This window comes from Geotrypetes seraphini, chromosome 15 (assembly GCF_902459505.1).
Source record: "Geotrypetes seraphini chromosome 15, aGeoSer1.1, whole genome shotgun sequence".
NCBI lineage: Eukaryota > Metazoa > Chordata > Amphibia > Gymnophiona > Dermophiidae > Geotrypetes > Geotrypetes seraphini.
This window is the reverse complement of record NC_047098.1, coordinates 7,497,218-7,569,306: the sequence shown is the minus strand read 5'-3', so window position 1 is coordinate 7,569,306 and position 72,089 is coordinate 7,497,218. Positions and strand designations below refer to the sequence as shown.

The following is a 72,089-nucleotide window of genomic DNA, read 5'->3' as shown; positions in this document are numbered from 1 at the left end:
AAGCAGGCAGATTGGAAAGTAACCAGAAATGAGCTTGCACCGACATTGCCAGCTTTCGGTCCCTCCTCAGCCTCCTGAAAGCAAGGCACTGTGCTTTCTCCGGAGCTCACTGTCTACTGCAGCCCCCTAGGCTGAATATTCACTTTCCTTGCTTATTAAATAGGGTTTTCCATGGGTTTCATTAGAGCTTTTTAAATTTAATAATGCTTTGATGTGTGTTTATTCCAGCTGCCCTGCTCAGTAAACAGTCCTTTGGCAGCCCTTGCATGAATCTATAGGGGACACGTCCTGAAAAAATCTGCTTACCCCGGGGTGAGCGGGATCTGTGAGGTCTGCGAGAGTTAAAACGAGGATCTCTGCGGACCCCACAGCGTGGCCACTTTATTTTTAAAGCCATGCGCTTTAGCTGCGGGAGATCCGCGGGGTCCCCAGGTAGAAAGCATTTGGGGCACTGTGGTGCAGAAAAGCTGGTCACAACAAAAGGGAGAGCTAGAAAGAGACAGCAGGAAATTCACGCGGCATTTAGCACAAGCGGTCCCAACCACAAACAGAAAGAGACCAGCATTGGTAGAAGTTAAAACGCGAACCCCGTGGAATGAAAAGTGCATAGCCTTAAAAAGAAAGCAGCCTGGGCACGAGGTCTACAGGGATCCTTATATTAACTCCCACGGATCTCACGGATCTTGCTTACTCAGCCGATCCTCATTTTAACTCCTACGAAGCTCACAGATCCCGCTGGAGGGGGGAGGGGGTGAGTGAGATCCGTGAGGTCTGCAAGAGTTAAAACAAGGATCCCTGCAGACCCCATGCCACCGCCATGTGGCAGACATCCACGAGGTCCGTGGGATCCTTGTTTAGAGGTCCATCCAAGGGACATTTTAAAAAAGCTTGGAACAAATCGCTTTCGGGCACGAGGGCATCTGCGCACGCACATGACGTCACCACGTCACATCCGGGCATGCATGGATGCCCTCCTGCCCGATGAGAGCAGGCAGCAGGGGCAGGGCTTGGGTGGGGTTGGAGGCGGGCCTGGGGCTGGGGCAGGGATGGGTGGTACTGGGCGGGCCTAAGGGCGGGCCTAAGTGTCCGGAGTTTCCAAATGGAAAATCTGGTAACCTTAGGTAAGGTGAGATGTGTACCTGGGATTTTTTATGTGAGGTTCTCTGCAGTGCCCCTAGGGTGCCCGCTGCTCTGTGGCCAGTCTACTAAAAATGCTGGTCCTTCCTATATCCCAATGGCTTGTTGGTGCATTTTTCTTTTGGATATGTTTTTTTTTCCATAAATGGTTCAAAAAGTTAGACACACTGAGGACAAACACATCTGAGAAATGGCCATTTCTAAAACAAAAAAGACGGACATTTTTCTGTTATGAAAATGGTTATGTTCAGTGCTGGATTTTGATGTGTCTTTGGATTTGGATATCACATCGAAAATGCTCCAGTTCAGTGCAGGCTGGATTAGAGCAACTCATATGGCAATACATTTCACTAATGAAAATATATTAAACTTCATATTATTAAACTGATAAAGAGTCTCTGGAAGAAGAAGATGGCCTTTGGGATATACACATGTAATTAATAAATTACTTCTAGAATCAAGCCTGAATTTACTTTGCAGATCAAAGCAAGACTGAAAGGAAAGGGAAGAAAAGGCCCGGCAGCAGGTTAGCACCTCTTTGAAATATTTCATTTGCAGCAAGAACAAGAAGAGCAAAAACAGACTGTACAAGTGAAAACGGTGCGTTAACAGCAGCCCTGGAGCTCTTCGTTCCTGAAACGTCAATCTAAGAATCAGGCAACATAAGAACATAAGAATTGCCGCTGCTGGGTCAGACCACTGGTCCATCGTGTCCAGCAGTCCACTCACGCAGTGGCCCTTTGGTCAAAGACCAGCGCCCTAACTGAGACTAGCCCTACCAGCGCACGTCCTTGTTCAGCAGGAACTTGTCCAACTTTGTCTTGAATCCCTGGAGGGTGTTTTCCCCTATAACAGCCTCCGGAAGAGCGTTCCAGCTTTCTACCACTCTCTGGGTGAAGAAAAACTTCCTTACGTTTGTACGGAATCTATCCCCTTTTAGCTTTAACCACTGCGCCACCTCTCCCCTCTGCTATCATGGTCCTATGTCACAGCCCTCCAAGATGTTTGACTATGGAATCAGGGCAGGCATTAAGCTTAGCCAATCTTTTGTTTTCAAGTTTGCCAGAGATCTGAAATGAACTCCCTGACTCCATTAGGCTTATAGACCAGCTGCAATTATTTTGTAAGACTCTGAAAACTTTGTTGTTCTCGCAATCTTTAAATGGTTTAACTACAGTCTCAACGAAATGATAATATTATAGTTCTTACTTCTCTCATGCTTCTTTCTCCATGTACTCTGGTCTTAATTATATGTGAACCGAGTTGAGCTCCATTGGGAGATGACCCAGTATATAAACCGAAGATTAGATTAAATTTATGAAATGCTTATCTATCGGGGCCTTTATTCTGAACTCTTACAAATGATTATTTCCAGCTGCCTAGGCACATGCTGCAAAAGGTTATCCAGGCTGGTGCAGGGCCTTAGAACTGCCGTGGTAGGGCTGCATCAGAGGGATTTAAACAGGGCAATTGCCCTGAGCCCCCACGCTACAGGTGCCTCCAAACTTACCCAAAGTGGAAGAAGGTGTAGCCTGCCAGTTGGCGTTAGGGCCCCCCTCCCATATTTCTGCCCTGAGCCCCAGAATGTCTCATACTTGCCCTGTGTACTACATAAGCCGTCAATAAACAGATGAGGTCATTGTAGAAGGTTTGGGCACATCTGGATATGCAAATCGTTAGCATTTATACATGAAGATTATTTCCAGGTGGAAATAGCCTGGAACACCCAGATTTAAAGATACGTGTATTTGGGAACCCTTGCATATTTTTCAAAATGTCCCCACTCAAGGCAATGGTGCAATTACTTCCACAGGTGAACACGTCAATGCTCAGGCATACTAGGGATTTTCAGACATCCACCCGAGTAGCATAACGTCGGGGGGACATAAACCACACATACCTTCTTTCAGTCCCTTCCCTAAAAATCATTGGTACGAGAAGGGCTGACATATTCTCTGTGACGGGTCCCCTATGGTGGAACGCCCTTCCACAATATATTCGTAACGAAAAAGATGTTTTAACATTCAAAAAACTTTTAAAATCTTATTTATTTAGAGATGCTTTCAATATTTAAAAGCAGAGTATGTTTTGCTAAAAATGCTGTGGATTACCACCCTTTTCCTTTTGTTCTTTCCCTTTTTCTACCCTAATTGAAAATTATAACTTTCATCCATTCCTTCCCAATTTCTTGTATGTTTATGTCATAAGATTGTTAAATGTGAACCTCTTTTATTTTTGATTTGTACATCGCTTAGTGATTCTAATAGGCGATTTATCAAATTTTGCTAATAAACTTGATAAACTTGATACAAAAGCAAAGTTTGGCTTTATATAAATCGAATTTTCTTGAAAGCGTATTTATTATAAAATATGTATTTATTGAGAAAAAGATTGACTGGAAACGGAATAACAAAAAATAAAAAAGATAAAAGGCATGAAATAAACCGTCAAAACGTCGTAAATGCGAGGCTGGGAATAATGAGGATCTTTACCACCATGAGTTATGCTACTTGGGTGGACGTCTGAAAATCCCTAGTATGCCTGAGCATTGGACGTGTTCACCTGTGGAAGTAATTGCACCATTGATCTGATGAAGAGAATAAGAGAAAAAGTATATTGTCAAATGACCCACTCAAGGCGGGTGCCTGCTTTTCTAGGCATGTGGTCTCCGTCTGTGGTTCAGGGACAGCTGTGTTTCAATCTTTGGAGCTTAGACACCACCTGAAAAATTAGAAAACAAAAAAGTTCCTTGCCTTGTTCCTCTTGTACGTCTGTTTGGTGAAAGCCAGGATTTGCACATGTAAGTGTCAGCTACTCCATGTGTAGTTTGCACGATCAGCACATGAGGTATGGTTACAGTGCTTACACAAGTAAAGCTCTGAGGGGAGATAGGATCGAAGTCTACAAAATCCCGAGTGGTGTAGAGCGGGTACAAGCGGATCGATTTTTCACTCTGTCAAAAATTACACAAAGACTAGGGGACACTCGATGAAGTTACAGGGAAATACTTGTAAAACCAATAGGAGGAAATGTTTTTTCACTCAGAGAATAGTTAGAGGTTGTGGTAAGGGCAGTTATTAAGGTTTCAACAAGTTCCTAGAGGAAAAGTCCATAGTCTTTTAAGAAAGGTGTGAACAGTTTCCTGGAGGAAAAGTCCATACTCTACTATTGAGACAGACATGTTGCTACTCTTTGGAGATTCTCCATGGAATGTTGCTACTCTTTTGGGGTTCCGGAATCTTGCTACTCTGAGATTCTAGAATGCTGTGACCATGTGGGGTTTTGCCACGTCCTTGTGACTTGGATTGGCCTCCGCAAAGACGGGATACTAGACTAGATGGACCAGATGGACTCGGGAAGGCTATTTTTATGTTCTTCAGCCCCTTTTTTAATGTGTATGTCTGTGAAGAAGCTTTTCCCACAGGGCATGTCAGCAACTACGTATACATCCGCTGGCTTCCTTCTACATATTTTTCAAAAGATTCTGGTGAACTGTGAATGCCCAGGCCTGGATGTCCCAATTCCTATGGAAGACGAGGTGTTGCATGAATGAATAATTCATTTTGCTCTTGTGCAAACACTTTTCGGTCCACCGAGTATTGCAGGTGAGAGGCCTTTAAGTTGTGCATGGGTCAGCAATCACCCGTAGGAGAATGTGTCTCTGCAGCTATACTGTCTGCATGGCACCTGTGCCAGGAAAGAAGGCAGTCTGTAATTAATGATTAACCCTTTCAGGACCAAGGGACATATTTGTCCCATAACTTTAAAATCCTATAAATTTTGATTGGGATAGTCTACAGTTCTAAATTTGATATGTACGGATTCCATAGGATACTGCCTTTATGTAAACAAACTGGTTCCGACATTCATTCATTAGCGTCGTTGCCAGATTGACGAGAAGATTCACTTGCCACACTGTCCATAAGCCAGAAGTGTGATTTTTTTAAATAAAAATAATGATATTTCACAAAAAAAATCAATTTTTTGGCATCTGCAAGCCCTTTTTACCATAAAAATGTCGTCAAAACCACAAAAATTGGCCTTCGATCCTTATGGTCCTGAAAGGGTTAAGGAGGCCGTGGTACACTGCTCGCCTCTCCCTCCATGCAAGAAATCGTGTCTCATAAAAGGAGACTGCTGTGGGGTTGCCATATTCATTCTTTCCCCTTGTTAATCCTTATTTCTATGCATGAAAAAAACATGACGGCAACAGGACTGTGACCCCCCCTTTGTGCCATGCAATCTCGAAAACAAGGTCAACGTCCCACGACAAATAGAGCAAAGTGGGGGAAGGAAACGTACACATCAACCTGGGGGAATGAGCCATAGAACATAGTCTTTCCTTGGTATCCTTCCAGACCTGACAGTGTCCGTGTTTCGACTTCGGAGATGAAGCCTGCCTCAGGGGTGTAAATGATCATCTAAAAGCCAATAGATGGCGCTGGAACACTTATCATCAGAAGGGGGGGGAAAAAAACCCCGCTTTATGGCGCCAAACAAAATTGTATCGTTTCACTGCTGGACTTGCGTGGCTATACAAACGCAAGCAATGTATAAAATGCTTTTGTGTGGCCGCGCAGCTCCAGCAGCCATGAACTCGTTTTTATCCCCGCTTTTCTTCTTTGCTCCTTTGTGTCCATGCCGACCTTTCAATGCCCTGCTCTAGAGAATAACACGGGTTTAAATTTTTCCCCGTCCCCATAGGAGCTCAATTTCCCGCCCCGTCCCTGTGAGTTTTGTCGCTGTCCCCTGTCCCATTCCTGTAAGCTCTGCCTTAACCACACAAGCCTCGAACACATGATTTTAAAGTGTTTGAGGTTTGTGCAGATGAGGACGGAGCTCAGGCATTGGTGGAATGAGGTGTTATGACATCACAATCTGAGCTCTAGAATGTTGCTACTTAGGATTTTAAAGCGTTTGAGGCTTGTGCGGATGAGGACGGAGCTTAGGCATTGGTGGAATGAACAGAAGAACATAAGAATTGCCGCTGTTAGGTCAAACCAGTGGTCCATCCTGCCCAGTAGTCCACTCACACAGTGGCCCTCAGGTCAAAGACCAGCACTCTAAATGAGTCCAGCCTCACCTGCGTATATTCCAGTTTAGCAAGAACTTGTCCAACTTAATTTTGAAACCCTGAAGTGTGTTTTCCCCTATGACAGACTCCGGAAGAACGTTCGAGTTTTCTACCACTCTCTGGGTGAAGAAGAACTTCCTAACGTTCGTATGTAATCTATCCCCTTTCAACTTTAGAGAGTGCCCTCTCGTTCTCCCTACCTTGGAGAGGGTGAACAACCTGTCCTTATCCACTAAGTCTATTCCCTTCAGTATTTTGAACGTTTCGGTCATGTCTCCTCTTTTCAAGGGAGAAGAGGCCCAGTTTCTCTAATCTCTCATTGTACGGCAACTCCTCCAGCCCCTTAACCATTTTAGTCGCTCTTCTCTGGACCCTTTCGAGCAGTACCATGTCCTTCTTCATGTACGGTGACCAGTGCTGGACGCAGTACTCCAGGTAAGGGCGCACCATGGCCCGGTACAGCGGCATGATAACCTTCTCCGATCTGTTCATGATCCCCTTCTTTATCATTCCTAGCATTCTGTTTGCCCTTTTTGCCGCCGCCGCACATTGTGTGGACGGCTTCATCGACATGTCAATCAGAACTCCCAAGTCTCTTTCCTGGGAGGTCTCTCCAAGTACTGCCACGGACATCCTGTATTCGTGCATGAGATTTTTGTTACCGACCTGCATCACCTTACACTTATCCACGTTGAACCTCATTTGCCATGTCGCAGCCCATTTCTCAAGCATGTTTATGTCACGTTGCAGATCTTCGCAATCCTCCTGCGTCTTCACTACTCAGAATAGCTTAGTATCGTCCGCAAATTTAATCACCTCGATCGTCGTACCGATGTCCAGATCATTTATAAAGATGTTGAAGAGCACGGGTCCAAGCACCGAGCCTTGCAGCACCCCATTGGTTACACTCATCCAGTCCGAGTATTGTCCATTTATCCCCACTCTCTGTTTCCCATGCTCCAGCCGTTTTTGATCCACGTGAGTACTTCACCCTCGATTCCATGACTCGCAATCTTCCGAAGTAGTCGTTCATGTGGAACCTTGTTGAACGCCTTCTGAAAATCCAGATAAACAATGTCGACTGGATCGCCCTTGTCTATCCGCCTGTTTACCCCCTCGAAGAAGTGCAGCAAGTTTGTCAGACAAGATCTGCCTTTGCTGAAGCCGTGCTGGCTGGTCCTCATCAGACCGTGTCCGTCAAGGTGATCAATGATGCGGTCCTTTATCAGCGCCTCTACCATCTTTCCTGGTACCAAGGTCAGACTCACCGGTCTGTAGTTTCCCAGATCTCCCCTCGAACTCTTTTTGAAGATCGGCATAACATTTGCCACCTTCCAGTCTTCCGGAATCTTCCCCGATTTGATTGACAGGTTGACTATTAGTTGAAGCAATTCAGCTATAGTCCCTTTCAGTTCCTTGATGACCCTCGGATGGATGCCATCTGGTCCCGGGGATTTGTCGCTCTTTAGCCTATCAATCTGTCTGTATACCTCTTCCAGACTGACCGTCAGCCCTGTCAGTTTCCCGCCTTCATTTCCAGCATAGAGTCTGATGGGTCCGGTATGTTGCGTATATCCTCTTCGGTAAATACAGACGCAAAAAATGTGTTCAGTTTATCAGCGATTACTTTATCTTCCTTTACTACTCCCTTTATTCCATGGTCATCCAATGAGGCATTATGACATCACAAGCTGAGTTCTAGAACGTTGCTACTTAGGATTTTAAAGTGTTTGAGGCTTGTGCAGATGAGGACGGAGCTTAGGCATTGGTGGAATGAGGCATTATGACATCACAATCTGAGCTCTAGAATGTTGCTACTTATGATTTTAAAGCGTTTGAGGCTTTACAGATGAGGATGGAGCTTGGAGGAATAGAGCAGGGTCAGGAAAAGAACTCGCAGGGACGGGAAAATGAATTCCCACAGGGCTGGGGAATACTTTGTCCCCATGTCATTCTCTACCCTGTTCTGCCTCTGCCATTCCCTCCTTTACTCTCCATTCTACACTTTACAATTGTCATGTCTCCTTGTACGGTATTATAATTTTCCAAGTTTTCTCTGTGGCACAATCTCAGTGAGAGATGGGGGTAAAATCCTCCAGAAGAAAAGACCACTTTCTCTACCAGTCCCTTTATCCAAATTATTTTTTTTCCTATTTACCATTTATTTCATATGTTCTCCTTTCTACTACCATTACTATTTATCACTTCTATAGTGCTGAAAGGCATACGCAGCGCTATACATGTTGACATTTAATAAACAGTCCCTGCTCTGAAGAGCTGACAATCTAACTTGGGCTGACAGACGTAACATACAGGGTTAAATATGCAGAACCCAAGGTGAAAGGAGTTAGGAGTTTTGAACACTGCCAGAGACAGAGCCCGCTGGAGGGATTTGGCCAGCTTGCTCCAAGCATGCAGTGGCAGCAAGGTAGAAGGGACAGAGTTGGCAGAGGAAGAGAAGGGCACAGACAGAAGGGACTTATCAGCTGAGCAGAGCTCACAGGGGGGGGGGGGGGGACATATGGAGAGATAAATGAAGAGAGATAGTGAGGGCAGTATGAGGAGTTTGAACTGTATTTGGAAACAGATAAGAAGCCAATGAAGAGGGGTAACGGGAGTAAAGCGGTCCTCATGGAATATGAGTCATGCAGCTGAATTCTGGATGGACTGGAGGGGAGCGAGGTCTAAGCGGAAGGCCTGAGAGCAGCGAATTGCAGTAGTCTAAGCGGAAGGTGGTGAGGGCGCGGGCGAGGGTTTTGGTAGCGTGCTCAGAGAGGAAGGGTTGGAGTTCGGTAACATTAGAGAGGAAGAAACGCCAGGTTTTAGCGACATGTCGTATTTGGGCAGAGAGGAGTCAAAGATGACCCTGAGGTTGCGAGAAGACAAGACAGGGTGGATGAGAGTGTTGTCCACGGAGACGGAGAGCGGGGGGAGGATGAGCAGCTCCGTTTTAGCCAGCGGTGAGACATCCAGGTGGCCAATCTCCCCATTCCCGCTGCATCTATTGTCCGTTTATCATTTCTGTTGGAGCAGGATGACAGGCGGAGAGGCATGGACCATCTCACCCATAATAAACCCCCTTCCTTAACTGGCATCTCTCCAGCCCAGAAGCTGCTCTCCCACACTCACCAATTAAGTTAACATTTGTCCCCCCCCCAAAAAAAAAAAAAAAAAAGGAAGCTCAGCATTTGAAGTAATCGAAATAAAATCAGACAAGTTAGATGTCACAGGCAGGGTTTTTTAAAGAACGGATCCAGCACCGCCACAGTTTGTGGCACTAATTCCCTGGCATCTAATGAAAGAAGAAAGAGTCCAGTTCACAACAAGGGCAGTCATGGCATAGACCTGGGCTTGCTTGAAGCCCGAGAGCCACATTTAAAGGCAAGGTAATGACAAAAAGAACCACCACCCCAAAAACAGGGTCGCTGTCTTTCCTGAGACGCTCAGAGCATAACATGAAATCATAACGATTGAAGGTAACGCGCGCGAGGAAAGAGGAAGCGACAGTTTGGGAGGGAAGCAACAAAGGGTTGCTGTGGGTTTCTTTGGAGAGGCAGAGGGTCCCGGAAGGGTGGGAAGCCCACGAATTCGCCCCCCGAGAAGGGGAGGTTCGCCAAACTTGATTATTCCACTTTGATCTTTTGCGCGTCTGACCTAGCGATACAGGAAAACATCGAGCAATTTAGCGCAGGAAAACATCGCCCTCTCGAAAGTTGCAAGCTTAAAAGTCTAGGCGATTGTATCCAGCTTCCCTCCACACACACCCCCCCCCTTACCTTTTATCTCAGGCAGAAGAAGACCCTCAGCTAGTCCGAGCCCAGACGTTGTCCGAGCTCAAATGAGGGGGTGGGGAGGGAAAGAACGGAGCCCCTCAAAGAAGCGGCTGGCAAGAGCTGCTCTCCTTACGCCCCTCCGTGTTTACAAACAAAAAATGAAATAAAAGCAAACCCAAAGCCTCGGGAATCTCAGCAACATGTGGCATGCGGAGCTCCAGCGTCCCAAAGCTTCCCGGACTTGACGCCGATTCCGGGGGCGTCTGGAGCATTTCCACCCCACAATGACTGCCTCGAAGTCCGTCCGATGCATCAAATCGAACGTTGGAAACACCCGCAGTCCTTTCTAGTGAATGGCAGGCGCTCGGGTGCCAAGGTGGCTTCAGATGGCAGGGAGACCTTCGCAGCTGGCATGACGATCGTCCTGTGCCCAGGCCCCTTGGGGTCCCCCTCCCCTCCCCTCCCGGCTTTAAGGGTTGGCACAGAGGGATCCGGCCGCCGGCTGAGAATGCTCCGGATCCAGCTGTCACAACCTCTGCCTGGATCGTTCAAGTCAGGGCTCATCGGATTTGTAAGTCTAGGATCCCTGGTCGTGCAATATACGATTATTAAACAGGCAAGCAAAAAAAAAAAAAAAAATATCATTCCTGACAGCCGGCAAATGGGAGGGAAGCCCTTGGGTTTTCGGATCTATTTTTCAAGCGGTATCATTTGGGATTATAACAGCCTCAGAAATGCACTTTGTGGGTGCAATTTGACGTATGTGTGCAATCCATAGATTTTACTGGATCAACGAGAAGAACAGCTGTAAAGCTTCAAAACTAATGATAAATGTCCTGGGGTGGGGGTGGGGGGAACCCTAAAACGGTTCATTTAATTTTAGGGGCGTTATACTCAAACGGACTTCCCCCCCTCCCCCATTTTGTGCCTAAGGGAAGGGGGGGGGCAGATACCTTTATGAAATAAGGCGCCCAGTTTTGGTTCCAGCCCCGTAATGTCCGCAAAGGCGGCACAAGAGGGTCCGGGCTCAGCGTCATCTCTCTGCGGGCTGCTGTGCCATGACGTCAGCGCTCCGATGACGTCAGCCTCAACCCAAAGATTCAGGCTTCGGGTTCGCGAGGAAGGGCAGCAGAGTTGAAGCAAACGAGGGAGGGGGGGGGAGGGGGCAACATATTTAAGAACAACGAGAGACTTTAAAAAAAAAGGTTTCCATAAACTCCGAAAGACACTTACTTTGAGATCCAAAATGAGGTGTCGCCAGAACCAGACGGAAGAAATAGTTCTATAGGAGGGTGTTCGATTTCTACTATGTTGGACTGTGTTTACAGGCTTCTGTGTTGCTATTTTGAATGTAGTTTAATTGAAAATGATGCATCTTGTTCTTTTTAACCTCTTCCTGACTGTCTTAGCATCTTGGTGGGATTTCTTAGTCGTCCTATCTGCATTTTGAGGTTTATTATGACTTAAATGCCCAAACTACATGCATAAAATATGTTGTATGGTATGGCAGAGATGCCGGCCCAATGTATTAAGGTAAAATGCATAATAAGTTTCAAAAATAATATAAAAAATGATGTTGAAAATGCTATACCAGGGGGTGCTGAAAAGTTCTCAGCTCAACCAAGAAAAGAATGACGTGGATATGGTTTAATCAATGATCTGAAACAACGTCAAAACAGAGAATTTCGTTTCTGCAAATTGGCACTTAACGAAACACGATAACACTCTTTTCAGCTAGAGAATGTTGGATGTTGGTTGGTTGGGCTGAGAACTTTCCAGCACCCCCTGGTATGTAATAAAAATGAACCATGTAATAAAAATGAAGCCATTGTGACATCACTGATGAGGTTGACTCTTATTGGTGGAATGAAGCATTATCACATCTAATCTAGTATTTATGAGATCCTCTATACCTGAAAAGGTTCGAGAGGACATACAAGTCAAAGGAACTAGAACTCTAGGAACATAAGAGGGAATAAGCAGGAGAAGAGTTAGAAGAGAAGCGGCAGAAGCTCTATAACATAAATGCGTGAAGTGTGAGGTTATCATTGCATATATAACATTTTCTAAAAACATAAGAATTGCTGTTGCTGGGTCAGACCAGTGGTCCATCGAGACCAGCAGTCCGCTCCCATGGCGGCCCTTAGGTCAAAGACCTAACTGAGTCTAGTCTAACTGACCTAAGACCTAACTGAGTCTAGCCTTAACTGCTTACATTCTGGTTCAGCAGGAACTTGTCTAACTTTATCTTGAATCCCTGAAGGGTGTTTTCCCCTATGACAGACTCCGGAAGAGCGTTCCAGTTTTCCACCACTCTCTGGGTGAAGAAGAACTTCCTTACGTTCGTACGGAATCTATCCCCTTTCAACTTTAGAGAGTGTCCTCTCGTTCTCTCTACCTTGGAGAGGGTGAACAACCTGCCTTTATTTACTAAGTCTATTCCCTTCAGTATTTTGAATGATTCGATCATGTCCCCTCTCAATCTCCTCTGTTCGAGGGAGAAGAGGACCAGTTTCTCCAGTCTCTCGCTGTACAGCAACTCCTCCAGCCCTTTAATCATTTTAGTTGCTCTTCTCTGGACCCTTTCGAGTAGTACCGTGTCCTTCTTCATGTGCTGGACGCAGTACTCCAGGTGAGGGCGTCAATGTCAACGGAGTGTATTGTCCCAAAGAGGACATCACAATCTCAGCTCTAGTTACCAAAGATTGAAAGTCTTCACACTACCAGGGGGTGATGAAAAGTTCTCAGCCCAACCAAGACGAGACATACGTGGATATGATTCAATCAATGATCTGAAACAATGTCAAAAAGCATAGAATTTTTAATGTGCAAATTAGCACTTAACAAAATAAGAGAACACTCTTTTCAGCTACAGAATGTTGGATGTTGGTTGACTGGACTGAGAACTTTTCAGCCCTCCCCCCCCCCCCCCCCAAGCCAAGTATAGGTCAATCAAGCCCTTATGACATCACAGATGAGGATGGCTCTTATTGGTGGAATGAGGCATTATGACATCACAACCTCAGCTCTGGAATGTTGCTGTGAGGGGGTGCTGAAAAGTTCTCAGCCAAACCACTCAACTTCCTAAATTTTGAGCATTATTTTGCCACTGTAGCTGAAAAGACTATTACCGTATTTCATTGCAGAAACGAAATGATATGTTTTGACATTGTTTCAGATCATTGATTAAAACCATATCCACATAATTCTCATCTTGGTTGGGCTGAGACCTTTTCGGCACCCCCTTCCTAGAAAACAAATTCTTCCCAGCCTCTTGGATTTAAATTACTGCAACAGTTGAGGTCCCTGCAGGTTAAATCTATGGGGTCTCACAAGAATCGACAAAGCAGCTAAGCTCATTTCCATCCAGTGCAAGCTTGTCTCCTGAGTTCTGACACTCTCTGAAGTGTGCGTCTCTCTCAGGATGGTGCCATCACATGGATTTGTTTTGCACATATCATGACAGATGAGAACTTTACTTTTAAGCTAAGTATACTGGGTATGACCTCAATCTCTCAAATGTACTGCCAGCACCTGTGATACTTGCATTCTTTCTGGAAATTGAAAACCATAATATACAGGTGATATATTCAAGTTAATACACAATTTGTAACATTATTGGTTGCCATATATCTGGTCAGTGGTGTTTGAGGATGATGTCTAAAACAGCATCCCAGACAATTTGCCTCTAAAGAACCTAAGAATAACCTTAGCCAAGTAACCCGTTCTCATGGTGGACAATCTAGGTCACTAGTACCTGGCCAAAACCCAAGGAGTAGCAACATTCCAGAATCCTAAAGAGGAGCAACATTCCATGCTATCGATCCAGGGCAAGCAGTGGCTTCCCCCACGTCTCAATGCCTCCTTTAATTAGCCCAGCAAATTACAGTAGTATTCTGCATTAACTATTTGGCCCTTTGGAAGAGTCAGTCGTTGCAATACCTCCCTGATCCCACAACACTGTGGCCATGACCTTTCCTGCTGATGTTTGGATTTTGAATTTCCTTGGCCTTGCCATTGAATAGACTGTTGTTTTGTCTCAGGATCATGTTTTCATCAACAGTTAATAATCATTCCAAATGTTTGCAGCAAAATCATTTGGGTACCCATTTGGCGAAAGAAAGCGAGGAGAGAGAGAGAGAGAGAGAGAAAAAGAGAGAGAGAGAGAGAGAAAGAGAGAGGAGAGAGAAGAGAGACAAACTGCCGGGTTTTGGAAAGTCCATCCAGGTTTCCCCGTACATCTGGTAACCAGGACAGGATTAACCAATAGCCCCCCCCCCCCCCCCCCAATCGATGGTAAGTAAGACAAGCAAGCAATGCAGGTAAGAAAGGCAACAGGAACTGTAATTGTGCAAGTGGTGCTGCTTGCCCAAAGCTTCCCTCTGACGCAGCTTCCTGTTCCGCCTTGGCGCATGGTGGGGTGGGGCAGGGCAGGGGGCCCAGTGTACTTGGGGCCTAGGGGCCCTCGATGAATTAATCCTGCCCTGCTGGTAACCCTACATTTAGAGCAGTGGTCTCAAACTCCAACCCTTTCAGGGCCACATTTGGGATTTGTAGGTACTTGGAGGGCCTCAGAAAAAAATAGTTAATGTCTTATTAAAGAAATGACAATTTTGCAAGAGGTAAAACTCTTTCTAGTTTATAAATCTTTCCTTTTGGCTAAGTCTTAATAATAATAAGAGACATATGATCAAGAAACGGTTTTATTTTACTTTTGTAATTATGATAAACATACCGAGGGCCTCAAAATAGAACCTGGCGGGCCGCATGTGGCCCCTGAGCTGCGAGTTTGAGACCACTGATTTAGAGGAACAGCGTGACCCCTGCATTTAGTGAGGGTCCCAGTTACTGTTTCCTCTAAGCTAAGTGGGCGTCCGCCAACCGCATTGCTGCCAGTGGGGAAGGGGATGGTGCTTCATCCACTAGGAACAGGCAGGTTACCTGGAGTCCTGTCGAGCTTGTCTGTCCCTCACTAGTGAAAATGTGACCGTGAAACATCATCCCCTACCACCACCACTGGTAGGATTACAAGTGGAGGACTCCTGCTCAGTTTAGCATCCCTAGAAACCACCAGTGAATAGCTTGTGGGGCAGGGCAGATAGTGGGGCCTGAGCAGTGCTTGACAGGATCCTCCAATTGTCGATTACTAGGGTTCCCAGATTTTCTGCTTGCAATCTCACTTCACATTCTACAGCCCTATAAGACAAACCAGAAACCGCTATCTTTTTGCATACCCAAGCATTACCAATTGTAAATACAAAATCTTTCTGGATAGAACTTTTGCGTACCAAGCAAACAAACACCACCACTGGCTAGACAACTACATTAATAAAGCTAGACTGACCTACAACGCTTTTAGAAAACTCATAAAAACGGCCTTATTCGACAGATATATCACCTAAACAGAATCTTCACCGAACACTTCTTTCTTTTCTCGTTCCCAAAATACCCCCTCTGAAATCCTAATCAAACCGTATTTTGCAATCCGGGACATGTCTTCTAATATGTCCCCCCTGAAAAATTCTTAAACTGTATATTGTAATTTTCGATGTATTTTTTGTCATTCGCGACCTTTTCCTAACAGGTCACTCTCGGAAATGTCTTAGCGTACTGCACATTTTATATTTTCGCATTCTTAAAGTTTCTGTACTCTGTATTTCCTCTGATATCTGCATATTGTAACTCGCTGAATGTCCAGCTCTCTTGAATGTAAACCGCCTAGAAGTTGCAAGATTGTGGCGGTATAGAAAAATTAAGTTATTATTATTATTATTTTACCCTGGCAGTAAAAATGGCCATAGTGTGCAGAAATGACCCACATATGGACGCACTAAGGCCTCTTTTCACCGCAGTTCAATAAAAAAGCCCTAGAATAAGGTTGCACTATAACAGTGTCTCTCAAACTTTCTCGAGCCGGGACACACTAAAGGTAGTGGTTACGACTTGAGGCACCAAGAAGTGCGCGGACGTCACTGTGATGACATCACGCATATGTGTGACATCATCATGTTGACATCCACGCAGAGGCCTTCCAGGTGGGCCCTGAGACACCAGTAGGGGGCGCCAGCAGGGAAGAGGGCCAGAGAGAAGGAGAGGCACTGGCGCCAGCCGATTGCCTACAGCAGCGTTTCTCAACTACTTCAAGCTAAGTACCCCCTAAGTCTAACAAATATCACTGAGTACCCCAACCACAGAGCTCCCTAGGCCCAGATCCCACCCCTTTTACTAATTGTAATGCAGTTTTTTCCATTCGTTTTTCATATACACACAATACACTTTTCCCTCCGCATTCTTTGTGATAGGGGATTAACAGACCCGCGAATACAGAGAAACCGCAAATAACTTTTTCATATGTTATTCGCTGTTTTCTATTAAAAACCATCGTGAATATGGTAAAACCATGAATAACATAGTGGGAGACCTGGCTTGTTCCTGAAGGAGAGGCAAAACACGGTGAAGAAAGTGCTGGGAATTGGCGATTTTCTCTGTAAACGCTTGGAATCAGCGATTTCTCTATGCAAGCTGATGTCATTTGGGGGGAGGAGCCAGCAAGCTAAAAACCATGAATCATCGAAACCGCGAATGCTAAAACCGCGAATACGGAAGGTGAGGTGTATACACAGCTGATATAAATTATCAAAACTGACACATTTCAATCACTATATTGGAAATAAAATCATTTTACCTATTGGTGATCCTCTGCAGGCTGCTATAATTAGCTTTAAAGGTGAGACAGGGAGGCCAGGGGGGAAGCTGGAGGATGCTAGAGAGAAGGGGGGGAATTGGGCAGCACTAGCACTTTACCGCGTGGGGAAGTCAGCTGGCAGGCGCCTCTCTTCCTCCTCAGTGTGCCGCGGCACACTTGGAATCTCAGCAGGCACAGTTTGAGATAAACCACCATACCGTAAAAACACCAGTCACAACTTTAATTGTGGAGAATTAAGAGGTTGTGATGACCTGGAACATTTCTATTCCAGCTGATAGAAAAACTTAATGCAAGGAAACCAGAGCACTGATAATACAGTATTACACGAAGAAAGAAAAAAATGCTGAAGTGCCAAGAAATTCAGTCAGAAACCAAAAACATGTGGCAGAAAGATACAGAAGGGTTTTCCATCTTGCTGGCTGTCACAGACTTGATTAAATACGCCATCCGCGCACACCTTGATAAATTGCCTACACACGTTACATCTTATGAACTTCGTAAGTAATCGGTCTTTGGCACAATGCAAGTTCGACAGTGAGCGCGCTGAGAGACACCACACGCTCCAAACACCCAGGCTTGAGCATGCAGTCCGTTATGTGTTGAAGACGGTCCAATATCCGATTCATTCCACCATTAAGATTCTGGGGGTCATTATTGATCAAAATCTGACTATGGGAAACCAAATATCTCAGGTAGTTCGGAAGGGATTTCATACTCTTTGGAAATTGCGTACTTTTGAGGGCTTATTTTGATTTCTCTGCTTTTAAATTGCTGGCACAGTCGTTGGTGCTCAGCCACCTAGACTAAGAAAAATCTGTTAAGACTGAAAATTATTCAAAACTCTGCAGTGAAAAAATGAATGGCTTCAATGCTAAGAAATGTAAGGTCATGCACCTCGGAAGCGGAAATCCATGCAGGACGTACTTCTTGAACGGAGAAACTTTAACTAGGACTTCAGCAGAACGAGATTTAGGAGTAATCATCAGTGCAGACATGAAAACTGCCAATCAAGTGGACAAGGCTTCATCTAAGGCAAGGCAGATATTGGGTTGTATCAATAGAAGTTTCGTCAGCCGAAAGCCTGAAGTCATAATGCCGTTGTACAGGGCCATGGTGAGACCTCATCTGGAGTACTGTGTGCAGTTCTGGAGGCCACATTACAGTAAAGATGTGTGCAGAATTGAATCGGTTCAACGGATGGCCACCAGGATGATCTCGGGGCTCAAGGGTCTCTCGTACGAAGAGAGGCTGAACAAATTGCAGCTCTACACTCTTGAGGAACATAGGGAGAGGGGAGACATGATCGAAACATTTAAGTACCTCACGGGACGTGTCGAAGTGGAAGATGATATTTTCTTTCTCAAGGGACCCTCGGCCACAAGAGGGCACCCGCTCAAACTCAGGGGCGGAAAATTTCATGGCGACACCAGAAGGTATTTCTTCACAGAGAGAGTGGTTGATCATTGGAACAAGCTTCCAGTGCAGGTGATCGAGGCAGACAGCGTGCCAGACTTTAAGAATACATGGGATACCCATGTGGGATCCCTACGAGGGTCAAGGTAAGGAAATTGGGTCATTAGGGCACAGACAGGGAGTGGGTAAGCAGAGTGGGCAGACTTGATGGGCTGTAGCCCTTTTCTGCCGTCATCTTCTATGTTTCTATGTTCTATGTAATTGTTAGGGAATAATAAAATTTTAAATTAGTTTGGGGCCCATTGGCAGATTTTACTGCATCTATATAATTGATATCTCTCTTTAATATAGGTTTGTTTATTATACACATGCATATCCAGGAGGGTGGGGAGGGGGCTGGTATTTTATTGTATTATGAATAATTTTGTTTACATCATTGATTAGTAATAGGGTTGGGGGGAAAATGATGGCTTTAAGGGGTCCTTTTATCAAGCTGCGGTAGGGGTTTAACGCATGGAAATACCGCGCGTTAAACCGTCTGCCACGCTAGCCACTAACGCCTGCATTGAGAAGTTTGTGGATTTCTGGAAGACCAGGTTCACAGGTGGCTGTAAATTGCCTTCAGTATGGATTCCAGAAGGGACATAACTAACATGACCATTTATTTTTTTTCCTCAAAACAGGACATCTACTAGTCTTTAAATAATAACATTGTAGATATCTGTCTTTCTTTCTCTCTCCCTGCTCCCTCCTGCCCTTTCTTTCTTTCTCTCCCTGCCCTCCCTTTCTTTCTTTTTCTCTCCCTGCCCCCCTTTCTTTCTCTCTTCCTGCCCCATCCCACCCCCACCGATTTCTTCCTGCTTCCCCACCACCGACACAGTAACAGGCCAGGTGTGTGCAGCAACTTTACAAGCGGCAGGCCCACAAGCCTTCCTCCCGACGTCAATTCTGAGTTGCTAGCCCAGAACTTCCTCTCCGACGTCAGAACTGATGTTGGGGAGAGGGGGGAATTCTATCTATCTAATTCTATCTATCTAAGTCTAACCAATAAAAATCTTCAAAGACTTCAGCGGACCCAGAACACTGACCATGTTTCCCCGCTTCTGTCACACCAAAACTCACACTGGCTTCCGGTGATTTCTAGGAATCACTTTAAATGTACCTGCCTAATATTCAAGATCCTACATGGCATTCTTCGTCCCCTAATTCCACTATCCTGGAATTCTTCAAGACCTGACACTACCAGATCTGCCCACAAACTCAAACTATCTTTCCCTTCATTAAAAGGCGTCATGTATGCAGGTAAATTAGGGAAAACCCTTTTCTTCAAATTCACTGAGATTTGGAATAACCTCCCTGGCCCGCTGCGGAACCTAGGCTCATTCCAATTATTCCGAAAGCATCTGAAAACCTGGCTTTTCTCCAAAACGTTTATATAGTCCTATCACGTTGTCCCCAAGCATAGAGCCTTTTTAAAAAATTGTTACAGTGGGTTGCTCTCTTTCTGAAAATGGGACATTTCAGCGTCCCACAGCTGTGCTTGGGGACAACGGGATAAGCTACCTACAAACAGGATGGTCCCGTTCAAAACGGGACGTATGGTCATGTTAGACAAAACAGAATTGATTGTTAACACATGGGTAGTGCGTGCACATCTTGAAATTACCGGATGCCACAGCACGCCCCATGGTCCAGTTTTTTCTTGTGGTAGGCACGCGTTAGTGCTTACTGCCTCTTTGTAAAAGGGCCCCTAAATTTTCCCAATAAAATGGTGCCGCCTACAGCTCATTTGTTGACTTTTATTTTCGGATATTTTACTGAAGCTCCGTTTCATTATCTTGCCAAAGAGAGTGAAGAGAAAAATAAGGTAAACAGCGATGCTCACTTTACATACTGTTGGCTCTCTGCTTCCATTATTTTGCCCAGAAGAACCAGCCAAATGTCTGCAATTCTTTTTTTTATTGTTTATTATATTCTACTTGCAAACACAGCACTGGCGCTTATTTATGAAATATTTTTGGGAACAGATGGGAGAAAAACCTTTTGTAAATTAGGCCCACTTTCACTTGCTCTGTTACGGCTGTGACATATTTTATGGAAGAAGCACCACAAGTAGAAAATAAGAATAGCTTTACTGGATCAGACCATCTAGCCCAGTATCCCATCTTCACGGAGGCCAATCCAAGTCACAAGTACCTGACAAAAACCCAAATAGTAGCAGCATTCCATGCCACTGACCCATGTCTGTCTCAACAGCAGACTATGGACTTTTCCTCCAGGAACTTCACTTTCCTATTATTATTAATAATAATAATAACAGTTTATATACTGCAGGACCGTGAAGTTCTATGCAGTTTACAATGATTAGAAATGCTACAAATTGAGTAGAACTGACAAGTAAAACTAATGAATAGCGGCTCTAGAGATCAATTACAGTGGGAAAGATTGTACAAATCAGCTGCCTATGTACTCCTGGAACAGATATGTTTTTAGGTGTCTCCTGAATTCTCCATAAATTTTAGCATGCATAAGTACGGTAATTGTTCCAGATCTTTACCCCATAATGCTGCCTGATGTGAGAAAAGATGTTGATGATGACTTTTGAATTTACATCCTCTAACCGGTGGTTGAAGCCATGCCGTCTGAAATTGAGGTCATCCTCCCCCCTCTCCCAATTATTAATGTTCTAGTACAGGGATCTCAAAGTCCCTCCTCGAGGGCCGCAATCCAGTCGGGTTTTCAGGATTTCCCCAATGAATATGCATTGAAAGCAGTGCTTGCACATAGATCTCATACATATTCATTGGGGAAATCCTGAAAACCTGACTGGATTGCGGCCCTCAAGGAGGGACTTTGAGACCCCTGTTCTAGTATATTTGAAGGGCTGACTTTTCATAGGTAGGGCTTGATGCAGTTTAAATTCTTGCCCCTCAGTATTTAGCCAGTGGTGGGTACTGTTATTTATGCCTACGACTAGCATTGAATTTGCACATTCAGTGCTGGGACATATCCAGTCACTGACATTGAAAATCTGGGGGGTGGGGGGGGGTAAACTGGCTAGCACAGGGGTCTCAAAGTAGAGAGTTGCGCGGGGACAGAAATCCCACCCATCCCCGCCAGGATCCTCTCCGTCCCCACCCGTCCCCGCCAGGATCCTCTCCGACCCCACCCATCCCCGCAAGGAATTACCTCCATCCCCGCCCGTCCCCATAAAAAGCAGCAATTACTTCTGACAGGATCATCAATTCCTCAGTTTCTTTTGTGTTTGCGCTGCTATTTTCCTTGTGGAATCTCTTTGGTGGAACCTTTTTGTTTTCTGTTCAGGTAATTAACTTATAGCCCCCCTCTTTTACTACGGCTTACGTGTCCATTATATTATATGGACAAACCTGCTTCCAAAGCCTTCCATCCCCATGGGAGTCCCGTTGGCTATAGGGGGGTCCCCGTGGGAGTCCCGTGGGTTAGGGGGGGATTCCCGTGGGACTCCCGCGATCCCCGTTCCCATGCAGACCTCTATCTCAAAGTCCCTCCTTGAGAGCCGCAATCCAGTCGGGTTTTCAGGATTTCCCCTATGACTATGCATGAGATCTATTTGCATGCACTGCTTCAATGCATATTCATTGGGGAAATCCTGAAAACCCGACTGGATTCCGGCCCTTGAGAAGGGACTTTGAGACCCCCTGGCCGCTAGCACATGCCCAGTTAACTCGATATTACATTACAGATTTCTATTCTGCCTTTACCTTTCGGTTCAAAGTGGATTACAATAAGAGTTGTGGAGGGAAGGGTTACAAAGTTAGATCAGAGGTAGTTTCTGAGAGAGGGAAAGGTAGGATCAGGGTTAGGGGAGGTGTTCATGGTATTAGGCTTTACTCGGGAATTTCTTGAAGAGTAAAGTTTTTATATCCTTTCTGAACCTCTTGTAGTCAGGAGTTGATGTCAGTAGGATGGAGACTTGGTTATCTAGTCTTGCTGCTTGAGTGGCCAGTAGGCCGTGGTAAAGTTTTTTCTGTTTTACTTCCTTGATTGTGGGGTGAGTGAAAGGGGGGGGGGGGTGTTTTTCTATGTCTGGTAGAGGTAGTTTGGATAAAGCGGTTGTTTCGGTAGGTTGGGCTTTTCCCATTAATAGTTTTAAATAGTATACAGTAACATTTGAATTGTATTCTTTCTTGGATTGGAAGCCAGTGTGAGTCGATGTATGCCTCCGTGACGTGATCATATTTCTTCAAAGAGTAGATGAGTCTCAAAGCTGTATTTTGAATTGTTTGTAGTTGTTTAATCAGAGCTAACAAGCCATTTGTTAGGACTGCTAATTATGTAGTCTTATTTATGTATCTTTATTGTAACCCATGTACTGATGGTAACCCACCTGTATCCCTTACACTGACAAAATGCACCTTGATAGTAAACGACTTGTATTGTAATCCACTTGCATCCCATGTACTAACTAAATGTATCTTTATTGTAAACCGCTTCGAACTTCACGGTATAGCGGTATATAAGAAATAAATTATTATTATTATTATTATGTGCTAACACTGACCAATTAGCCGTGAATATCTGGAGCTAGCCAGACTCCATCCCTGAGATGCCCAGCCCAAATGCATTAGGAACTACTGTAAGCCCCGGAACGATTTTCTCGGGTCCAGCAGCGCCCACGGAAGGGAAAGGCAGAGGCACCGCGCCTGCGCATACTCCCTTCAGCCGAGGAGCGAAGAGAGAGAGACGCTCCGATGGCTACGGACTCGTGGGCGCTGGCCGTGGACGAGCAGGAGGCTGCGGCCGCCGAGTCTGTGAGTCTGGGCGAAACCAACTGTCGTGGATGGGGAGGGGGGAGGGAGTGGAGGAGGGCGCGCGCGCTCCCCGTTGAGACCAACGGAGCGAGCGGAGGGAGGGGAGCTCGCGCTCGGCCCAGAGCCACCCGCGTGGTGGGAGGGGGAGGGGGTTCCTTGTGGGACCAGCGGAGAGGACGGGGTCGTTTCTAGGGTGAGGTGGTAGCCTCCGGGTCTCTTACGTGTTTCCATATCGGGGGGGGGGGGGGGATTGAACCCTGACTTCTTTGCCCGCGAGGCCACTTTTCTTCTTTTGTAGGCGCTTGAGCGGATGTAGGCCTTAGCTTGAGTCAGACTAGATGGACCATTCGGGTCTTCTGCTGCCGTCATCTACTGAATTATCTTGTAGAGTGGTGTTTTTCAATCTACAGTGGAGTCCCAATGGCCTCCTGTTATCTGGATTATCTGATATTTTGGTAATATGCCCCCCCCCCTTTCCCTCCTCCCCCAACATGTTTAGGCCCCTCCCTCCACCCAAAAGTACTACACTTCCCCCTCTGTATTCGCGAATTCTGCATCTACGGATTCTCTTAGTTGCAGTTTTAGATCAAAAAATACATTTTCATTTTTCAGGCTATTTTAAGCCCTGTAAAACCCCCCCCCCCCCTTAAGCCTTACCTGGTGGTTTAGCGGGTTTTCAGGGCAGAAGCGATCTTCCCACGCTCCTGCCCCTGCAGATCGCTCATAGGAAATGGCTCGAGAGACTACGGGAGCTCAAGGTAGCCATTTCCTGTGAGCGATCTGCACGGGGCAGGAGCATAGGAAGATCGCTCGTGTCGCGAAATCCCACTAGACCACCAGGTAGGGCTTAAAATAGCCGGGGGTTAGGGGCAGAACTGGCCCGAATATTATTCGCGTTTTTTTAACATTCGCAGGCCGGTTCTGCCCTGAACCCCCGCGAATACGGAGGGGGAAGTGTAGCTTTACCACCCCCCCCCCCTCCATTAGTAGCAACTCTACCCACTGGTCTAACACCCCCTCCCCTGCCCTACATCATGGCACATGGTTTGAAGTTGGGGCAGAAGCTCCACATTCAAAATGGCTGCTACAGCGTCTGGCAGCGTTCTCGTGAGATTGCTGCTAGCAGTGCTCCCTCTAAGGCAGCGTCTTAAACTGTGTGCCACAAGCACAGTGGTGTTCCCCCCAAGAGATTCCGGTTTTCCCCCGAGAGATTCCAGAATTTTACTTTATTTTAAAAATTCCCTTCATAAGTGTACACTAGAATAGATGACATGTATGTCACGTACACAGGACTATGTTGACGTAATGAACATCTGTGTGCGTAAGGATACAACCACCCAGACAAGCATCATTCTCTGATGTGATTGGTCCTTGAAAACGAATGGCAAATAATTTTAGATTTATTTTTTATAAAGTAGTTACCCTAACTTGAGCAACAAAGCAATCAAGGGTTTGTTGCTGTTTGGATCTTCTTATCTTTGTGAACTTGGATTTTCAACTCTGACAGAAATGAAAGAGACAAAAAGAGAACGATTATTGCAGATGATGAAATGCGTGTTTGCTTGTCAACTGTCGAGCCGCATTTTGAGATAATTTGCTGTCATAAACAAGCTCATCTATTGTGTTGATTAGCAATTCTATGTACTTTACACCCCCCCCTTGCTAAACCACAATAGCAGTTATTACATTACATAACATAAAATCCCTTCTCTTCAGAATCACAGGTCTTTGGAACCTTACTACCCCGCTGCGGAACCTGGACTCCCTCCAATTATTCCGCAAGCAACTGAAAACCCAGCTTTTCACTAAAATGTAATTCTATCCCTCCTTACTCTTCTCTTCTATATATAAGTTCATGTAAACCTTTTTTTTCCTTCTCTTCCTATATTTGAAGTTCTTGTAAACCGTGCCGAGCTCCACATCCGTGGAGATGATGTGGTATATTAGTTTATTATATTGCATTACATTACTGACTTCTATTCCGCCCGTACTTTGTAGTTCTGGGCGGATTACAAACGAAACGACTGGACATTTCCAGGAGAATTACAATATAGGGTTTTGGATTACAGATAAGATGAAGATGACTGAGAAATTACAATTTAGGGAATTGGATACAGAAAAGATGACTGGACTATTCCAGAAGATTTACAATTTGGGGATCTGTTTACATGCAGTTATATGGCGGAATACAAAAGAGACAGATTGGGCATTTCCAGGAAAATTGCAATTTAGGGTTATGGATTACAAAAAGGTGGCTGGACAATTCCAGTAAATTGACACGATTGAGACATTGAGGAGAAAGAATGACATGAGAGGAAGAAAGGTTTGAGGGGGAATTTATACGGAAGGGGAAGACCAGCATGCAGGGAGCCACCCTGAGTGCTCCATGCTGTTCCCGATGCTCATAAAGTTCCTATGGGCATTGGGAGCTGCATAGAGCATTCAGCTCCCTGCACTAATAACCGCTATTGCGGTTTAGTAAAAGTGGGGGATTAGTTTCACCATTGCTACAGTTACCCATACGTAGTTTAAAGAACATAAAATTAAATTTGAGTTATTTATTTATTGTTGGTTTTGCAATTTTATAATTTCAAATATAATGTGCTGTGAAAAATATTTGCTCTGTTTAGTGTGCCAGAGTTAAAAAAGAAAAAGTTTGAGACACTGCTCTAAGGAACGGTTGGGTCCATGCAATTTTTTTTTTCTGTGACAAGTTCTACAATTTTTTGTGTGTGAGCAACAAGTTCTAAAACCAAAAAATTTCCAGATTTGCAAGTATTTTTGTGAGCAGCCATGTAAAATCTGTATGAACAAATTGCTCGCGTGCTAAGCTTAGAGGGAGAGGGCAATGGCCATTTTGAAAGCAGAGCTGGCAGGAGTGACTGGGGATCGCTCCTGCCCTGACTGCACCACAAGTGGGTGAGAGGAGTTACAGGAGGTATGACTGCTGTGGGGGGTGGGTGGAGGGAGGGATGTGCTAAGTGTGGTGGTGGTTAGATAATCTGGACATTGTCAGTTATCCATCACTTGTTGGTTTCATTTATGTTGGAAAATCAGAATGCTGTTGTATATTGGAAAATAGACAAATACAGGTCAAAAATCAAACAAAACTAACATCAGAGGTCTATTATGATTTGCTTCATTTGGTTTTATGATAGTTTATAATCTAATCTGACTATTTGGATGAAAGTGCAGAGTATGCATTGTTGAATAGTAAATTATTGCTCAGTATGACCATGTTCAGCAACAAGCTGCTTTAAAATAATGGGATTTATCAAGTGCGCAGTCTAGAAAAGAGATCTGCATTGTTATGCTGTATTTAATGTCCATCTTCTAGCCAGCAAGGGTTAGGGTCATTTTTAGCAGGTCTATCTGTACTTGCTTATTAGTACACTTAAATCAGTAGTCTCCAACTCCAACCCTTTGCAGGGCCACATTTTGGATTTGTAGGTACTTGAGGGCCTCAGAAAAAAATAGATAATGTCTTATTAAAGAAATGACAATTTTGCATGAGGTAAAACTCTTTATAGTTTATAAATCTTTCCTTTTGGCTGAGTCTTGATAATAATATTGTCATTTATAGCTAAAGAGACGTATGATCAAGAAAAGGTTTTATTTTACTTTTGTGATTATGATAAACATACCGAGGGCCTCAAAATAGGACCTGGCGGGCCGCATGTGGCCCCTGGGCCGTGAGTTTGAGACCACTGAGTTAAGGGGAACAGTTGGGTTGGCGGGCTGAGGGGAGAACAGGACAATCAAGCCACTGTGACATCACTGATGAGGTTGGCTCTTATTGGTGGAATGAGGCATTATGACATCACAATCTCGGCTCTGCTTCCCAAAGACAAACAGGATGTCATGGATACAGTTAAGGCACCCACCTGGATTCCTCTCTCTCATTCCCTCCTGTGCTGCAAAGGGACGAGAGAGCGAGACTTGTTCCACATGGGGGTTGGAACACATTGCCAGAAGATGTGGTAAAGCGGTTAGCGTAGCTGGTTTTAAGAAAGGTTTGGAGAAGTTCCTGGAGGAAAAGTCCATCGTCTGTTATTGAGAAAGACATAGGGGAAGCCACTGCTTGCCCTGAATCGGTAGCATGGAATATTGCTACTCCTTGGGTTTTTGGCCAGGTACTAGTGGATTGGCCACCGTGAGAACGGGCTACTGGGCTTGATGGACCATTGGTCTGACCCAGTAAGGCTCTTCTCATGTTCTTATAGATATGATGCTCATGCTGTTTGTGTCTTAGAATACATTATTTCTAATTCCAGTAGTACTGTGATGGAGGGAACCGAGTTTCTGACATCGCTGCAGGAAAGCAGCTTCATAGATAAGAGTATTGATGGCACAGCAGGAATTTGGTACTAGCAGAAAGATGAGCTGCCAAGTTCACACTACCATTTAACAAAAGACTATTTTTTGAAAAAGCAGATACTGTTTCTAAAATGAGTCTCATGTGGCAAGTGATTATAGTGTTCATTTACAGTAATGTTTAAAAAGAAAAAAAAAATCACAGCAGTCCTTTTGAATTCTCCCTGCATCTTCCAGCCTGTGGAATCACTAATGAATACTGTTTTGCTTATTCAGACTGAAAAAATAGTTTTTGTTGTTATAATGGACCGATTTAGATATTAATGATAGTACTGTAATAACCATAAAGGTAGAAGGAACGATGATGCGAGAAATAGGCTTTAGACGATCCAGGTGTGCTTGCGATGAGGGCAAAACCAGGAGAGGAAACGAAGTAGGGTTCTGCAGTCTGCCATCAGATACTGCTTTTGAGAATATGAATTGATGAAATCGATCATCAGGGTAGGAGTGGTGGAACATTTTCAGATGGGTTAGTTTAACAGGAACGAACTTCACTCATGCCAGGGTATGATGGAAATGAACTTGTCTCTCAAATTTACATTGCGAGATCAGTTTTGGTGGTCTCCAGCTTGAGATTTTAAGTGGTTTGGGAGTTAGCCCTAAGTCTCCCCACTCCTAAAATTGCTGTGTTTTAGGGGTCGTCGTAGTTTTCCCGGGCAGTGTCTCATCTGTTGCATATTTCATCTGCAAAGAGGCAACTCTTACCTCCTTCGGCAATATCATTTATAAAAATGTTAAAAAGAACAGGCCCATGAATACTTATGGAGGCTATCCTGAAAATCTTCTTATCTGACGTAGGTGATGGAATGTTAAATACAAACCAGTTTGAACACCGTTGTTTTAAGAATGTCCGCAGTTTGCTTGCCTGTGGTAGTATTGGGGTAAGTGGCTATGAAAATGTAGCTATATGATTGACTTCTGTTATTTCTAGCAAATCTTGTTTTGATTAGAAGACGCTGTATGTCCCCCTGCAGATATCTCTAGCCGCCTTTGTTGCGCTGTGGTTTCAGATTAGAACATTTTGTTCTAATATGGAAGTGTCTGAATTGGCCTGAAGATGGCAACTGGAAAACAAATGAAACAGCTGGCATAACAGGTTGGCGTCTTTCTCCTGCCCATTTATCTAACTTTGTGATGGATTGGCCCAAGGCACAGTAACTTTGTGGCAGTTCAGGAGATTCAGAATGATCTTCTGTGGGGGTTTAAAAAAATAAAAAAATCACTAATAATAAAACCCTAAGCGCGCATATGCACTCCTACCTCTGTGATCTCTGCCTCCGTGATCTGTAGCTCCATGGCAGAGTAGGCAGAGAGATGGTAGTAGCGACGCAGGTGGTGCTTTTCAGCACTTTCCTACACTTCCTACAGCTGAGCCAGCGGCAGTTTCTGTGCGCCGGTTGCCCTTTGCACTCCAAACGAAAAAAAGGTACGTGGGAGAAGGACCATGATAAAAAGACAGGCAGGGGGCACGGAGAGACAGAAATAAAGACACACACACAGAAAGACAGGTAGGTGGGAGAAGGGGCACGAAAAACAGACAGCGGCCAAGGAGAGAGAGAGAGCCAGAAAAAAAGACAGCCAGACAAATAGCAGCCAAGGAGTGAGACAGAAATAAAGAAAGACAGACAGACAGCAGCCAAGGAGAGAGAGAGAGAGAGACAGGAAAAAAAGACAGCGGCCAAGGAGAGAGACAGACAGACAAATAGCGGCCAAGGAGAGAGACAGAAATAAAGAAAGACAGACACATCTATTCTAGCACCTGTTAATGTAACGGGCTTAAATACTTGTAAGGCATAATAGAATTGGGTGCAGCTAATAAATAGCGCTTGATTGCCTCTTGAGATCTAGCAGCTGACTGCTACCTACGAGTTAATGTGATCCTGAATGGAAAACAGGTTTGTTTGTTCAGAGAGTACTTTTCTAGTCTGTGAATGGACCTGGAGTGGGGTTTTGGAGATGCTGGTTGGTAGTGCTAGGAGGCTGTTGTGCTTTTACAGGTGAACTGTAAAATGTGACTGATTTAAGAGTTGCTTCTGCTAAGAAACAGCTTTCTTTCGAATTTGTAGGCCGAACAAAGATTTGAATGTTGGCCACCTTCCAAGCACCTAAATGCTTGTTATTGATCTGCTTGTGCATTTCTTTTATATTCGGTGTGGAAAGTGCGTTGAGCAGATTTCACTGGTAAACTATTCCTGAGCTTCATCACCTGGACTATTGTTGCTAACAAAAGTTAGAAAAAAAAGAATTGAAGTGGGGTTAGGTCTGTTAGCATAGCATGACAAACCTATCTTATCTATACTGTTCTCCTAGGAGAGCTCAGAAGGGTTTACATGAATACTCGAGCATTTTTCCCTGTCTGTCCTGGTGGGCTCACAATCTATCGAATGTACCTGGGGCAATAGGGGGATCAGGTGACTTGCCCAGGGTCACAAGGAGCAGGGTGGGTTTGAACCCACAACCCCAGGGTGCTGAGGCTGTAGCTTTAACCACTGCGCCACTCTAGAATCAAAATGTAGTAGGAGTGAGCCAAGTATAGGACAGTCAAGCTATTGTGACATCACTGAGGAGGTTGGCTCCTATTGGTGGAATGAGGCATTATGACATCACAATACCAGTTCTGGTTATCAGAGGTTGAAGCTTTTCACACTACTTATTTATTACATTTTCTATAGTTTTCTCTCAAGGGGGCTCAGAACAGTTTACAAAAATTTATTCAGGTACTCAAGCATTTTTCCCTGTCTGTCCTGGCGGGCTCACAATCTATCTAATGTACCTGGGGCAAAGGGGGATTAAGTGACTTGCCCAGGGTCACAAGGAGCAACGTGGGTTTGAACCCACAACCTCAGGCTGTAGCTTTAACCACTGCACCACTAGAAATCAAAATGTAGTAAAAGTGAGCCAAGTATAGGACAAAGAAGCCATTGTGACATCAATGATGAGGTTGGCTCTTAGGCATTGGTGGAATGAGGCATTATGACGTCACAATCTCAGCTGTGGTTATCAGAGGCTGAAACTTTTTACACTATTGATCCCACAATCCCAGGGTGCTGAGGCTGTAGCTTTAACCACTGCGCCACATTCTCCCCCTAGTATAGAATTGCTGCTATTTGGGATTCTGCAGGTACTTATGACCTGGATTGGCCACATTTGGAAGCAGGATACTGGGTTGGATGGACCATTTGTCTGGTCTGACCCTCTATTGCTATTAAATGACAGTTTATTTTGTGCTTACAGTAAAATAGGAATTGGGGTTATGAATTTTGGGTTAGGGATGAAACGGCCTCAAAGAAACAGTACTTAAGCATGCTTGTCTAGTGTATGGTTAGTCATTGTTTTCAGTATGTTTCACAGTGGTTTCAGCCACCTAATGAATGGTTCACGTTTACACCTTCACTAACTACTTTACTTTCTTATATGTACAGCTGAGCCATCTGGAAATTAAAGATGAGAAGCTGAAAGATGTGAAACCGAAAGCTGAGACGCTGAAAGCTGAGACGCCTAAAGATGAAAAATCAAAGCCTGATGTGAATGGTGAGTTCTATGGAATTACAATGGTACCTCGGTTTACGAGTGTTTTGCAAGACGAGCAAAACATTTGCAAAATCGGTGCCTCGGAAACCTGAGCATGGCTCGATTTACGAGCACCCCCCCCCCCCCAAGATCCGACCCCCCCGACACGATTGGGCCCCCCCCCGACACGATCCGACATCCCCCCCGACACAATTGGGCACCCCCCCCCCCCCCGCCGCTTCTTACCCTCATCTGGGCACTCTTGAAAATCGGCCGCCTCCTCTGCTGGGCCTTGAGCATGCTCAGATCGTGGCGGGGGGAGCCTTTGAGGGGAGCAATGCCGGTTCTCGGGGGGGGGGGGGAACGCATCAAAGCGAGTTTCCATTATTTCCTATGGGGAAACTCGCTTTGATAAATGAGCATTTTGGATTACGAGCATGCTCCTGGAACGGATTATGCTCGTAATCCAAGGTACCACTGTACTTGTATGAAATATCTGTGTGTGTGTGTATTGTGAAGCCTGAGTACTTGGGATTCAGCTGCGTCTTTAATTTTGATGAGAGCTTTGAGCACTTGTGACTGAGGTACTTAATGCTTCCAAGTCATACTGGAAAGATGTCTGATCATTCTGTTTGTTTCCCAGTACGTCACTGCTCTGCCAGTCCTGAGCCCTTCACCTTCTCAGCCTGGTTGAGAACAGTTTCTGTCTTGTCATGCTGCAGTCTAACAAGTGCTCCCGGGGGGAGTGTGTGGCGCAGTGGTTAGAGCTACAGCCTCAGCACCCTGAGGTTGTGGGTTCAAATCCCTCACTGCTCCTGGGCAAGTCACTTAATCCCCTCATTGCCCCAGGTACACTAGATAGAGTTTGAGCCCGCCGGGACAGATAGGGAAATGTGATAAAGTACCTGAATGTAAACCCCTCTTGGCTTCGATACTGCTCCAAAGAGGAATTATATCCTAATTATATCAATTAGGGAGAAATTAACTAATTCTGTGATAAAATAACAATATCCCACTATTATCACAGCTTATAGGAAGAGATCCTATTGTCTGACTGGAATTTACTTTGTCTATATTTTATTTTTTAATTCTAATTTTTAATTTAATTTCCTCACTGAATACTTGTTGGGATGTACATATCTTGTCTCTATCTCTATCTGAATATGTTTAATGGATTTTATTTTATTTTATTTTTTTTTTATTCTTTATTTATATTTAACACAAAAACAATCAAGAAAAAACTTCTTGTTCAGAATATTGAGAAAGACATTACAATATATAATAAAGGAATATATAATATTTTTATTATTTGAATTATTATATCATTATATATATTTAATAATTGTTTTCTTGGGTATTTTAGCTAGATTGTGAGCCTTCGAGACAGTTAAGGAGCTTCCAATACCTAATTTTTATTTTATTTTAACCCATTTTGAGCTTCTGGGGAGGATGGGCTATAAAAATGAACAAATATAAAAAATAAACTGCCCCTTTATTAATAGGTGCTGTGAAGACTGACAACAATGTAGAGAAAGCGGAGGATGATGAGAAAGGTGAGATGAACTAGGGAGGGGGGCGGGACTTGCTTTTCCTTTTTACTCCCAGAGGTTGCTAACTCTTAATAGGAGTTTTTCTGGTGACTTAAGGCTTTCACCTTTACTTTCTTGTTTGTCCCTACAGAGGATAAAGCTGCTCAATCTCTGTTAAACAAGTTGATCCGAAGTAACCTAGTTAACAACACAAACCAAGTCGAAGTTCTTCAGCGGGACCCGAACTCTCCTCTCTATTCAGTGAAGTCATTTGAGGAGCTCAGACTGTGAGTACCTGAATCAGGAGCTGGAAGTGGCCAGCGTGAGAGCGGGGGTGGAGTGTTAAAGGGAGCAGACACTTTGTTTTTGCATCTCTTAAATGGCTGCATGAGTCACACAGCATAGGGACAGAATCTGTTGTACTGTGCGGTTTTATTAAGGGGGGAAAAATCACTTTAGCTCTTGTTTCGTAATGTACTCTACTTAATAGCTACTTGTGGAATAATTCTAGTGGTCATGGGTATATTTGTGTGGATGTGTGCAGGGGACAGAGGCCCCAGAATTACTGCAAGTTCATTCCTTGCTTGTTAACAAATAAACTGATTTTCAGCATTTGTAAAGTTTGTTACATAGATAAATAGGACAGAGTCCTATCAAGTCCTATACGAAACAGAAGCCAGCAGATTGATTGGTTGGTAAAATCCTATTCCTTTTGATCTGTGCTCAAGGTGGATTTCTTCAGAGCACGATAGTGGGGTCTTAACATGCCACTGGCCCACAGGGTCCAACGAGGTGCCCAGTTTTGAAATCTGTTTCAGGGGCCCACAGAGTCTATCATCACACACGCTGCAAAATCTCAATTCAAAAAGGGCTTACCAAATGAAACTCAGACCCCTTCTTATAACACAATAAACACTGGAACCGTACATCTGTCCTCGGTGATGTCATTATATCAAACCTTATTCAGCCTAAACACTGATTCCCTGGGGAAAAAACATTTATATAATGGTATAATTCTGTGCACTCATTGAACCTCCGAGGTTTAACTGTCTTTAACTGGTGAATCTAGAATTGTTACGGGGTTCATTTAAACGGTTTTTATTTTCCTAGATGTGTGCCCCACATATCAAGTTTCAAGTTTTATTGAGGTTTGTTGTACACGCAATGTCTAATACTTCAATGCGTAGAACATTTTAAAATAGGGGACAAAACAGAACAATTTTATACAATTAAAAACAAAATATATAACTCTCTTGTTGGGGCATGTGATGATAACCCTATTAGAATGGCATGTAGTATGTTAATACAAAATATATTTTTTACTAGAAGGATGCTTTTGAAATTTAGATAAATGGATCATCTAAGCCTTCGCCATATTGTTCTTCCCGTTACCTGTTCAATTTTTTATTTTATAAATTGTAAACCCTTCCCTTGACAATTCAAATTTGCATATGTATGTCGTTTCCCCTGTGTTTTATTTATTTATTTATATTTGAAAAAAAATTGTCAAAAAACACCATCTTGTACAGAAGATTGAAAAAGACATTCAATAATAAAACATAAATAAAGTACAGTTAAAGGATTTATACGAGGGTCATTTCATAAATAATGCACACACTTTTTTTTTTTTTAAGTATTTCTTTACAATCCTTCCATATAGTCTCCCTGCTTTGCAATGATTGAATCCCAGCGTCCGGGAAGCTTCATTATTCCATCCAAGACACTGTTTTTGTTCAGTTGCCGAATGACTCGGGTACCGGCAGAAAAAAAGCTCTTCCAGAGATGCAAAACGATGTCCACGCATAGGTTGTTTCAACTTTGGAAAAAGGTCGAAGTCTGGTGGATTCATGTCTGGACTGTAGTGAGCAGGAGGTAACGCCTCCCAGCCGTATTTGTGTAGTTTTTCAATGACGACATTCCCTGTGTGCGGGCAAGCCTTGTCGTGAAGAATGAGTGGCCCAGCCAAGAGCAACTGAGGGCGGGTTTTGTGCATTTTTCTGTGCATTTTTTGCAAAAAATCACGATAATACACTGCTGTGACACTTCTTCCACATGGAACTTGTCTGTAATGATGCTTTCATGATCATAAGCAAAAATCATCATTTGTTTGACTTTTGATTGAGCTTTTTGAAATTTGTTTGGTCGTGAGGAAGATGGAACTCTCCACTCGTCATTGAAAAACTGCGCGAATACGGCTGGGAGGTGTTGTCTCATGCTCCCTACAGTCCAGACATGGATCCACCAGACTTCGACCTTTTTCCAAAGTTGAAACAACCTATGCGTGGACATCGTTTTGCATTTCTGGAAGAGCTTTCTTCCGCCAGTACCTGAGCCATTCAGCAACTGAACAAAAACGGTGTCTTGGATGGAATAATGAAGCTTCCCAGACGCTGGGACTCAGTCATTGCAAAGCAGGAAGACCATATTGGAGGATTGTAAAGAAATACTTGGAAAAAAAACCCCCATGTAAATTAAAAAAAAAAAAAAAAAATATATATATATATATAATGTGCATTATTTATGAAATCTAGGGTGGGGAAATTTAAGAGATACAAGGCTAATGCTTTGTATAGGATAACTTAATGCATTGCACTGGCTCAAGCTTTAGTAGTACCTAATCCTTGTTATATGATCTTTTCTGTATTATGTGTAATGTTTGATTTCTTGAGGCGCTGATTATCAGTTAATGAAAGCTCATACTGGTTATTAAAGGATAAGTAAGCAGGCTGTACTGAGATCCTTAATTGCTCATATACTGTTTTACCAGGAACAGGGAAAAGACCTTTTTTTCAGTGTATCTTTTTTTCTTTTTTTCTCCGCCTCCCTTTGGGCTTTGAAGGAATTGGCTGAATTAATATGTGAGGAAGGCATATAGTCAAGGTGTTTTAAAGGGCATCTTGTGACGTTTCCTTTTTAAAGTTATGATGTTTCAGAATTACATCTTTGGTATTTTTGAATATTTTTCAACATAAATTATCATATTCTTCTGTACCTAATGCTAATGTGAGGATATTGGAGCCTTCTGTAGTCCCCCCAATTAATTTTCAGGCCCCTGGGTTTCCCCTTCTTGACATTTTAATAATTAAACTCGGCAATCGCGATCAGCTGAGCTCAGAACAGTCTTGTGAAAATACATAATTGGGCATCATATTGTCACGTTTTAAAACTATCAGGTCAGTGTTCAACTGCTGCAGTCACCGTTTTGTAAATGCTAATTGCAGTGACTAAATACAGATGTTCAGTGCCAGTAGTCAGCTTGCAGCTGGCTCTTAATATCTGAGCAGTATAGCCAGTGCTGCAGCTGGAAAGATAAGCAGGGATACTAATCTCAATATTTTCCCGAAAATAAGACAATGTATTATATTAATTTTGGGCTCAAAAAATGCACTAGGGCTTATTTTCGGGATAGGTCTTATTTTTTCATGTACATGATCATCTCTCCCTTCCTCTCCTTCACCCCAATTCTTCTTCTTTCCTTTCTCTCCCCCACATGTGCAGCATCTTTCCTCCCATCTCACCCATCCCTTATGCCTTCCCTCTGCAGCATCTTGCTGTCCCTCCCTCCCATCCCATCCCTCGTGCAGCAGATCCCTTGAGCAGCCCCCACTGCGCAGCCGAATTCCCGCTGACCCTCCCATCTTTCCATCTCTCCCTCCCGTCCGAACCCCACCGACCCTCCGTGAGACCTACAAAGAGCAGCGTCGGCAGCACTCTAAACAGGCTACTTCCGGGACTTCCATGTGCTGTGTTACTGATGACATCATCAGTGATGTGGCAGAGGGAATGCCTCGGCGGGAACAGGCCACGAAGCAGCCTGTCTAGAGTGCTACCGATGCTGGCGGTTTGTTATAAGGTACATTTATTTCTGTCTCACGGTTTGGATGGGAGGGAGAGAGGGGTCAGCGGGAGGGGGGTGGAGCGCTGCTGGCGACTAGGGCTTATTTTCGGGGGTAGGGCTTATATTAAGACCTACCCCCAAAATCATGCTAGGGCTTATTTTCAGGGAAACATGGTAAGTGTATGCTGATGAGTTTGTGTAGTTGGCAGGACCTCTTGTCTTGCTTTGTCTGTAGCTGCTCTCTGCCACCTCCACCGGAAGCTGCCTAACTACTATTCTAATGGGTAAACTGGGTCCCACTCATACTTTGAAAATAGTACGGTGTCTTTTGAGTGTGCCGTTTACATTAAAGCATTTAAAATGAGAGAGGGTACACCAATATGACCTGAATGTCTTGGAGCAAGTGGCATGAAGGCTCATGCTGTAGAATTTGAAAGTCACATCAAGAGGTTGTTTACCTGGGTATATTTTGTGATCGTATGTTTGTTCTCAAGCTATAAAATATTTAGCTGGATTGCAGTGGAAGGTATTTTGCTGTTTATTTTTTAAATTCATATGTGCATCGCAAAATAGTAGCCAAAATGACTTTTCACTGTGGACACCTTCTTTGCATTGGGAGACCCTCTCATTGCTTGGCACGCTTCCCATACATGTTCATCGCTCTCTGGCACAAAAGCTGTAAATAGCCAAACCAAAATTTCTTAAAATGCCTGCAAATATAGTTATTTTTTCCCCCTCACCAAATAGAACACATAAATGGACCATGTGCTTCTGGCTATTTTGTGTTTGAGAGCGTATAGTCTGCAGTAAATGTTAAATTGATAAGGGGCTCTTGGATAAACTGAGACCTAATTTGCAGGGTCTCCTAGGCAACTGCTTCAGAGAACAAGGGCTGGACCCTCGGGAGCTCATTGCTTATAAACCAACCATATAGATAGGTTAGCTGGTTTGTTTGTTTTTTAAATAAAGCTTACTTTTTCTGAGAGCCTGCTGGCTTGCTAGTTAGGTGCCACTGACTCATATTTGAGTCCTGTTGAATTACTGATGGAAAAAGAAATTGGTTTTGTGCTAGCCCGATGAGGTCCTCCAGAGTCATCCCCATGGCTGTTTTCAACGTGTCCAGCCATCCGATTGCAGGTCACCCTCTGCTCCTGGTTCCTTCAATCTTCCCAAACATGATGTTCTTCGCCAATGATCTTTTTTCTTCTGACAGTACGACCAAAATAAGACGGTCGTAACTTCATCATTTGGGCTTCAAGTGACATAGCTGCTTTGATCTCTTCCAGAATCAATTTGTTCTTCTGGCAGCCCATGGCATGCATGAAATCTTTCTCCAGCACCTTCTAAGTGTGTAGCCTAGCCCCGCCTATGAGTCTCGGGTAGCTGGAAATGCTGTTTTGAAAGGCAGCATGTAATGGACTCGATGATGGCACTTTTGGCTTTCTAGCACTTTTTACAGACATCTGGATTTGGATAGAGTTGTTTGTACCTTGTACTGTCCATTTGTTGAAAGTTAGTGGTTTATAAGACCTTAAATAGCAGCGAGGGAAAGGGGTGCTTATGTTTTCAACCCTGGAAGTCTGTGTGATGCTTATTTTGTCATCTCTTTGCAGGAAGCCACAACTTCTTCAGGGAGTCTACTCGATGGGCTTTAACAGACCATCGAAGATTCAAGAGACTGCGTTGCCTTTGATGTTGGCAGCGCCGTAAGTATCCACTAGTCCTAGTCTGGGACTTTCTGGAGGGGGAGGGAAACATGAGGAGATGGTGCAGGGGTAGCCTAGTGGTTAGTGCAGCAGCCTGAAACCTGGGGAACTTGGGTTCATTTCACTCTGCAGCTCCCTGTGACTCTGGACAAGTCGCTTAACCCACTATTGCCCAAGGTGCAAAATAAGTATTTGAATATAATATGTAAACCACATTGATTGTAACTATAGAAAGGTGGTATATTAAGTTCCATTCTCTTTCCCTTTAACGGTCTTGTAACACGTTGGTGGCATTTTATGGGTTTCAAAGATATTGTCCCAGTAGCTATTGCATATGTGCTCCTACAGTCTGAGACCTGTGCTTTCTGTCATGAATACTGAAAGACTGTGTGTGTGTGTGTGTGTGTGTGTAAAATGCCAAAGATACAATATCATTGTGGAGCAATCCAAAGTCGGTAACGAACTGTAGATAATTCTAACATTAAAGTACTAGGTACCCCATGTACTTTTATTTGGCAAAGATGCACAAACTTTAGGACAGCATATGAACATACAGGGGCCTTCTTTCTTCTACTGGTCACGCCTCTCTCTATACAGCCTAGCATCCTTCTGGCAACAGCCACCGCCTTGTCACACAGTTTCTTCACCTTTAGATCTTCAGACACTTATCACTCCAAGGTCCCTCTCCCCATCCGTGAGAGGCTGATATGTCACCTTGTGAGCCTTCCATCCATGGCTGCAACGTAGCCAAATCCTCGTACAGACAACCAAGAAGCTATGTTCTGCATCATCAGCCAGGGAAGCTCCAGATCCTCATTTCTATTCAGCGAGTCATACTGCCTCTGATGTTTTGCACCACCCTTCAACATGAACCTCCAGCAAGTCTCTATTTCAGTACAAGCAAATACATTACCAGGTTCACCCAGTCGCAGACTCACGAATGGTCCCTAGACAATGCAGTTCTCCAAAGCCTATTACTATGAAAGGGAACCCTTCTTTGCTTCACAAGACAATGCAAAGTGCCCACCATTTTGTTCCCTCCGACCAGAACAGTATTCCATCATGAGTGATGCTTTCTCCATTTCTCAAAATGCTGCTAAAAAAACTTTCAGTTGACAGTGCTAGTACCATGCACCAGGTCCTACAGACACAGCCCAAGAAGGGCTGCTGACCTAGCTTCAAACTAGCAGGCTCAGGGACTCTTATACGGAGCATCTTAGTCCTCAGTCCGTACTTGCACAGACCTTTCTGGCTTAGACCAGGACACAACATCAGTCGTGACTGTCACCACCACCCTCTCTACAAGAAGTAGCTAGGGAATCGCCAGCAAGTGTGACTATATCTCCCCTGCTTGTCTCCAGAGAAAGTGAAGTTGCTTACCTGTAACAGGGGTTCTCTGTAGACGGCAGGGGAATGTAATCACACTTACCCTCCCTCCTTCCCCTCTAAGATATATACATGTATATATGTCTTGTTCAGTTAGGGACAAAACTGAGTATCAAAGGGAGGAGCCACTGAAGGCGGGAATCCCTGCACATGCTCAATAAGCCAAAGGCTTACTTTTGCTATGGGAGAGTACTGACACACAGGATCAGTCTAAGGACTTCACCAACAAGTATGACTACATTCCTTCTGTCTACAGAGAACCCCTGTTACAGGTAAGCAACTTCACTTTTGCTGAATAGCGATGACATGGAGCTATGCAATTCTACATACCTTTTCCCCTTGTTTTGTTTGTAAGCTATATTATGACCTGAAGCGAGGCCAAGACTATTGGCAGTGTGGGAATGCCTATGTATGCTTGTGAAGGCTTGCAGGCCATTAAGATGGGTTATTAGTAACTAGGTCTCATTGTATAACATGGACTTATACTAAAATAGGATGAGTTGTGGTAAAATAACCTGTTTTAATGGTAGCCTAAGTTAATTCCCTCCCTTCGCTAAAGCGGATGATGAAACGTTGATGTTGGCAGACCTGTGGCTCCGTTTCCTTGCTGATCAAGGAGAACTCGATCACAAATGAGAAATTTTGTTCTCCCTACTGACTCACCTTTGCGTGCATCACATGATCACCTATGTTGCCTACGGAAACAATTAATGAGGTTTTTAATCTAAAAACAATGGAGCAAGTTTGCCTTCATTGCAGTGTGAACATGAACATTGCCAGCTGCATTTGGTGGGGGTTGTTTTGGGGGGTTTTCTGTGTCCTCCGTGAGTTCAGCTGCAGAAGTGAAATGGTTTCTAGAAGCTCTGCCCTCACCTGAGAGTATAGTCTAATATTGTAATATTTCCCTGTCTAGAAATGTCTTGTAATGTGATTTTTGTACCTAGTTCAGCTCAGGCCCCCTGCTGGCTAGTTGGGATACTGCGCAGCTAAAAACTAGAAATTTGCCAAGCCACACTTCTAGGATTCTCATAGGTTTTTGAAATGTTTTTTTGGGCTAAAATGTGCAATTCCCTTCCCCTTTATTTTCTAGTTATCAGAACCTGATTGCACAGTCCCAGTCTGGAACAGGTAAAACTGCGGCCTTTGTGCTGGCCATGCTCAGTCAAGTTGATCCTGCAAACAGATATCCACAGGTGAGAATTCCAAGTGTTTTGGGGGAATGGTGTGTACAGTACTCCCCTGAAATTAACGGAACCCCCGTGAATCTTGAAAAACCGCGAATACGGTTTTTCGTGGGGAGACTGGAGAGGGCAGCGGGAGAGGCAGGAGAGAGCAGCCGGAGCACCGACAAGTGAAGGAAATCACTCGCTGTATGCTCCGACCACCTCTTCCTGCACTAAAGTCGGGCCTTACCAATCAGGAGCTGCGTGTTAAAGTTTCTTGATCATATGTCTCTTTAGCTATAAATTACAATATTATTATTAAGACTTAGCCAAAAGGAAAGATGTACCGGGGAGGGAAAAGCCCGCCATTTTAAAGTGGCAGACCTACGAGCAACATGGACTGAGCTTCCCTCCTGCTCCAACTTCTCTAAAATGGTATGAGGGAGGGTGGTTTCAGGGGACCTCCGGTGTCAGGAGGAAGTGGGCATCCCTCCTGCCTTTTTTTTTTTTGGGGGGGGAGGAAGAGGGAGGATAGGGGATGTTTGGAGGAGGCCTAGCGTGGGAATGGGCTTTTGGTGGCAGGAGGGACTGGGCATCCATCCTACCATTTCGCTGCCGAAGGGGGGAGGGTGGTCGGCATGGCAGGAGGGAGTGGGCATCCCTCTTGCCAATTTTCTTTTGCAGGGGGTGGGGTGCTGGCTTCACCATGGCAGAAGGAAGTGGGCATTCCTCCTGCCATTTTGCTGGTGGGTGGGAGGTAAGGTTTGTAGAGAGAGCCATCATCGTGGTGGAGGGGGTGCTTTTTATTTATCTCTTTTCTTTTTAAAGGGGCAAATATTGTGCATGTGTAACATGCACAGCATTTGTGCCCATTAAAAAAAAAAAAGTTAGGCAGGTAAGCGACTGGTTTTGACCAGTTGCTTTTTTGGATTGCTAAAAGCGATCACTTTTTTTTAGTGCATCAGGAAGCCATGTTAGAGCATCAATCGCTCTACTAGTTTACATGGCATTTTAATATTAATTAGCTTGTTTGCATGGTCGGATCGGGGAATGAGTGATCATTCAGAAAATCAGGTGGTGAGCTGTTTTCTGCATCGAGTCGGCAAATGCAATCGTCGCTAAAGCTGTTAAAGAAAAGATAAGCTAGTGAATACCATGAGACCTCTGTTCCAATATATAGGATCAGCCATCAGAGAGCAAGATTAATAGCTAATTGAAAACAGTGTGACTTCAATTTCTTTTTAAAATTCTTTTGACTTTTGAGTGCACTGACAGATTGTTCCAGAGACTAGGTGCTAGAAACCCCCCCACCCCCCAAAAAAAAGAAAAGCGCACAGCCTTTCACATGGATTCTTAATGTGCAGACCTGGGTGAGGGGAATCAATGAGAATCAGGAGACGGAAGAGCTCGTGAAGGAATATATGGAAAGACCAAGGCAGCTGGATATGCAGGACTGCCCGAACTTAGGCCCAGATGCACTAAAGCAAGAGATCATCGCTAAACCTGTTGTCTTCCCTGACCCATCTTTCCCCTTTTTACATTTAGTCTTATGAGTGTATGTTCTCTCCTATCTGACGTAGAGATCTTTTTTCTTTTTGTATTTTGTTGTGCTTTATATATTGTAAACTGCTTTTATAAGACAAGGTGATATATCAACTTTATTAAACATGACGTACTTATCTTTCTCTCCCATCTTCCCCTTTATGTGGAATCGCACAGAAGTACTCAGTTGACTTGTGTTGATTTTCTTGGTTCACTTTAGATTTTCCTTGTTGAAATAAAAGCTATAGAGATCTCTCTGACTGAGCTGCTGTTACAATAGTGTAATAGAATATTCCATTGTACGGTACATGGCATTACTAATTGTCAACATGTAACATCTTTGGCTTCTGGTAGTTTGATGTCAACAGATTCTCTGCCACTTAAGAGCTCATTAGTCACAGTTGTCGGTAATTCTGCATGCGTGTGCTGAAAGAGTGCTCATCTATCTTTCTCTGTTCCTACATCACAAGTCTAGCTTAGACTTCAGTCATTGTATAGTGCAGCAGGAAGCATTTCTACCTGTGGAGGTTCCACACGTGCCACCACCTTTATATTAACTAGAGTGGACCTAGAACAATAGAACTTTGGAGCATAATTCTGTAACTGCGTGCCTGGTAGGAGCCTGATCAAACAAAGCACGGTTCTCAACTCAGCCAGTCAGGTTTTCAGGGTATCCAAACTAAGCATGTGTGAGATTTGCATGCATTACCATTCCTATCTCATGCATATTTATTTAGGACTAGTGTTTAAGCCCGTTACATTAACGGGTGCTAGAGTACATGTCTGTCTGTCTTTTTTTTTATTTATCTCTCTCTCCTTGGATGCTGTCTGTCTGTCATTCTTTCTGTCTGTCTCTCCCTGGCCCCCTATCTGTCTATCTTTATTTCTAACTCTATCCTCTTCCCTCAATCCTGCATGTGCCCTTTTTTTTCTTTCTCCTCCCCACTTCCTTCCAACCTCTGCTCCCCCTGTCCCTCAGACTTCCATTCAGTGGCTGTCCCTCCTCTCCCCCACACTTCCATTCAGTGTCTGTCTCCCTCTCTACCCCTTCTATCTACCGTTCACCCTCTGTCTTGTCCCTTCCATTCACTGCCCTCTCTTCTTTTTCCATCCAGTGTCCGCCCTCTCTCTCTTTGTTCCATATGGCATCTCCTCCTTCCTTTCCCCCTTCCTTTTCCCTTGGTCTGGCATACATTCCTCCTTCCCTCCATGCCCTGCCATCTCTTCTTCCCTCCAAGCCATTCTCTCCCCCTCTGCTCCCTTTCTTCCTTGAACTTCATCGGGCAGCAGCAGCATTCACAGTTCATTGCTGTTGCCGGCTTCAGCTCTTCCTCTCTGTCGGGTCGTCTTCCTGAAACAGAAAATGGGCAGGACCCGCCAGAGAGGAAGGCCTGAAGCCGGCAACAGCAGCGAATTGTAAACGCTGCTGCTGCCCGAAGAAGCCAGGCCTTGAAAAACCCGAGGCAGACCGCTTCTCTTCCCTCCCAGCCCAACGCCCGCTGATTCGGCTCCCTTACTCTTTCTGATCCCCGCCTGCGTCGCGGAAGCGTGAAGACTGAACGCCGGCAATCGGGGTGGCGAGGACGCGGCTCAGGAGACTGTGAAGGTGTTGGTGTGCGGCGGTGCTCCACGAAGCCCTCTTCCCATCAGCCGCTGCCAGCACCAATCGGGGCGGCGAGGACGCAGGCAGGGAGAGAGCTTGCCTGCACTTCCTCCAGCGGTTGGTGAGTGAGGGCGGGAGGAGGGGAGTTGCTAGAGTGATCCCTGCCTCCGCGTTCTAAAATGGAACGCGGCCACGGATCAGAAATCACAGCGGCAGGGATCCCGAAATTTCAAGAGCACATGCGCGCTTGAGGGTTTTATTATATAGGATATCCTGAAAACCTAACTGACTGTTCAAACTCCTTTTAAAAAGTCGTCATCATTTTAACACGGTTCGCTTTCTTTATTTGAAAGGAACTGTACAGACCCCAAGGTGCTCAATATTGGAGAATTATGCTTTAATAAATCTCTAACATGACAAAGAATCCGAGCCGAAAAAGTAAGGACTCCTTTTACTAAGGTACGCTAGCATTTTTAGCGCATGCATAAGATTAACGCATGCTAGCCAAAAAATTACCGCCTGCTTAAAAGGAGGCGGTAGCGGCTAGCGCGCGCAACATTTTAGCAGGTGCTATTCCGCGCGTTAAGGCCCTAACGCAGCTTTGTAAAAGGAGCCCTAAGGAAATATTTTAAAAAATCCCACTTCCAAACTACACTTCTCCCTCCGAATTCGCTGTGATAGGGGATTAACAGACCCGCAAATACTGAAAAACCGCAAATAACTTTTTTATATGTTATTTGCTGTTTTCTATTAAAAACCATTGTGAATATGGTGAAACCGCGAATAACATGTGGGAGACCTGGCCTGTTCCTGAAGGAGAGGCAAGACACGGTGAAGAAAGGGCTGGGAATCATTGATTTTCTCTGTAAACGCTTGGAATCAGCGATTTCTCTATGCAAGCTAATGTAATTTGGGGGGAGGAGCCAGCAAGCTAAAAAAACGTGAATAATCGAAACCGCTAATGCTGAAACCGCAAATACGGAGGAAGAAGTGTATGCAGAGAAGAAGAAAGTACCAAGAGAAGATTTGGCTTCAAATACTAAAAAAAACCTGAGATTGATCCAGACCACTGCAGTTCGCCTCATTTTTGGACTAAAAAAATGGGAGCATTTTACCCCCTTTTATCAAAAACTTCACTGGTTGCCAGTAGAGTCCAGAGTTCTGTTCCTGTATTTGTTATAAAGCAGTTTTGGGGATGCTACCAGATTATCTTGCTTCTCAGTTTTCTTTGAACTATTCTAATAAGAGTACACATAGAATAAATCTATTTAATTATCCTTCTATAAAATCATGTCAATATAAGAAGTTTTTTGACAGAATTTTCTCATTCCAGGCCGCTAAATTGAATACATGGCTTGGAAAACCAATATTAGAGGCTACTTCTTATTCTGATTTTAGAAAATCGTTAAAGACACGTCTTTTGACATGTTTACATCTTAGCTGTGTTACTGTTTAACTCACCCTTGTCTTACAATTGACGTATTCTAATTTTAATTGATTGTGTTAATATGTATTTTATCTACACTAACTGTATGTATTTTTTCCTTTGTTGTGAACCGCTTCGAACCTTTGGTATAGCGGTATACAAAAATAAATTATTATTATTAACTTGGATGCTACACAATATGCAAAAAGTATAATGACAGGTCTCATAGGAAGGCCATATCTCCTTTCTCTGCAGTGTTTGTGTCTGTCCCCAACTTATGAGTTGGCTCTTCAAACTGGAAAAGTTATCGAACAAATGGGAAAGTTTGATCCTGAGCTGAAATTAGAATATGCAGTCCGAGGAAATAAGTGTGAGTATCCAACATTGATCATTTTTATATCCTTATCTTAAGAGTCTTCTGTAGTCTAGCTCCTGTTTTAATCTTTTAAATGATCCCTTTATTATAATTTGAAAATGTCCATGCAAGGAGGAACTCAATTTAAGCTTTTGGGAAGCAATTCTGTGTTTATAAGTGCTCCACCTGGTTGGTTGATGACGCTTTTCTTTCTGTCGTTGCAACCAGTGGAGCGAGGACAGAAGATCTCGGAGCATATCGTAATCGGCACACCCGGCACTGTTCTGGACTGGTGTTCCAAACTGAAGTTCATAGACCCCAAGAAAATCAAAGTGTTTGTGCTGGATGAAGCGGATGTAATGATAGCAACCCAGGGCCATCAGGATCAGAGCATCCGCATTCAGAGGTGAGGAACCGGTCCGCTCTTGGTGGCAAATTCTTGCGCACCGGGTTTCACGATTCATTTTCTATTGTCCAGTCCAAACGTTCACGAAGATCCCACGGTCTTTTTAATTTTCCATCAGTCAAGGATTGTCGCTATAAGAAATAACATCATCGTCTCTTTTCATATCAGGCAGGCCTTTGGGATAGAGATTTGAAACCACTGCTATTCTGTATCATACTGCCATTTTAGGAAGCAATTGAAGACATATTTGTTTAACAATTAATTAATTTCTGATATAATGTTTAAAAAATTTGTTAACCGCATAGAAAGTGCTGGTAATGCGGTACAGAAATTGTTAATTGTGTTGTGTTGTCAGGATGTGAGCCCCAATTCTTGTTTCAGCTGTGTCTTCTCTCTGCAGGATGTTGCCCAGAGACTGCCAGATGTTGCTCTTTTCTGCAACCTTTGAAGATTCTGTGTGGAAATTTGCCCAGAAAATGGTTCCTGACCCAAATATCATCAAACTCAAGAGAGAGGAAGAGACTTTGGACACAATTAAACAATACTATGTCCTATGCAACAACCGGGATGAGAAGTTCCAGGCACTTTGCAACATCTATGGAGCAATCACTATTGCTCAAGCCATGATTTTCTGTCATGTAAGTAAACATGAATGAGGTTTAGGGACCTGTTTATTGAAGTGCGCTAAGAGGCATGAGATTCAGCTGTAAAGTCCCAATACTTAACCCCAACTCAGTCAACATTCTTATCCATTCTTTAGTAATTTCAACCTTAGATTATTGTAATTCACTTTACCAGGGCATCACTTAAAAAAAGATCAGGAAATTACAAGTCATTCAGAACACTGCTGTAAAAATCATTTTTAACGCTAAAAAATTCAACCATGTAACCCCTTTGCTCAGAAAAGCTCACTGGCTACCTATTTCACATAGGATTACTTTCAAAATACTACTTCTCACTTTCAAAGTCCAATCTAATCCCATTCCATCCTTTATAGATAGGACTAGTGTTTAAGCCCTTTACATTAACGGGTGCTAGTAAAGCCTCCTTCCCTCACATGTCCCTTATTTTCAGCCCCAGCTCCAAACCCATTTTACCTCCCCCCCCCCCTCGGTCCAGCAACATCTCTTCCCTGGTCCCTCTTCCCTGCTCACCCTGTCAGCAGCACCTCTTCCCTGCTCCCCCGGTCCCTCTTCCCTGCTCCCCCCAGTCAGCAGCACCTCTTTCCTGCTCCCCTGGTCCCTCTTCCCTGCTCCCCCAGTCAGCAGCACCTCTTCTCTGCTCCCCCGGTCCCTCTTCCCTGCACCCCTGGTCAGCAGCACCTCTTCCCTGCTCCCCTGGTCCCTCTTCCCTGCTCCCCTAGTCAGCAGCACCTCTTCTCTGCTCCCCCGGTCCCTCTTCCCTGCTCCCCTGGTCAGCAACACCTCTTCCCTGCTCCCCTGGTCCCTCTTCCCTGCTCCCCCGGCACACAGTTTGTGATACACTGCTGTAAATGGAACTGTGTTTCTCCTTTTCCTGAGAAATGCTGGAATACACCCCATACCAAGGGAAGAACCACCTCTCTCCTCTGCTTTAGTTCATTTTAAATAGGTGAGTCTCTAACTTGGTCCTGAGGGAGCACCAACCAATCAGGTTTACAGCATATCTGTAGTAAATATCTGTAAGAAATTTGCTTGCAATGGAAGCAGTTTACACCAATTTATATCATTATGGAAATGCTGAAAATGCCGAAAAACCTGACTGACCACTTGCAACCCAGGACAGGTTTGAATGCCATCGATTTTAAATCCTTTTTCTATTCATCTCAGACGAAGAAGACGGCCAGTTGGTTGGCAGCAGAGCTATCTAAAGAAGGCCACCAGGTGGCACTGCTGAATGGTGATATGATGGTAGAACAGCGAGCTGCGGTGATCGAGCGTTTCCGAGCAGGCAAAGAAAAAGTGCTGGTAACTACTAATGTCTGTGCACGAGGTAAGGTAATCCGGCCAATCACATGACTCAATTTAAATGTCAGAATACTTGCAGATGGCATTAGTTTGGCTGAGAATACTGTCAGTTCCATATCCAATGTTTGGTTCTGCAGACAATAACGATTTAACATAAGAAAAGAGTCAGAGCATTGCTTCTGTGTAATGAAAGGCATCATCCATGAGACACTAGTTAAACAGTGTTCAGAATTTTGCAAGGATTTGTTACATCCCCCCTTTAAACTGTAACTGTTGTTCCCTTTGGGCATGCCAAGCAGTTTGTAAGAAAATTATACATCAATAATTATAAACTTACTGGGCGTTGTTTCCTAAGCAAGTGCATCTCCCTTGTTTCTCAGGCATCGACGTTGAGCAGGTTTCTGTAGTTATTAACTTTGACCTTCCAGTGGATAAAGATGGTAATCCAGACAACGAGACGTATTTGCACAGAATCGGGCGCACTGGCCGCTTTGGGAAGCGAGGATTGGCAGTTAACATGGTGGACAGCAAGCATAGTTTGAACATCTTGACACGAATCCAGGAACACTTCAGTATGTGCTTCTTGTTTCATTCTCATTTGAAAGGGGAAAGTCATTATTCTTAGTGCATTGAGGTCAGTAAACACTCCCTAGGCAGTCATGGGAAACCTCTACTCTGAGAGCAGTCAACATGTTTGCTGATGGAAAGCCACCGATACAGATGAGTACAGGAGATGGTATAAAAATTGCTCCCTCTCTTGTCGCAATGCACTAAGTGGGTTGGGGGCACTAGGAGGCATAGTTTATTATTTCTATTCCACTTAGACATGTTTGTTTGTTTTTTATTATGCCCCTGCACGTATTTATTTATTCAGAACTTACTATACCATTTTTACTGACGAGCAGGACAAAAAGAAATTATATACCGTATTTGCCGGCGTATAAGACGACTGGGCGTATAAGACGACCCCCCAACTTTTACAGTTAAAATATAGAGTTTGTTATATACTCGCCATATAAGACTACCCCTTCTTCCGCACACCTTCTGCACAACAAATAAAACTTAAAAGAACATCAGAATTTATTTCAACAATTTTAATTAATTCACTAAAGCTGAATAGAACAATAAACCCATGGGAGCTGCCATGCTATTTGTTTTCTAAACTGTTAACCAAACTGAAACTGTCAATGATAGAAGGAAGATAACACATAGAGGGAGAGAGCAAGTGCCGGGCAAGTCCCTAGCAAGTTTGCTGGCATGACAGTTTCCCTTTAAAAGCCTTCAAAAGCCTCCTGTTCGCCCCCGCAACTTCCTTAAGGGCTAGACTCCACACACGGCCGCATGTGCGAGAGACGTAGTAAAGAGAAAAGGGGTGGGGCCAGAGCGCCGCTGCTTCCCGCTGCGCAGGATGAAGGAGCTGGCACCCTTGTCACACTGATGTCCCGCCATGGCCCCGCTGATGTCCCGGCAGGTTTACTAGTACCGTAAGCACCGTAAGGAGGTAAGGAAGGAGATGTTAGGGCATGTAAAGTAAGGGCATGTAAACGGTACCCGGCGTATAAGACGACCCCCGACTTTGGGGAGGATTTTAAGGTACTGAAAAGTCGTCTTATACGCTGGCAAATACGGTAGTTAGAAAAGAATCCATCCTCACCATCATTTATACAACAGATTACAACAATTAATATTAGGGGCAGGTGAAAAGAACAAACAGGACCCTTCAGTGGTACGTGATTATTAACCTTTTCCTATCGTAATAAATCTTACATTACGCTGGTTCCAATCGTAATTATTTTAGCAAAGTTTTCATTTACGGCTATTGTAAACATAATGTAAATAAGTCATAAGTCTGTCAATTCAAATATTTCGTGTTCCTGGCTCTTTATTAGTATGGGACATACGATGGCAATGACATTTTTGGAATGTCCCGTCGTCCGGGACACACGATAGGAAAAGGTTAATACAACTACTAATAATCATTACAAGGATCATTTACGATAATGGTCTTTTTACAAAATATTTGGTTCCTGTTCTTGCTTTCATGAAGCACTTAGCACAGGGGTGTCAAAGTTCCTCCTCAAGGGCCGCAATCCAGTTGGGTTTTCAGGATTTCCCCGATGAATATGCATGAGATCTATTAGTATACAATGAAAGCAGTGCATGCAAATAGATCTCATGCATATTCATTGGGGGAAATCCTGAAAAGCCGACTGGATTGCGGCTCTTGAGGGCTGGAGTTGCCCACTGCTGCTTTAACCCAGGGGTGTCAAAGTCCCTCCTCGAGGGCCGGAATCCAGTCGGGTTTTCAGGATTTCCCCAATGAATATGCATGAGATCTATTAGCATACAATGAAAGCAGTGCATGCAAATAGATCTCATGCATATTCATGGAGGAAATCCTGAAAACCCGACTGGATTGTGGCTCTCGAGAAGGGACTTTGACACCTCTGGTCTATATGTTCCACCTCTGCCTACAGCCTAAGCCAGGGGTCTCAAAGTCCCTCCTCGAGGGCCGCAATCCAGTCGGGTTTTCAAGATTTCCCCAATGAATATGCATGAGATCTATTAGCATACAATGAAAGCAGTGCATGCAGATAGATCTCATGCATATTCATTGGGGAAATCCTGAAAACCCAACTGGATTGCGACACCCCTGACTTAGCAGAACGAGTTTTTCTTCTTTCTACAATGAGTGCTACCCCTATACAGTCTTATTTGTGTCTAAGCATTGTGATAGGACAGACTTGACATAGCTCTATTTTATCTCTGTTTTCTCTCATACAGATAAAAAAATAGAAAAACTTGACACTGATGATTTGGACGAAATAGAGAAAATAACCAACTGAAACAGGAGCCTCTTTCATACTTCATTCTTCTGTGGCTTAAAGGAGAGAAGAAATTCAGTAAAAATCTATTGCTACAGATGGACTGGGTCTTGCTGCGGTGTAACTGCCTGCCAGTCACGTGACGGGAAGATGCTGTTACCTCCTTTCAGAAGTTGCATTTGGACTACAAAATCTTGCAATTGGAAAGTCAAGTATGCAGAGAAGCATATGAGATTTCTCAATTCAGCCTTAATATAGGAAAATGGTTTCAGTTCTAAGAAACAACTGCTTGCCAAAAAAAAAAAAGAATATTTCAACCAATGTACAAGAAATAGACACTTTTTTGTTATTTTTAATTAGGGAAATATTTTTTTCCTCCTTGTATTGAACTATCTTTATTCTCAAAAGGCTAAGAGATGAGGAGAACTTTGGTTTGGGAAATAATTACCGTATATACTCGAATTCTTGCGAGAATTCGCAGGAGCCAGTAAGGAAGCCGCTCAGTGCCGAGCAGCAGTGCCAAATTGCACTCCTGCTCGGTGCCACCCAGTGGCCGAAGAAACCCAATCTCGCGGCAGCCGGTTAGCAGCGGGGCAGGAGTGCGGAAAGCTCGCTCCTTCCCGCTGCACCTCGGGACCACCAGGGATCGGCAGAGAAGGTATGACTGGGAGGGAGGGAGGGTGCAGAGTCTGACAGGGGAAGGAAGGAAGGATGCTGGGTGCAGTGCCTGGCAGGGGAGGGAGGGAAGAGAGCTGGGTGCAGTGCCTGGCAGGAAAGGAGCTGACAGAGCAGGGCACTTGAATATTAAGCCACCCAACTTATATTCAAGTCAACCATTTTTCCTCCTTTTTGGGGGGAAAATGGGGGTCTCGACTTATATTCGAGTATATACAGTAAATATCATTGGTTGCAGCTCATACAAACTTAAAATTCAGGGGGTTGGGGGTGTGGGGGTCAGTTTCTTGTATTTTTCTCTCATTGCTTGTTTCTACCCATGCTTCCTTTGACACCAGAGAAGAAGGTGCTTTGTTGTTTGCCGTTCATAGGGCAGTTGAATTGATGTAGTGTGAGGTTTTTAAGGTCCATGTGTGTTAATATTGCAGGTACTGGGCTGTTTAGATTTTCACACTATTCCATTTGGTTCATCATGGTTTAGACACTTTGTATATCAGGCTGACATTTCATGCCAACCAGTACCCTAGGCAAAACCCTAAAATAACACAGTCTGGAAGACTAGGAGCAGAATGGTTTTGAACTTTCAGAGTGAGATCACTATTTATACAGCGGTAGGTCTCATCCTGGGGCCCTTCCCAGCCAGTCTAGTTTAAAAGATACCCTGAAAACCAGCCTGGCTGGATGGATTCCAAGGACTTGGATGAGAATCATTGTCCTAAAATACACCTGCAGATTGATATTTGCAGAGCCAGTGACATTTCTTTGTAGTCTTAACGTATTGTGGGATTTACCTCCCTTCATGGGAGGCACCCAAAAATTACAAATCCCAGAATGCAATGCTATGAGGCTTTTCCACCCCCCTCTTTTAAAGGAGAACTTTCGGATTTAGCTAGATCGAAGAAAGCGACTCGAGAAATGTCCTGGTAAATGTTTGCGCTGAGTAGAGAAATTACACTGAGCATTGAATTGTTGGAATCTTTTCTCCTATCTTATTTGCAGAAACTAATCATTTGTACCTTGAGCAGTGGGGAGATCTATACAGCCACCAAAAATATGCTTTCACTATCATTGGTCACAAACCTTTTAGCAATCAAACTTAACTGCTACCAACCCCAGCATGTACTTTAGGGTGAAGTGTGCAATACTAATTTTGTGGCCTATTCTGCCCTACGGTAAGTAGAGATTTAGAAGAGGGCAGTTCCATAGCAGGGCACTTATTGGTGTAATCGGGTATGAACGCACATACATTAGCTGTATAACCGGTGTAAATGTTAAGTACAGCAAGTGCTCGCGTTAACTGTCCTGCCCCCTGTATGCTTCTTTGCAAATATGCACTGTTTAAATGACGTGGGTATTTGCAGAATAGCACTTGGGCAGCATGCTGGCATATATGTATGTAAATGCTAGTATTGCCAAGGTGCAGGTAGAGTGACCTAGTAAAGACCAAAGTACAACCCGTGTGGGTCGGGAGACTGGGTTGTGACACTTCATTTTCTGGTACAAATTTTTCCGAAGACAGTAAAGTGCTGCTGCTTTTATCTCCATAATGGGTTCTTCCTATTAATGTTTCAGAGGGAATCCCCTCTCCCTCTCCCCCCCCCCCTCCCCCGCCACCAGCGAGATCATGATGTACGGATAAGTCTGAACAATTGATTTGGGGGCATATTTGATATTTTTGTAGTAGCTTTCTTTTGGTTTTTGGTTTGTTTGTTATTTTTTTTTTTTTTGGGGGGGGGGGGGTAGCTGGCCACATCAGCTGACTTGTCACTTTCTGTGCTTTAATAGAACCAAATGAAATTAAACTTTTCAAAGTTCATTGTGCCACTGTTTTTCTTTGGCCATCATTATTCTGTTCTAAAAACAGGAACATGGATCCTTTTACCAAGTAAAATTTTTTAAAAAAGAAATAAAGCTTATTTGAACTGTACCTAAAGTTTTAGGAATCTTGTGCACCCTTTGATGAATTTGTATAAATGCTTTCATGAAAAATGCCTATAAATTTAACTTTTTGTATGATGGGGGTGTGTATTTTTATTCTGCTATTGGAACCTATTTAAAGTGACTTTAGAAGGAACATTATGGGAACGGCTGTTTCTGGTGGGTCAGTGAATGAACTGTCCTCCCCTCTGCTGAACGTGAGTTCTTTCCTATGTATCTTAATTGGAATAAAAGGAAAAATACCCTATATGGGCTGCTGCTGCGTTCATTAAGGAGAAACCATTACATTTTTTTTTTCTTCCCTCTTACCTTCCTCAGAGCTTGCTATTTTTTTTTATTTTTTTTTTGTAATCTTGAGCATTCTTTTGCTGTATTTTAAAATAAATAAATAAATATACAAAAGATGGACATTTTGCTGTTCAGATGACATTTCTCCAGTGTCTGCTGCCTTGTATGCAGTGTTATGGTGCCATATTCCATCTGTCCACAGCACAAAATATCCTGGTGGTGGACGCGCATATTTCACCTGCTTTTTTTAAGTATCTAACGCAGCATTAGGCAGAGCCCGCCACCCTGTAGAATAGACTGCTATGCTGTAGAGATTGGCACGGGGACAAATTTTAGGCATTGGTGGAATGAGGCATTATGACATCACAATCCGAGCTCTAGAATGTTGCTACTTAAGATTTTAAAGGGTTTGAGGCTTATGCAGATGAGGATGGAGCTTGCAGGAATGGGCCAGGAAAAGAACTCACTGGGACAGGATGGGAAAATGGCAACAACATTATAGAAATGTATTTTTTTCTTAAATTATATTTAAGTAGGAATAATGAAAGGAGTACACTTCTCCCTCCGAATCCATTGTTTCAGCATCTGTGGATTCGGTTATTTGCAATTTTTATTTTTATTTTTTTTAGATCCATTTTCATTTTTGGGCTATTTTTAAGCCCTCTTAGACCCTTACCTGGTGGTCTCTCGAGACTACAACGGGAGCTCACGGCAGCCATTTCCTATGAGTGATCTGCACAGGGCAGGAGCATAGGAAGATCGCTCCTGTCCCGAAAACCCACTAGACCACCAGGTAAGGCTTAAGGGATGTCGGGGGGGGGGAGGAGGGGGAAGCGGGTCTGAGCTGGCCCAAATATTATTCCGTGGATACGGAGGGAGAAGTGTAATAGCTTTTTAGAGAAGGGTGCAAATTTACAGAAGAACTTGGAGTGCAAAATCAGAATAGCACAAGGGTCACTTATTTCCATAAGCCATTTTATTTATATAACCGATGTGATTTTAACAGATTTATGTGCAATTTCACAAACACATTAAGGCCAAACAGTGCAAAGAAAGATGGGATTCTGTTTATGGTAAGACAGTAGTCAGTCACTGAGTGACCCACAATAAGTAATGAGGAACAGAATCAAAATGTCACCTTTTTCTATTATCTTGGCACTGTTTACCCACAAAATAAAGCTGAGATTTTGATACATCTAGTCTGATTCTGTTTTATGTATTAGCTCCTTGACTTAAAAATTTTGGGGGAGTGCCTGATTTCTGAACGACTTTCCCCTTCCTGTACACAGAAAATATACTTAATTATTTTGCTCAATATAGCCTGATGCCCTGTCTTTTTTTTTTTGGGGGGGGGTCTGAAAGCAGCTATTTACATAAAAATGGGGTATTCCTTCTTCCTTTATGCGGTTATTAAGGGGTCCTTTTACTATGGCGTGTGAACCGTTTTAGCGTGTGCTAAACGCTAACGCATCCATTATATTCTATGAACGGGTGCTACGACGGCTAGCGTGCCTTAATAAAAGAACCCCTAAGTGTTCAAAGACAACTTTTAACAGCATGAAAAACCACAACACATGCACAAGAGCAACCTGTGAACTTATTGGTCAACAAGAGGGACATTTCCCTCTACTACTTGCATAGAGTTTCCTATCTTTAATATGTTGCTAGTAGGAAACTAATTTAGCGGTTGGGGATTTTAAAAAAAAATGCCTCTTGTCCTAGGACTAGGATACAGAATAGGGGTTTGAAAGTGGTGGTATAGTTGAGCTGCCTTAGCAAGACATTCCTTACTCAGAATGAAATGGTGGGCGGACCCTACTTCTTCCATAGGGTCGCAATAAATCAGGGATCTCAAAGTCCCTCCTTGAGGGCCGCAATCCAGTTGGGTTTTCAGGATTTCCCCAATGAATATGCATTGAAAACAGTGCAATCACATAAATCTCATGCATATTCATTGGGGAAATCCTGAAAACCCGACTGGATTGCGGCCCTCACGGAGGGACTTTGAGACCCCTGTAATAAAGGGACCTTGTTCTTCACTAACCGACCTGCCTACACAGAATCAATTGTCCAAGGTGCTTACTCATTGGTGGGCACTTGTCCAGTAGATGGGATACTGACTCATATCTGCTTTCCTGATTTTCCAAAGAAATGAAAGTCACACTAAGTTGGGGGGGGGGGGCAGTTATTTCTGAGAAAGCAAAAAAAAAAAAAAACCCAACAAAAAACCTTTTGCTTTTGAGATGATCACATTTTCTTAAGCAGGTGCTGGAGAACCCCGAAGCTAAGTGTAATTTCTAGCTTGACAATTTGAATTCTTTAATTGCCCTTCCTAGATCAAACAATATGGACTACAGTAACCCAACACAGCATTGAATATTTATACAGTCCTGCAGAAAATGGAGCATAAGAAATAATATCTGTTGAAAGAGGGAATCCAACATTAGACTGTCTCTCTGTATGGCACAATGGTTTTTATACTGTGTATATTAAGGTATAAACATTAGCTGCTTTTGCAATTAGCATACATTGGGTAATTATTCTGCCTAATAGCCTCTCACTTCATTCCACAGTATTTGCTACCAACTTGTACTTGACTCGATTATAGGCAAGGCTTTGGTAATGCAATGTTTCTTCTGTTAATGCAAAGTCGAAGCCTACTTTTAACTGAACCACCCATTCAGATTTCTATCAGAAACAGTGTCCATGTAGATTAGCAAAGTTAAACTATGCATGTAACTGAAAGCTCCTTTGCAGCTCTTCTCACAGCAAAATGACAAAGTTACACTCGGTGGTATTCTGCGCATAGATTTTGTCATGCACACTGGGTTGGGGGTTTTCAAAAAGTCCATTTGTCCAAGTAGGTTTTAGCCTTCAATAGGGTGATTTTTCTCTAGCTATGAAAAGGTCAAGAATAACATGTGAGCCAAATAAGCTCCACTGTCATAAGCTGAGCCACCCTTGGTTTTAACATGTTGCAGAGTGATGTTTTCAAAAGGACATCCAAGTCAGACTTGGGATTTCCTGTGCATAATATCCAAAAAGAACTGTCCGTCTCAAAAACCATTTTTCAATAGGAAAAGGGGGTGGCCTATTTGAAAATACAAGAGAACATCCAAATTATGAATGCTAAAAAAAACCAACTAGAACAAGAACATCCGGTGGCATTTGTCTAGAAAGGGCCACATCAATGTCCATGTAGCATAGAGGGGTAGCCTAGTGCAGCAGTTCCCAACTCTGTCCTGGAAGACCACCAGGAGAGTTGGGTTTTCAGGATAGCCCTAATGAATATGCATGAGAGAAATCTGCATATAATGGAGGTGTCAGGCATGCAAATCTTCTCCATGCATATTCATTAGGGCTATCCTGAAAACCCAACTGGCCTGGTGGTCCTCCAGGACAGGGTTGGGAACCACTGGCCTAGTGGACTGTAATCATGGCACCATGATACAAATCCCACCTTAACCCCTTCATTATGTATTGTGAGCTCTCCACAACCTATAAGCCTGCAGGTGTCTCCTATATGTAGATTCGGTTGCATCTGGAGGACTCGCAATTTCCACCCAAAAAAGAACGAGTTATGAGATTTGTTTACAGTCCACTGTGCTGACCACTAGGCTACTCTTGAAAGCTGCTCTGTTAGCCTCAGGTATGCTTCTAATACCGATCATAGAGCCTGGTCTCCTTTCTCAGTTTCACTTCTTAAAGGGGGTGGAAGGGAGATGGCGTCAACCAGGCCAAATTACAGAGGGGTCATGCCTTAATCCCTCATCAGATAGAGCAGGTTTTACTTACTTGGAGGTGATTGACACAGGTCTAAACACCTTTTATCCTGGATGTTTCTTCTTCCATTATCACTAAAAGACATCCTAATTTTGGGCCTGTTCTAGTCCTGCCCAAAACATGCCTCCTTGCTTTTTAGGTAATGTACTGAAAAAAAATCCTATTTTTTTGCTTTTCAGCAAATGGATATTTTTTGCCTATTTTGAGAAATCCAAAATGACTGCTATAGTCTCAATTCATAACTCGGACATGATGAGTGCACAGAAGCAATGGTAGCAGACAACAGCTACCATATCCTGCCCCTTATGAAGGAGAGCTTGGTAGTAACCATAATACACATATGGAGAGATTTAGGGAGCATATCTGCAATGTGGCTACAGCTCTGCCCTTCGGTATTTCTGCTAAGCCGTTGCTGTCCTGAAGTTGGGGAAGCAATGTTGAAAAAGGATTTTCAAATACCACATCTCATATCTTATATAATACATGTCCTTTTGATTTCTACAGCTGCTATGGAGGCAGGGATATTGTTCAGTTGCTGCCCTGTTAATGGTAGAAATGTTAGCTCTGAACTATTTTACAGAAGCATTACCCAATGAAATAAATTTAGCGCCTTCTGCTGTCAAGGATTGGGCTTCACAGTATATGAATATAAAGAACATTACAAAACCAGACAGTTACAGGAAAAGGGAGGTCAGCATTATATGCAAAGAGCTGATGATGGATAAGAATATAAACAGGAATGTGCATTTTGGACCCTCCAGAAAATCTGAATGTACTTTAGTTTTCATTAGTGATTCTTCTCATCCAGAGAAATGGAACACATGAATTAGGATAGAAACATGACGGCAGATAAAGGCCAAATGGCCCATCCGCAGCATCCACTATCTCCTCCTCTCCCTATTGGCTAAGGCTCTTAACATTTGCATCTCCTCTTCCTATAGGCTAAGGCTCTTTACACCTGCATTGTGATGTCATAGAGCTTTATGGTTATAGAAACATGATGGCAGATAAAGGCCAAATGGCCCATCCGCAACATCTACTATCTCCTCCTCTCCCTATTGGCTAAGGCTCTTAACATTTGCATCTCCTCTTCCTATAGGCTAAGGCTCTTTACACCTGCATTGTGAGGTCATAGAGCTTTATGGTTCTAGAAACAGAGAAACATGGCAGATAAGGCCAAATGGCCCATCCACAGCATCCACTATCTCCTCCTCTACCTATTGACTAAGGCTCTTAACATTTGTATCTCCTTTTCCTATAGGCTAAGGCACTGTGCACCTGCATTGTGAGGTCATAGAGCTGCCCATCCGCAGTAACCATTATCTCTTCCTCTCTCCAAGAGATTCCACTTGCCTATCCCAGGCCCTCTTGAATTCAGACACAGTCTCTGTTTCCACCCCCTCTTCCGGGAGACTGTTCCAAGTATCTACCACCCTTTCTGTAAAAACGTATTTCCTCAGATTACACCGGAGCCTGTAACCTCTTAACTTCAGCCTATGCCTTCTCATTGCAGAGTTTCCTTTCAAATGAAAGAGACTCAACTCATGTGCATTTATATTATGTAGGTATAGTTAGTGTGGTCTTCCTCACTTACATCATATCCCTTGCTGCCTCCTCTCTGGCCATCTTTGGACTTTCCCCCCTCAAAACCTTCCCATCTGCTCTTTAGATGCCTCCTAAGACTGATTCAACAGAGAATACTTTGGTGCCCACAAAATATGGCCTGCAAGACATGTCTTCCCCTGACACCTGATCTTTGTCTGTTCTAACTGCAATCTCTGAGAGAAGCAGCCTTGAGGCCGCCTGATCAATAAAATGCAAGAGGATTTCTCATTAGCAAATCACTCAAACACCATTGTGGGTTAAAATGTCACAGATATGGTACACTTTATTGACCTGAGATCATTTCTAAACTCAAGAGTTTCTTGCATATGAAGGTGTGCCACCCAAACGAAGGGTTACAAGATTTCCTCATTAAAAAAAAGAAGACACATGGCCCAGCCCAGCCCCCACACAAACCTCATTTTTTCTTCCTGAGCTCAGGGGGAACATTTAGAGGGCCTCTAAGCATGCACGGATGTGACGCAATGAAGTTGCATGCATGCATGCGTGGGATGTCACATCCACGCATGCTCAGACATGGCCCTGAGCGCAGGCCTTTCAAAACCTGGAGAACTTCCAGATTTGGAAATCTGTCTGGGTTTTCCCAGACATCTGGTAACCCTGTCTCAAACATTCATCACAAGACCGCTCATTTGGAAAACATAAACTTGATAAATTATTAAAGTTTTTCACATCTGTCCACCAGTAAATATATTGAACATCGGCACTTACCTTGTACCTGTTTGTTGCTTGGTAATAAAGACGCCATAAGGAAACTGGAGATCTATAAGTGGAACTGTGCCTATCAGAAGTTTAAAGTGGGGGAGGGAAGGGTGTCAAGACAGTAACAGGAAATACTGAAGAGACAGAGCAATACCCAGCACTGTTCTTAGGACCTAACTGCCTCTGTTAATTTGGACAAGATATTGAACAGATTCCCATTTTCAGCGTTTCAAACCGCATTCCTGAACCATAAACTCTTAGGCTGCTTTTCATCAATATGAAATGCAGATGAACTGTTAGTAGGATTTTTATGTGTGTGTAGGGCAGCTGATATAACTTATGACCGAGAAACAAAAGTGTGTGCGTGTGTGCGTGTTTCTTTGTGGGCATGTGTGTCTACAGATGTACTTTCTTGGTATTTAATCTTTAAAGTACACTCTTTCCATAGATTAGTCTTTTGTGAGAACATTACATTGGAAGACAGCAGGGCTAAGAACAGCAGAGTCTTCGGTCTTTTAGAAGTCGGTTGTGTTCTTATGATCTCATATTGCAAAAAGCAAAACTCCATGACATTCAGTAGCGTTCTCCCGTAGGCCTATTCCGAGCACTCAGTCTTTCTCTGCTTGCAGGATACACAGCACAGACTTGTTAGAAATTCCACACTCCTGCAGAGACTTAGTCAGGTCAAAGAAGCTCCGCCGCGGTACTTCCACGGTTTCAATGATACAATTCTTATACTGGCAGGTGGTCTTGCTCTCTGCAACGATAAGGACCTTTTGAAGGCTGTCCCTAGGCCTGAAGTGGTGCTCAAATCTCTTGCCAGAGGGAGACCTGACAGCGAGCAGCAGTTTTGGTTCGTCTGATGGCTCCTCTAAATTTAAATGCACCTCATCTGCTGCAACAAAGGGCTTCTCAGAAATACGAACCTGGCTCTTAGAGTGAACACCATTTGTTCCTTTGCTTTCAGACTTTGCACTGGCTGGTTTGCTTCCTTTGTACACAGGTTTGACATGTGGGACATCTGCTTTTTTACTCAGTTTCAAAGTGCTAAACTGCTCAGTTATCATCTCCCCAGTACTGCCTCTTGAATCCTTTCTTTCTATGGAAGGCAACACCCTGTATTTATTCAAGGTTGAGGAGGGCCGAGAAGGCACCTGATTTAGGAGCTCTGGAATTTCAACCTGACTCTTGCAGATTCCTGAAAGTGGTTGTCTTGTGACTGAAGCAGAGGTTCGTGGACTGCTTGCCGCCTTGTAAGAAGCTGCTGACTGAGGAGGGGCTGGCACTTGGTAAGAATAGGCCTCCACGTTGTGCGAGTAGCTTCGGGTGCGTCCTTTGGCAGATTTCGGCCGTGTGACATGCATGCTGACTGTATGTGGCTGCCAAGCAAAGGACTCGCTTCTCCCTGATGTAGTGATGGGTTCAGGAGGTGCTGTTGCCATTTCTTCTCAAGATGCCTAAGCGAAAAGAAAAGAAAAGAAACAGACTCAACTGTCTATGTGCTGATATGCAGCATTTTGAGGTTATTCAATACAGGCTGAATTGGGGTGTTATATAATCCAACAGATTGAGACAGTCATTTAAGAGTTCAAAGAGCTTTAAAAAAAAAAAAAAAACAAACACCCAATGGTACTGGCACCTTTTCTATTTTTTTTTTTTTTTTAAACTGATGCATGATCCAGAGATGCTAAGTTATCCAGTATCCAGAAGGAAGACTTCTCACCAGTTTGGGCTTTAAATTTACACCCCTAATTCAGTGCACCATGACAGTTTGTCAGAAAGCTGAGATTAGTCTAAAATCTCCTTCTTCAAATTGGGCAACTTGGCAGCTCTGATGGTCCCCTAAGTACTTCATGAAAAAGGCCCAGCTCTAAACACATACAGTACATCATAAAAAGCTCCTTCCATGGGAGAAAGTTTTCAAATCCACAAAAAGAGTAGGGATGGAATCACAACTTTGGATAATCATCCAATAAAAATGATTGATTGTAATATAGCGATTTCTACTATTCACAGTGACTCTCAGCGTGACATAACATCAGTTTGGCTTTATTATATACATTTGTTGTGACATATGTTTTTTTCCTTTTTTTACCATGGACCCCTGATGAAGGTTGTCCGAAACACGGACCGTGTTGGGTCCCCTGTTTGGTAAAAAGGTTTTAATATATAGTTTGGTTGTCACAATAAATTTTGCCTACATCGTTGTACATATCTGCAGTTTTGGCTTGTTTCTTCCTTGTAATATAGACCCAACATGGTCTGTGTATTGGCTCAAGTAAGCCTGTGAAGTAGACACTGGAGGCAGAGTGAAAAACCTGAAATGGATTTCTTCTGCAGCTCATCCAAGTAAGGGGAAATAACCCTATGGTCTAAAATGTCTCACCTATTGCACTTTTTGTGGATTTGGGATTTTTTCTGGTTTTGTTCGTGTGATTATTTTGCATCGAGGAACAGTTTTCAACAAATCCCTACAAACCCATGGGAGAATGAGGAAGTGCACGCCGCAGCTCTTGCAACATGGGAAAGATGTGGGATGCAGAGACTGAGCTGTCGGGACAATAAAGGCAGAAAAAAATTATTCTTTCGGTATCTGAATGTGCAGCATCTCTGGTGTTTGTAATTTACAAAGTAAATGCATTTCTGTTTCTATTTCTCCAGTCTTGTACTGCGGGCAGCGTTTAATTTCTAGGACAAACAATATAGTACAATATATCAGATTGGTTTGTTTTTGAACACTTCTGACTATCCAGAAGAGAAAACAAATACGGAGGGGGGGGGGGGGGTGTTTCCCTTGAAGTTATGGCAACTAAACAATGCAATCCGAGTCAGCATATTAAATAAACAATATTTAGCAAAGAGAACAAGAAACTTCATGCACTGACATGCCTCGGCATGCTTTCCAAAAGGACCTGCTGCAGTTCAGGCTATTCATTTCCATGACTCTTTCTTGAATCACAGAGAGTAAATACAAAAGCAGGAAACTTGTTACAATACTGGAGACTAGATAAAACCCGTACACACTGGGACTGAGAATCAAGGCTGTCTGTTCGGATTTGCTATAGATCAGTGGTACCCGAAAGCCACTTCTTAGTGGATCTGCTATGACACGTAGGGGCGGAGTTACAATATGGGCTACTGTTAAGACATGTTATGTTATTTTGTCTCTGTAGTAACATAGTAGATGACGGCAGATAAAGACCCGAATGGTCCATCCAGTCTGCCCAGAAATGCCAGGTGCCATGGGAGTAAAGGGTATGGTGCATGTATTTCCTATTCTGCCAGGGGTTTAAAATCATCACTGCTGGATGTGCGGCAGTTTCAGTTTGAAGTGTCTGGAAAAGTGTAGTTACTTACCTGTAACGTATGTTCTCCATGGACAGCAGGATAGTCAGCCACATATGGGTTTGAAACTCCTCAGCCTAAAGAGCTGTTCACTGCACTTCAGATACCCAGGCAAGAGTGTTTTTCCTCAGCTCACAGCCAGCAGGAGGGACTCTGCTACTATTTATGATTTCTATAGCACTGAAAGGTATATGCAGCGCTGTACAGTTTAATATACAATAGGCAGTACAGCAGGAGAAGCCCACACAGGAGGCATCATCACTCCTCTTTCTCTGCCTCCAGGCACAGTGGGAAACCGCAACCAGGAGCACTGGCACAGATGAAGGGGAGCATCCTGCTCCCTCTTTGAAGGCTCACCCCCCTCTCAAGAAGGACAGAGAAGGTCGGCGGGGTACATGGAGCCACCCAACCAGTCAAGTGGAGCAGCACATGAACCTGCGAACCACCAGGGGTGGGAACAGCAGCAACAGTTAAACCTCCTGCTAACCCAACTCCTCTCTCAGGGGGCAACACTCCCCCAGTGCCCTAAATAACTCAAAAAAAAAAAAAAACCAACAACCTACAAACGAGGACTCACCCCAAGTTCCTCCAGAAACTCACAGCCTTTCTCAAGATCCACGTGGGTGGACCACCAGTACCCAAGACAGATTACTACAATGCCTGAACTACTTCAGGCAGGCGTTGGCGATTCCAGTCCACAAGAACCTCCTGGACTGCAGAGACGAGATTTGGCAGACTCCCTGTTCAGGGCATCAAGGAGACTGGGACTGAAGTACCAGATCTTTCCGGCCCGGGGGTTCGACAACCCGCAGCAGCCATACAAGGACATTGCAGTAGCCTTGGCGCTCAAGAGAAACAGGGCAGCACAACCCCCTCCCCTCCAACACCCCATCAGGGAAAGACCTGAAAAACCCTGGATTCCACGGGGAAAAAGACCTTCGAGGGCGCAATGCTGAGCGCACGAATTGCTGCGCTCCAGTTCCAGATGCGGCTTTATCAGGAGGCCATTGAGAGAAAATAAATAAATTAAATAAAACAGGGATTCCAGCTCACCACCAAGCCAGTCCACACTAGCAGCAGTCCTTGCCTGGGTATCTGAAGTGCAGTGAACAGCTCTTTAGGATGAGGAGTTTCAAACCCATATGTGGCTGACTCATCCTGCTTGTCCTGGGAGAACGGGTTAGCGTATGCAGACAGGCTGGCTCCTGTGAAACTGCAAAGCTCACTGTTCAAAACTGTACTTAAGAGACTCTGTGCAGGGTGGTCTTAGGAGAATGACCGCGCACCAGAGGAGATTTAAGACCTGTTCTTGGGCGGAAAATTTGTCTTTTGGTCCATCTGCCACCAACTGACCAGTACACAGGGATTATTGGATCTGAATCAGTCCAACAAGGAGGATTCTATAACATCTGAAAATCTTCACCGCTACGAGATATTATATATAGTTTGGCCTGTTGCTAAAGAAACTTGTTCACTTCTTCAAAAGAGGTCTCCTTCTTAGTCAATGGACGAAGTTGGAGTTTGGACTTTACGTCACTTGAAGGAGTGAGAGGGGTGTCTGGTGCTTGCTTGCTGTGGGACTCCAGTTAATAAGTTGGTCCCAGCTCTGGTCCTCACAAAAACAACTGTGTGTCCTGACCCAGCATCTGGGCAAATTAACTCGTGCTGTTTTACCATCTCATTTAATGAGACCTAGTTACCAACAGCATCTTAGTGGAAGCCCATATTGATACCTTCACCCCACAAAACAACTTATAACAACTGGATTCCTACAGACTGAATGTGTAGGGGAACTGAATTGCTCTTTGACACCTAAAGATGATCCAACCAAAACAGGACTGATGCAAACCAGTGGAGGGGATTACAACAAAGCACAAGAAGCATTCAATAATTTATCTACCTCAGTAGGAAAGAAGAGTTTTCAAAAAAAAAAAAAAAAAAAATCTTGTTTCATTTTTCAATATTGTCCCCCCATTAGCTCTGTACACTTCATCCACTTTTCCTGCACTGACTTTTAACCCCTTTGAAAACAATTCTTCTGTTTGACCTTCACACCAGGACGCAACAGCTTCCTTGATGTCTTCATCACTTGAAAACCACTGTCCACAGAGAGATTTCTTCAAAACTCAGAACAGGAAATAATTTGCTGAAACCCACATTTTCGGATGGCAGCCTGTGATTGTTGCGACATGTGCACTAGTGCAGTGTTCTTCAACCACCGGTCCACGGACCAGTGCCGGTCCACAGAAATTTCCTGCCGGTCCACAGGGCCAGCACGTGCATCAGGCCCAAAACAGTGTTCTTCAACCGCTGGTCCACGGTTCGATCGATGTGGCGTTATCTTCGAGCCAGCTCCCTCTTCCTAACTGATTCAGTGCATAACGCCACAGGCAGCGGCTCCTACGGGTGTCCTGCGCCTGAATCGGAAGAATAATTCTTTTATTTCTGCTGGTCCATAGGTGTAAAAAGGTTGAAAAACACTGCACTAGTGCATTGTCATGAAGAAGCAGCATAAAATCTGCTTTACTCTTCTTGTGACCTAGGTTGGCCAGTGTTATAAAGAGAAGACTGGGCTGAATGGACCATCAGTCTGTCTCAGTATGGCAATACTTTTATGTCCTTATGTTTGGTGATGATTAAGGATGTACCCAGAGTAGCTGTAAAGACCACAATACCACCTTACTAAGATAAGTAGTTTTTGTTCCTAGCTCAGGAGCTGGGGATGCAGTTAAGATCTAATGTTATATGTAATGGTGGGAGAGACTGTGAACAAGCAATGATGGTCTCTTTACACAGCTTTTCTGTGATATTTCACTGGGATATAGTTGTGAGTCTGAGCGTTCACTATTAAGCACGTATTATACTGTGTGGTCATTTTATACGTAAAGAGATTTACAGATTTGGCATGGGTGACTAATTAAAGCAGTGTTATTATTATCACCCTTTCTGTGATTATAATTCCCTCTCATAATAAGATGATTTATTCATAACATATGCACATACGACGCAGCTCCACCCATTAATGTCCACATGCAGATCTCATAAAAGGAGGCAAACATTTTCTATGGAGGTACTTTTTACAAGTAAAACAGACTTTATACACAGAAAAGCCTTCAGAAAATTATCCTTTTACAAGGTCACACATTCCGTTTTTTGCAGCTACGGATTCTCTGTTCTCAAGTTGGTTACTGTTTCAGCCTGGGAGGGCATTGCGCTCATCCACTATCTTTTGTGTTGTAAGCACTCTTTGAACGAAATAAAGCACTTATATTTCCAGCCCTGTCAAATGAGCACATTTACTAAACAATAATTTCACTTTCAGAACAATAAAGTGCCCCCCCCCCCAAGCTGTTAGTTTTGTATTGTTTAAGGCTTGCCCTAGGCAAAGCCAGTTGGAGTTATATGAAGAAAAAAATCAGTAAAGTGGTCAATTTAGATTTTCAAATTTGATCAGCACTAGATGTGAAAATGAGCAGTAAATTGCTCACTAATGCAAGCAAAAAGCTTTGCCAGCAGGATTCTCATCCTACTCCAGTCAAAGAATTGTAAAATTTGCTCCTTCCTCCATCCCGCAGTCTATGAATCTGTGAGCAACTAGCCCTTAAGGAGCTTTATGGCCTAATTAAAACGTTAAAATCCTATCTGAGGTGAAGATTTTTTTATGCAGGTCACACAGAGGGCCATTTTTGATAAGACATCTTAAATCCAAGTTTATGTTCTACGAAAGATGCACAAAATCCAAAGAAGCTCATTTTCAAAACTGCAAAATGTCTATCTTATTTTTTTCTCCCCCAAAACTGGATATGTTTGTGCTCTGTGTGTCTATCTTTATGAACTATTTTTTAAAAAAATGCCCAAAACAAGCCATTGGCCAGCATTTTTATCAGACTGGCCACACACACATCTCAGCAGGGCATCTTAGGGGGCATTCACATAAAAAAGATCCCAGGCACACATCTCACCATAACCCCCATATGGTGTATGGTGAACCCTCCAAAACCTACTGGACCCAACTGTACACTACACCAGTGTTCTTCAACCACCGGTCCATGGACCAGTGCCGATCCACAGAAATTTCCTGCCGGTCCACAGGGCCAGCACGTGCATCAGGCCCAAAACAGTGTTCTTCAACCGCTGGTCCACGGTGCGATCGATGTGGCGTTATCTTCGAGCCAGCTCTCTCTTCCTAACTGATTCAGTGCACAAAGCAACAGGCAGTGGCTCCTACGGGCATCCTGCGCCTGAACTGGAAGCCTCTCTGACGTTGTAACGTCAGAGGGAAGGCTTCCAGATGAGGCACGGGACGTGCAAGGTGCAATTAGTACTATTATGGGAGCAGGGTCTGGAGTGGAGATTGGGTAGAGATGGCCGGGGTCTGGCCCACGACTTAGCCCAGTGTTCTTCAACTGCTGGTCCACAGAATAATTCTTTTATTTCTGCCGGTCCATAGGTCTAAAAAGGTTGAAAAACACTACACTACACCAATAGCACTTATGTTGTCAGGTGGTACCTACAGGTAGGTATAGTACAGTGGTCTCAAACTCAAACCCTTTGCAGGGCCGCATTTTGGAAAACCTTCTTTAAAAGTGCTCCGACGGGGGGTGTTTGGGGGGAATCCCCCCACTCTACTTAATAGGGATTGCGCTACCGTGTTGGGGGAGTGCAGGGGGTGTAACCCCTCACATTATACTGAAAACTTAACTTTTTCCCTAAAAAACAGGGAAAAAGTTAAGTTTTCAGTATAATGTAGGGTTACAACCCCCTAAATCCCCACCCCCAATGCCAGCGCAATCCCTATTAAGTAAAGTGGGGGGTTCCCTACCTACACCCCGTCGGAGCCCTTTAAAAGAAGGTTTTCCTGTGGCGCGCTGAAGTCTTGCGCTAAATGGTCGGCGCTCGTTTGTCGGCACGGCGTTTGTCTCATGCGCTTAAGACTATGAACCGTACAGATGCCAGGAAAGCACTTGTGTGAGGTTACAGCAATGAGGAAGGCAACGTTCCAGAACAATGGTAACATACCGAGGGCCTCAAAATAGTACCTGGTGGGCCGCATGTGGCCCCCGGGCCGCGAGTTTGAGACCACTGGTATAGTAGGTTTTGGGTGGACTCACACTCTCCCCCATGAGTGTAGTATAGGTCTGGATCCTCATCCCTATGGTTGAATACATCACCCACTAGGCTACTCCAAGAACCTGCTCCACTGCAATTGGCCATAACATCCGGAGCTGTCATACAGGCTGGTATGTACTGTTTCATTCACATCTTTGGAGGGTGGGAGGAGGTCATGTTTACATCCCTCCAGTGGTCATCTGATCAGTTTGAGCACCTTTTTGGCACTTATTCATGATTAAACCAAGATGAGCCCCAGACATCCAGATGTGCCCTGGACATATTCTTACATGTTTGATTATGGCAGAAAAAGGTCCAAGTCATAAGCCCATCCTAGTCTCGCCCACACCACACCTCTAAAGCCTCAGTGAGGTTTAGACGAACCACTGATCAACAGCATAGATATCCGTCTAGAACAGTGGTCGCAAACTCGTGGCCCAGGGGCCACATGCGGGCCCGCCAGGTCCTATTTTGAGGTCCTCAGTATGTTTATCATAATCACAAAAGTAAAATAAAACCGTTTCTTGATCATACGTCTCTTTAGCTATAAATGACAATATTATTATTAAGACTTAGCCAAAAGGAAAGATTTATAAACTAGAAAGAGTTTTACCTCATGAAATATTGTCATTTCTTTAATAAGACATTAACTATTTTTTTCTGAGGCCCTCCAAGTACCGACAAATCCCAAATGTGGCCCTGCAAAGGCTTTGAGTTTGAGACCACTGCCTTAACTGTATCCATGACATCCTGTTTGTCTTTGGGAAGCAGAGCCGAGATTGTGATGTCATAATGCCTCATTCCACCAATAAGAGCCAACCTCATCAGTGATGTCACAATGACTTGATTGTCCTGTTCTCCCCTCTGCTCTCCAACCCAACTGTTCCCCTTAATTCAGTGGTCTCAAACTCACGGCCCAGGGGCCACATGCGCCAGGTCCTATTTTGAGGCCCTCGGTATGTTTATCATAATCACTAAAGTAAAATCAAACAGTTTCTTGATCATATGTCACTTTAGCTATAAATGACATTATTATTATTAAAACTTAGCCAAAAGGAAAGATTTATAAACTATAAAGAGTTTTACCTCATGCAAAATTGTCATTTCTTTAATAAGACATTAACTATTTTTTTCTGAGGCCCTCCAAGTACCTACAAATCCCAAATGTGGCCCTGCAAAGGCTTTGAGTTTGAGACCATTGGTCTAGAATATAAATTTCAAAAATAGCAAACTGGAAAGGTTTGCACCTTTATGCCACTTTTTAGGTATTTTGCTTTTTTGAGACCCAGGTTCTGACATGTTTGCGCTATAGTAACCAGGCCAGAACATTTCCTCCTTCAGCACATTTCAAAATTTGAGGGTCACTATTCAAAGCGATTTAAAAGACAGGGCTATCCGGGAATATTCTGTGGCACGTAACCCAAGAGTACCGCTATGCCAAAACCAGCTGCACTTTTTAAACCACTAACCAGCTAAGTACCGTATATACTCGAATATAAACCAGGAGGGATAGAAAGATGCTGCAAAGGGAAGGCACAAGGGGATGGGCTGAGAGGGGAGGAAAGATGCTGCACATGTGGCAGAGAGAAAGGAAAGAGGAAGAACTGGAGTGAAGGAAAGGAAGGGAGAGATGATCATATACATTCGTTTTGCACATTAAGCCTTACAGGCATAAAGAAATAAATTATTATTATTATTTTCATGCTACCTTTTAAAGACTGAAACCTTTTATGTTATGACGTTTACTTTTAATTTCTATTAGTTCACACAAACACTCCATCCATCTGCTCTTGGTCCAGCCCCTCTGTCAAATTTAAGAACCCATTGTGGCCCACCCCTGCCCTAGCCATGGTATTTCTCATGTCGGTCCTGGAGTAGCCCCCTTGCCAATCAGGTTTTCAGGATTTCCACAATGAATACACATAAAATTGATTTGCAAACATGGCCTAAATTGTGTGCAAACCTCTTGCCTACATATTCATTGTGGATATCCTGAAAACCTGACAGGCAAGGGAACCACTGCCCTGAAGGGACAGATGCCAGGCTGGGGTCCTGGCACCTTTTTAAAGCAGCGTTTCTCAACTCAGTCCTGGAATACACCCTTGCCGGTCAGGTTTTCAGGATGTCCACAATGGATTATGCAGGAAAGAAATGTTCAGATAATGGGGGCAATGTTCACAAGTCAAGTTTACGCATATTCTACTACACTTCTCCCTCCGTATTCGCTGTGAGAGGGGGATTAACAGAGCCACGAATAACTGTTTCATATGTTATTCGCTGTTGTCTATTAAAAACCATCGCGAATATGGTGAAACCGCGCATAACACGGAGGGAGACCTGGCCTGTTCCTGAAGGAGAGGCAAAACACAGTGAAGAAAGTGCCGGGAATCAGGGATTTTCTCTGTAAATGCTTGGAATCAGCGATTTCTCTATGTAATTGGGGGGGGGGGGGGAGCCAGCAAGCTAAAACCTGTGAATAATCGAAACCATGAATGCTGAGAACATTGGCATGGAGAACAGGGAAGCATCCACAGGATTTAAGTGTAACTCACTTTGAACGTCTACTGAAAAGACAAATAGCCAAGTCACGTGGAGTATCGACCTTTGCAAAATAACTCAAATCTAGACATGAGGTTTCCAAGACCCAGAGCATGAATACATTTTGAATTATGTCTGCATCCATTTACCAAATATTGGGAGGGAGAAGTGTACTACTATTAATTATCTGAGCTACAAGGAACGACTCGTAAAACTGGGTTTGTTCACCCTCGAAAAGAGAAGACTGCGAGGGGATATGATAGAGGCTTTTAAAATACTAAAAGGATTCGATAAAATAGAGCAAGAAACATCGTTATTCACACCGTCAAATGTGACTCGGACAAGAGGTCATGGACTGAAACTGAGGGCAGCAGGTCCAGGACAAATGTCAGGAAGTTCTGTTTCGCACAGCGAGTGGTGGACGCTTGGAACGCTCTCCCGGAGGAGGTTGTGACGGAGACCACCATTCGGGGATTCAAGGGCAAATTGGATGCACACCTTCTTGCAAATCACATTGAGGGATACGGGTAATCAAGGTCTCCATCAGGGAGCACCTAGCTTGACCTCCGCGTGTGCGGGTCGCCGGACTAGATGGACCTAAGGTCTGATCCGGTGAAGGCATTTCTTATGTTCTTATTTCTATAGCGCTACCAAACGCTGCACAGAGTCCCAAAGAGTAAGAAAACAGTCCCTGCTCCCAAGAGCTTACAATCTAAACAGGATGTCATGGATATACAGTGATTCATTGGGGCTGCGGTCCTGGCCCCTTTTATGGTCAGTGGCCAGAGCCAGGGCTTCACCTGCTCCAGGAGGGAGGGGGGGCGAGGACGTTGCCCTCTTTCACCCCAGGCGCCTCGCTGCCCCCCTCCTTCTCCCAGTCCAAGCGCGAGACCCCCCTCCCCTCTCCTCCCTCTCACCTGGGGCGCATCTGCCTCCATCGAGCATCCAGGCCCGCTTGCCGCGCGGCTCCCCCGGGGTAAACAACGCCGCGTTCCCCGGGCAACGCGCACGTAGCCACGTGGCCGCGCGTCGTGACGTTCGCAGGCGTGGCGCGTGGGCGTTTTGTCTTCGGGGCTCGGTAGGGAATGGGATCGGCGAGGGAGGGCTTTGAGAATGAGCCGGAAGGGAACGGTCCAATCAGGGACTGGCCATAGGTCTCCACGCGGGCTGCGGCTATTTCCCCGGCCTCCAGAGGGCGCAGGTTCTTGGAACCCTCGCTTCTTAGCCCAAATGGCGGTTCAAAGAGCCCCAGAGTTGCAACGACTTGTCTTAACTGAAAGCCCACGTCAGAGACAGCAGAGGGTCCAGAGCAGTGCAGAAGTAAAAGCCGGCTCCTCTGCTGACCTAGATGGCCAACTTTTGCCTCTTAGCTCCGTCCTTTATGCAGCATATCCCCTATTCCAGGGGTAGGGAACTCCGGTCCTCGAGAGCCGTATTCCAGTCGGGTTTTCAGGATTTCTCCAATAAATATGCATGAGATCTATTTGCATGCACTGCTTTCAATGCATATTCATTGGGGAAATCCTAAAGACCCGGAGTTCCCTACCCCTGCCCTATCCCCTCTCATGTCCAGCATTTCTCTC

At 44.0% G+C, this 72,089-nt stretch overlaps 2 protein-coding genes across 2 annotated transcripts; one reads left to right on the top strand and one right to left on the bottom strand.

The window, feature by feature from the left end:
- Window positions 1-22,719: 22,719 nt before the first annotated feature.
- On the top strand, window positions 22,720-50,865 carry LOC117349313 (ATP-dependent RNA helicase DDX19B). Its single transcript, XM_033922609.1, has 12 exons — window positions 22,720-22,896; window positions 30,693-30,801; window positions 32,283-32,333; window positions 32,461-32,596; window positions 37,761-37,853; window positions 40,330-40,432; window positions 45,229-45,343; window positions 45,557-45,734; window positions 46,135-46,372; window positions 47,543-47,705; window positions 48,061-48,252; window positions 50,465-50,865. The coding sequence occupies exons 1-12, from the start codon at window positions 22,837-22,839 to the stop codon at window positions 50,524-50,526; spliced, it is 1,500 nt and encodes a 499-aa protein (XP_033778500.1). The 5' UTR covers window positions 22,720-22,836; the 3' UTR covers window positions 50,527-50,865.
- A 7,775-nt stretch (window positions 50,866-58,640) lies between these two features.
- UBXN10 (UBX domain protein 10) lies at window positions 58,641-71,572 on the bottom strand. Its single transcript, XM_033921294.1, has 2 exons — window positions 71,424-71,572; window positions 58,641-60,971 (listed from the first exon to the last, which is right to left on the bottom strand). The coding sequence occupies exon 2, from the start codon at window positions 60,954-60,956 to the stop codon at window positions 60,123-60,125; it is 834 nt and encodes a 277-aa protein (XP_033777185.1). The 5' UTR covers window positions 60,957-60,971; window positions 71,424-71,572; the 3' UTR covers window positions 58,641-60,122.
- Window positions 71,573-72,089: the final 517 nt, after the last annotated feature.

Bases quoted from the DNA above. Each gene is read 5' to 3' on its own strand.
- LOC117349313 (XM_033922609.1), top strand. From the start codon at position 22,837: ATGGCTACGGACTCGTGGGCGCTGGCCGTGGACGAGCAGGAGGCTGCG. The intron at 32,334-32,460 runs GTGAGATGAACT...TTGTCCCTACAG, and splicing joins AGCGGAGGATGATGAGAAAG to AGGATAAAGCTGCTCAATCT. The intron at 40,433-45,228 runs GTGAGAATTCCA...CTTTCTCTGCAG, and splicing joins CTGCAAACAGATATCCACAG to TGTTTGTGTCTGTCCCCAAC.
- UBXN10 (XM_033921294.1), bottom strand. From the start codon at position 60,956: ATGGCAACAGCACCTCCTGAACCCATCACTACATCAGGGAGAAGCGAG.